This window comes from Ipomoea nil, unplaced genomic scaffold, assembly GCF_001879475.1.
Source record: "Ipomoea nil cultivar Tokyo-kokei standard unplaced genomic scaffold, Asagao_1.1 scaffold1074, whole genome shotgun sequence".
NCBI classification, from domain to species: Eukaryota; Viridiplantae; Streptophyta; class Magnoliopsida; order Solanales; family Convolvulaceae; genus Ipomoea; species Ipomoea nil.
This window is the reverse complement of record NW_017617502.1, coordinates 3,485,731-3,557,032: the sequence shown is the minus strand read 5'-3', so window position 1 is coordinate 3,557,032 and position 71,302 is coordinate 3,485,731. Positions and strand designations below refer to the sequence as shown.

The 71,302-nt window shown below is 37.1% G+C and overlaps 6 protein-coding genes across 12 annotated transcripts in view; 1 reads left to right on the top strand and 5 right to left on the bottom strand.

The window, feature by feature from the left end:
* LOC109182777 overlaps positions 1 to 6,712 on the bottom strand; it is an 8,942-nt gene extending 2,230 nt beyond the window's left edge. The window contains exons 1-5 of the mRNA XM_019332968.1: positions 6,253 to 6,712; positions 5,589 to 5,688; positions 4,187 to 4,252; positions 3,952 to 4,066; positions 3,171 to 3,253 (exon numbers count right to left, since the gene is read on the bottom strand). Of these exons, the coding sequence (XP_019188513.1) occupies positions 3,171 to 3,253; positions 3,952 to 4,066; positions 4,187 to 4,252; positions 5,589 to 5,688; positions 6,253 to 6,467 (579 nt within the window). The 5' untranslated portion in view covers positions 6,468 to 6,712. The remainder of the gene's footprint in view (positions 1 to 3,170; positions 3,254 to 3,951; positions 4,067 to 4,186; positions 4,253 to 5,588; positions 5,689 to 6,252) is intronic.
* A 12,243-nt stretch (positions 6,713 to 18,955) lies between these two features.
* LOC109182540 (peroxisomal membrane protein 13-like) lies at positions 18,956 to 22,579 on the top strand. Of its 2 annotated transcripts, none has more exons than XM_019332681.1 (5): positions 18,956 to 19,130; positions 19,794 to 20,030; positions 21,028 to 21,317; positions 21,697 to 21,789; positions 21,941 to 22,579. In XM_019332681.1, exons 1-5 carry the CDS (start codon positions 19,106 to 19,108, stop codon positions 22,154 to 22,156), a joined length of 861 nt encoding a protein of 286 aa, XP_019188226.1. In that variant the 5' UTR covers positions 18,956 to 19,105; the 3' UTR covers positions 22,157 to 22,579. The 2 variants fall into 2 exon arrangements, with proteins under 2 accessions (XP_019188226.1, XP_019188227.1); XM_019332682.1 differs by having other exon boundaries at positions 18,984 to 19,130; positions 21,070 to 21,317.
* A 672-nt stretch (positions 22,580 to 23,251) lies between these two features.
* On the bottom strand, positions 23,252 to 29,475 carry LOC109182903 (ion channel CASTOR-like). 2 transcript variants are annotated; one of them, XM_019333151.1, is made up of 3 exons: positions 29,402 to 29,475; positions 28,998 to 29,096; positions 23,252 to 23,579 (listed from the first exon to the last, which is right to left on the bottom strand). In XM_019333151.1, the coding sequence occupies exons 2-3, from the start codon at positions 29,013 to 29,015 to the stop codon at positions 23,331 to 23,333; spliced, it is 267 nt and encodes an 88-aa protein (XP_019188696.1). In that variant the 5' UTR covers positions 29,016 to 29,096; positions 29,402 to 29,475; the 3' UTR covers positions 23,252 to 23,330. The 2 variants fall into 2 exon arrangements, with proteins under 2 accessions (XP_019188696.1, XP_019188697.1); XM_019333152.1 differs by lacking the exon at positions 29,402 to 29,475 and having other exon boundaries at positions 28,998 to 29,255.
* A 1,150-nt stretch (positions 29,476 to 30,625) lies between these two features.
* LOC109182902 (GPN-loop GTPase 3-like) lies at positions 30,626 to 34,298 on the bottom strand. 2 transcript variants are annotated; one of them, XR_002054463.1, is made up of 11 exons: positions 34,146 to 34,298; positions 33,741 to 33,807; positions 33,483 to 33,591; positions 33,119 to 33,200; positions 32,756 to 32,841; positions 32,414 to 32,517; positions 32,073 to 32,203; positions 31,883 to 31,976; positions 31,278 to 31,333; positions 30,897 to 31,110; positions 30,626 to 30,660 (listed from the first exon to the last, which is right to left on the bottom strand). XR_002054463.1 is itself a non-coding variant. In XM_019333150.1 (10 exons), the coding sequence occupies exons 2-10, from the start codon at positions 33,783 to 33,785 to the stop codon at positions 31,014 to 31,016; spliced, it is 804 nt and encodes a 267-aa protein (XP_019188695.1). In that variant the 5' UTR covers positions 33,786 to 33,807; positions 34,146 to 34,298; the 3' UTR covers positions 30,753 to 31,013. The 2 variants fall into 2 exon arrangements, 1 of the variants encoding a protein (XP_019188695.1); XM_019333150.1 differs by lacking the exon at positions 30,626 to 30,660 and having other exon boundaries at positions 30,753 to 31,110.
* A 5,889-nt stretch (positions 34,299 to 40,187) lies between these two features.
* Positions 40,188 to 48,952, bottom strand: LOC109182901 (protein AATF-like). Of its 4 annotated transcripts, none has more exons than XM_019333148.1 (14): positions 48,668 to 48,950; positions 47,788 to 47,928; positions 47,434 to 47,699; positions 46,671 to 46,743; positions 46,143 to 46,217; positions 45,957 to 46,061; positions 45,731 to 45,773; positions 44,399 to 44,480; positions 43,794 to 43,896; positions 43,615 to 43,710; positions 43,230 to 43,256; positions 42,968 to 43,070; positions 42,677 to 42,761; positions 40,188 to 40,427 (listed from the first exon to the last, which is right to left on the bottom strand). In XM_019333148.1, the coding sequence occupies exons 2-14, from the start codon at positions 47,896 to 47,898 to the stop codon at positions 40,304 to 40,306; spliced, it is 1,293 nt and encodes a 430-aa protein (XP_019188693.1). In that variant the 5' UTR covers positions 47,899 to 47,928; positions 48,668 to 48,950; the 3' UTR covers positions 40,188 to 40,303. The 4 variants fall into 4 exon arrangements, with proteins under 4 accessions (XP_019188693.1, XP_019188691.1, XP_019188692.1 ...); XM_019333146.1 differs by having other exon boundaries at positions 47,434 to 47,702; positions 48,668 to 48,949; XM_019333147.1 differs by having other exon boundaries at positions 47,434 to 47,702; positions 48,716 to 48,949.
* A 16,266-nt stretch (positions 48,953 to 65,218) lies between these two features.
* On the bottom strand, positions 65,219 to 68,369 carry LOC109182519 (ribonuclease 2-like). Its single transcript, XM_019332651.1, has 9 exons — positions 68,115 to 68,369; positions 67,982 to 68,010; positions 67,253 to 67,326; positions 66,632 to 66,733; positions 66,451 to 66,454; positions 66,231 to 66,322; positions 65,752 to 65,916; positions 65,577 to 65,652; positions 65,219 to 65,459 (listed from the first exon to the last, which is right to left on the bottom strand). Exons 1-9 carry the CDS (start codon positions 68,309 to 68,311, stop codon positions 65,410 to 65,412), a joined length of 789 nt encoding a protein of 262 aa, XP_019188196.1. The 5' UTR covers positions 68,312 to 68,369; the 3' UTR covers positions 65,219 to 65,409.
* Positions 68,370 to 71,302: the final 2,933 nt, after the last annotated feature.

Here is a 71,302-nt window from a genome sequence, read left to right as displayed (position 1 = left end):
AAATTGCTGTCTAACAAAAATTAGGAATGACAATACTACCCGCACCCAATGTGTTCCCCGCATCCCCGCCCCAATGGGTATTAAACTACCCGCACAGATTTGGGTAATGAGTGCGGGGATGGGGAAAATTTTTTTTACCTGTGTGGGTATGGGGGTGGGTGCGGGGGAGGTATCCCGCCCTGCACCTGCACCTGCACCCGCACTTATATATATAGAGGCTAAGGATCTTGTGAAAACAATACCATACGAGAGAAATAAGAATCAATCTCAACCTTACATCTGTAAAAATTTGACGGATCTAATCAGATTTTTTTAAAAAAAAAATGCGGTGGCATTTTCATAATTATCTTCAACTTTACTATGCAAATTTGAACACTTAAATATGCAATCTTTAACAACTAAATATGCAAACCTGGTAAATTTTATAAAATCAACGAAAAAGCTAAATTTAAATCTAAACCGTAAATGCTAGACCTTAAATAGTAAAAAGTGAACCGTTAAACCAAATAAAACCAAAAACTCATTCATAAACTCTAAAATCAAAACCCTAATTGCAATGCACTTTCGCATTTTTGTAAGTGCAATCTTTTAATACCAAATATGCAAAATGTTAATACTAAATGTGTAAGCCTGAAAAAAGTCTGAGAATTGCAGATTTTAGTGTTCAATTTTGCATAGTAAAGTTGGTGATAATTATAAAAATGAAACCACGTTTTTTTTTATTTTTAAATTTGATCTGATCCGTCCAATTTTCCAGATTTAAGGCTGAAATTGGTTCTTATTTTTCCTAAAAACTTGTTCTCATTTGATCCAATACCTATATATAATAATAATAATAATAATAATAATAATAATAATAATAATAATAATAATAATAATAATTAATAATACACGTATTATTAGTATTCACTTATTATATAAGTTTATATATCTTGTATAATTAAAAATGCATAATGAATTGAATTTCTTTATGGGCTAGTGCCTCGGAGATTCAAATGCATTAACATCTCATTGCCTTAGTTTTTCTTAATGGATTTTTATTGTGTATGCTTGTGTATGGTAACATGATGGACTATAATATGTAATCATGTGTTTGGTCCTATTGATTATTCTGGAAACAAAAAACATAGGGAGAATAATTTTGAGAACAATTAGTTCTTGTCATTGTGGTTCTTTAATCTGATTATTGTTCTAATTACAATACTTACTAACACAAACGGATTGTGCATACGTACTATAGTAATCATTGCATGCCAGGTTAATTTGGAACTAAATTTGATTAATCCATCAATATTAAAACAACCCGAATTTTTTTTAATAGTCATTTACATTGTTATTCAACAACTATCTATGTGATCATTTTTTGTTATTGATCTTTTTTAAGTGAAAAAAGTGTCAAATGGGCCACTGAACTTTTACACATTGTGCAATTGAACCATCGAACAAAAAAAGTGTGCAATTAGACCATTAAAAACTCAAAAAGTGCAAAGAACTTTTTTTACTGGTTACTTCGAAGTTTCCCTTAAATATGATGTCATAATGTCAAATTATATATAAAAAATTATTTTAATTATTATTTTTAAAAATTAAAAGAAAAAAAAAAACAAATTTTTTTTCCTTCAATTAAATTTGGTAACAAAGGAAAAACCAACATATTTTTTCCCGACTGTACCATTCTCCCAAACAATAAATTTCTGCTTAGACGTCTACTCTTCAACGTAAGACTTGGTGGCCTAAAACCAAGTGGCTTGTGGTCTACTGGTATTCGGTTGCTCTTTTATGTGGGAGGTTTAAGGTTCGAGCTTTGGTGTAGGCATAGGTTGTATATGTGGGTATCCCTTTCCTTTGTAATAAAAAAGATATGGTGGCCTAAGTGCGTAGGAACATGGTTTTGTTGTTTTTGCTTATTTGCTTAAAATAATAATTAAAATAAATATATATATATATATATATATATATATATATATATATATATATATATATATATATATATATATATAAATTGACATTATGACATCATATTTAAGGGAAACTTGGAAGTAACCTGTAAAAAAAGCTATTTGCACAACTTTTGAGTTTTTAATAATCCAATTGCACACTTTTTTTGTTTGATGGTTCAATTTCACAATGTGTAAAAGTGCAGGGGCCTATTTGACACTTTTTCCTTTTTAAGTTGACTAAATTTAATTCAACATATTTAAAATGCCCTTAATTTTTTTTTTAAATGTAAAATTTTGGTGAGAGTGAAGTAATTTTTAATTGAATTTAGTCAATTTGAATAAACTGAAAGACCAAAAGTGATCAAATTAATAATTGATAATAAGAGAATATAATATTATTATAATCAAGGGATTACAAATTGAAATCTTTTTTTAAAAAGTTATTGCATGAAATAAAGTTTTATGTCTGAAGTACATTGATATGTATATGTATAATATGTTCAAACTTAAAAAAATGTGATAATTAAATTGTAGTTATAAAATTTTTATTAAATTTAAGCGTGATATTAATGACAAGAGTTGCGGGTTGGGTATTACCCGCACTCGCAAAATTCCCGTGAGGGTGGGGATGGGGTAGAAATTTCATAACCCGCATGGGTGCAGGTGTGGGTGTGGGGATTGGGGTGAGAATGCGAGTGCGAGGGCAAGGGATATATCCCCCGCCCCTGCCCTGCCCCATTGCCATTCCTAACAAAAATCATGGATCATGGATTTTCTTCTTGAAAAATAACCTTATTACATCCATGAAGGTGACTGATAACTAAAGTGACCTGAACTTGTATTCATATAAAGCATTAGTGGTTGAATTTTTGTCATTATGAAATCATTGCACAAAGTTGACTAAAACCCTGCCAAATCCTTATATTAGTAGTCTTGACATTGCTCTGGGAAAAAAATAGAAAAGATTAATTTCCTTCAATATGTGACCCACATTAAGCAGTGAACACTTGAGAACTGTCTAAAAAACAATGGCTGATGCACTGAACCTATGGAAGAAAGAATTGCTGTTTTTTTTTTTGGGGGGGGAATAATTGCTGTTTTCTGTTACCCAATGTAAAAGTCCAATCGCCAAGCAGTCATGTATGGTTTCCAAGACTTATTGTTAACACAATTAGCTATTAGAAATCCTCGAGAAAAACATGGGTGTGGGGGAGAGATTTTCAAACTAACCTTGAAGGAAGCAGCATTTGCAGAAATTTGATCCAAGGACTGGGCATTTTGCTCAAGAAGTTGCCCAGTGGTACCACCAATATCTGCAAATGCCAAAGATTGTTGAGTGAAAGCATGAAATTCCAAAATAAATAAGCTTGAGCATTAGAATATTATGTTTTGACCTTAATTCTGCAAAATAATAATGCAAGTACATTAAATTTTTTACTTCTCCTATCATTTTCCATATAGATTGGAGTTGTTAGGAGAAAGCAATGATTTGTTATCTACCAAAATTCAGAAAACAAAAGAAAAGCGTACAGTTTTTACCAAAGGAACTACAGTTTTAAGGATATATATATATAAATTTAGATTAGTGTACCATTTGGATCCAGAAAATGTACATAAAGGAAACATCGCAAAGAACTTAAAAACATTATGATATGCAGGTTCAATTGAAATCTCAAAATGCTTAATAACTATGCAAACTTTAAATAAAATTCTAAAGGGTAGAGAAGTAATCAGCAAGAAAGAAAGGGTTGCCAATTACATTTTGACATGCAAAATTGCAACAAATAACTATGATATAATAACCATATAACACATAAACCTAACCCATTTAACATGCACAATTGCAACCCAATCCTCGTATATAGTTGCCAATTACATTTTGACAGAAGGGAGAGTGGTTGGGGATAGGAGAAGAAAGGGTTTGGAGAGACAATCATGCATATCATTTTTAACACAACTTCTGCACATTCGTAACCTATTGGAAGAGTAGAAGAAGCAAATACAAACATGCCTTTGTAAGAGATGCCATCATCATTGTCCATGGACATGACAGATTGACCATAAGGATGGCCATTAGTACGATTTGAAACATGTGTAGACTTTGGCATAGAGTCGGTAACTTTTTCCTGACAAGTCAAAATAATAAAAGCAGTGTTAGTTTTCACCACTTTTACGTAGTCACTGAACATGTACAGACTCACAATAAGTAGCCAAAACAAGAGTCGAATGTGCAAATAAGGAATTACCTTTTTGTCTTTACTTTTCTTTGATGAATTTTGATCTTCTTTTCTCCGCTTGCCATTTTCCTTTTTCTGCAACAAGAAAACTTTTAGATCGGACAGTATTATTAGATAAGTAGCAGGCCTTTGCTCCACAAAAGACAGCTGTATCATCATTATGTTGAGTAATTGCCTGTTAAACAAAGAATTCCCACATCCACTATGTTCAAGATTGGTGCCACCAACTATTGGAAGGAATGGGAAAATATACACTTTAAAGTGGAAGACAGCGCAGCTTTCAGCAGTTAGAAACCATTGAGAATGAAAGGAAATTGCTGTCACGGAGATGAAGATGTGTATGGGTATAGTGTGTGAATGACCATAGAGTGCACTGATTTACTAACTTTCAAGAGTCAAATAGGCCCTCAAGCTATTTTGCAAAGCAATAATTAAGCTATCAAACAATAAAAAGATCCAATTGAATACCCAAATCTTAAAAATGGTGCGATTGGCATTTTTAAAGTAATATGTCAAAATTTGCTTATGTGGCAATTATGATTGTTAGGATTGACGTGGCTTCTTTAGCCAAAAAATTTAAAAATAAACCAAAATAAAAAATAAAAAAATCTAGCAATCCTTCATCTAAAGAAAAAAATTTTGAAAAAGTTATGGCAATGGTGTCTCCTTTGACCATGGCTCATTGCTGCCATAGCTGATAGCTGATCTCCACCATTTCTAGATCTCAAAGAGACAACAACACAACACTCAACACCTTCTTCCAGATCATCTCTTCCCGATCTGGAAGAAGGCAGTAGCAGACTGGCAGTTGTGTTATCAAATTTGCAATCTAGTTTTTATTTAAATGAATAATGTTATAATCTAAGATTGTGCCAAGGTCACTCAACTAGGCTATAATGCACATGGGCCAAACCACACTAAAAGATTGAATCCAATCAATTAGCTAGTCTAACTCATGGACTTATAAAGCCATATATTCTCTCTTATTTTTTCAATGTGAGACTCTTAACAAAAAAATAAGAAAGAGGATGAAATTTTTTTAAAAAATCTTATTAATAATTATAATGTCAAATAACCAATATTCAACTGCAGGCAAAAAAGGTAAAAAGGAGTTAATTGCATGATTTTACTAAGTTTGACTATGTAATTCGAGCTTTTCATAGTTTGATGGTTTAATTGTGGTTTTCCGAATAATTCAAGAGCCTATTTGACCCTTATACCAAAAATATATATGTAGTAATGTCAAGAACTAGGGAAATTGCAAAGTAGAATATATTCCAAATTTCTACTCGCTTGAGGAGCATAGGGAACATGTTGAGAGAGAGCAGCTGTTAATCATCATGCAAAGATTGAATTCCAAATATCTTGATAGCGGATAAGAAAGAAATAAAACCAGGAAATAAAAACTTACTGTCATCCATCTACATCTTAGGGCAACATCCCGAACAGTTTTGTCATTCAACTGCATAGCTATTTTTGCATACCGAACTAAATTACTTTCAGAAGCATATCTGCGAAAAGTGCATTGCTGTATTAGAGTAGTGTACAGTACAAATGCAGTGTGGATTGAAAGGGCATTTGTGACTTTTCCAATTTTGTGATTTCTTGTCTTGCCATTAATTTAGCATTTCCTCATTAGCAGCAGAAGTAGAATAAAAAAATTAATATGCCTATATTCTTGGAAAGTTGGAACACAACACTTCATCAATGTGCTTCTTAAGGGCATAGAACTGACAGTAGCATACTTCATCAATTTTTTATTTCTCAGATTTACAAAAGCTAAGGTATCAACTAAAATGAACAAATTAAATTTTCTGCATAATTGAGAAATCTTAAAAGCAAACATTTCCCTAGTACTTTTTTTATCCAAATTAGAACAAACACGGATATTCAAACTCTTAAAGAACAAATCTTTCGCATCCTATTAATAAATCAAAGGAATTCCGCACTCATAGATCAAGAGCTGAAAACACTCCAAAGATATCAGGAATTACGCAAGCTCATAACTTCAGAATCACAGAATAAACTTAATATATAGGGGAAGGAAAAAAAAAAAAAACTAAGAAGGGACTAACTTTGCGAGCAATTCCTCCAAGAGAGACTGCTCTTCGGAGGCCCATTCGACGGAGAGGCCGGGGTTGTGGCGAAGCGCCGCGTTGGTGGGTCCAACCACCGAGTTATCCGAGACAGAGAGGCCGTTGGCGGTGGAGCCATTCGCAGTATTCGCCGCTTCCTGGCCATTACTGCCATTATTACCATTTCCGGCCGCCGTGTTCGCACTCGCAGCCATCCAGAACGGACAAGGAAAAAAAAAAAAAACCAAAAATTCAGCTTCCTCTATAACCAACAGAGATATAAAAATAGCGTTGGGAGAAAACGGTGGATGAAAATCGTATATTCAGTATAAATTTTCAAGGGTTTTGGATAGAGTTAACGCTAAGCTTTAGCTGAGGAGAGCGGAAATTTGTCTGATATCGCAGTTGAAAAAATCAGGAAATAAGGAAGCTGGGCAGGGAAGAGCGAAAGAAGAAGAAGAGAAAATCCGTACGGAACTCTTATTACGGGAGCCAGGCGCTCGTTTTTTAAATTGTGTAAGAGTTGGTCCTAGTTTGCAATTTTTTAGGGATTAACATGCAAATATGGTTTGGTTTTTTGTGGGAGTGTAGGACGAGGGTCATTGGCAGGAAATAAGGACGGGATATTTGTCCATTTTGAATTACTACATTTTTCAAAAAATGCTTTTAGATTAGCTTTTTATTAAATATATATTGATTGATATAATGTATTGCTATTCATTTATTTGTCAATTTAAAGTAAAAGTAAATTATTTCTTAAATATGTTGGTAAAAATGTGCTACATTTTTAGTAAAAATTTTATGTACTTAACAAAGTCCATATTTTAAAATATCGATGCATAATGAAAATAAATGTTTTATCTTAAAATAATTATTTTATTTTTTATCAGAAAAAATGGAAAAGCCAAAGTTCTCAAAAAGTCAAAATCATCTTAACACTAAAATTTTTATCAATTAAGAAACGTTCAGACCTTCATGGAGTATTTGGTTAGATGGAAAATTTAAAAAAAAAAAAAAAAAATTCCTTACATTTGAGGAAAATGAGATTTTTTGAGGAAAGATTTTCCTTAGTTATGAGAAAAAAAAAAAAAAATTCAAATGGTAAAAGTGGTATTTTATTTTCCATCGAACTTGTAACTTGGAACAAAAAGTGAGCTGACATGACTATTTTACCTTTGTGATTCATTCTTACTTTTATTATCGTTATTATTGTGTAGAGGCATATATGTCTTTATACGCATTATTTCTTACAATTTCAAATTCAACCAAATAATGGAATCAATATTCACAATAATTTATTTTCCACCACTAAACAATAGAATCAATCCCTTAAAAAAAAATTTAAAAAAAATAGAATCAATCTTCCCGGTAACTGTTTTTCCATAGAATTTTAGTTCTATTATCTCTCAAATATTTTCTACGAACCAAACAGACCTCATATTGTCTTTTGTTAACATTTATCAAAAAAAAAAAAAATAGTTAAACACATGCGTCCCAGTGAATCAATATTCTCACAAGCAAGCATGCACCTCTATTTTGCTTTGTAAATACATACATCACATTGATTTTCCATAACCTTCATATCTTCATCTTACACACCATAATTAGGTTTTGTAGTTGACTTGTTGATTCATCGCAGCACCAATATTGTGCATGTGTGACACCAACCATGTACCCCTATGGTTCCTCACTGATCCACCACACTCTCATTCGCCTTCCACCTTGAACCATCAAAGTTTAAGTGCATTTAGTTTCTGAAAAAATGAAAAATAGAAAATGCATGAGTTTTTGAACACTATTTTTCAATTTGCCATCCGAATTTTTTTTTTTTCATTTTTTCAATCTAACAAAAGATTTGAACTTTTTTTTTTCTTTTTCAAATACAAAAACACATGTAACTTAATTTAGGCTGAGATGTCAAATAGCCCCTACTATTCGCAAGTGTTTAATTAACCCCTTGTTCTAAAATAAGATCTAATTGACCACACTTACTTTTAAAATTATGTTCGCTTAGCATTTTCTCCAGGTTTTCATCAGGTAACCCTTCCAATAATGCTGATATGGAATTTAACTAAAAATAATTTGATGACTTGTTTCATTGTTGACTCATTCAAAACCAGAGAAAACCGCTACTCTCTCCCTCCTCATCGGCTCATCCTCACCACCATCATCATGACTGCCAATCTGAAAACTGAAAATTGTTTGTTGTCTCCCACTTGTTACTTGTGCGCCCAAGTAATCCCACAATATCTTTAGTATGAGGTTGCTGAAACTTTCTATGGTTGTATGATATTTATATGCTTATTACATTGCCCTTTCATGCTTTGTTGTAGAGTTCACTGGCATCCCTCTTGAAACTCTTCGCCACCTAATTCCTGAACATGCTTAGAGGCAGAACTTATTCATGGCCTTGCGCTCCTAGTCACAATTTGGAATTTCATTTCTCCTGTTTGCTTCAGCTGCCTCGGTTCGCCATACCCCAACCGTAAAATGTCTTATACTCTACGAGGTGTTTGAAACCAAATTTGCCATGAAACTTTGAACTCGACAGCCAATGAGCGAATCTCTTTGGTTCATTTTGGATGTGCAGAGTGTCGATAGTGCTATCACTCACCAACCGTTCACGAGCACACAAGAGAGAGCCTAAATGGTAATTCAAAGCCAAGAGAAGCTGTTGATTTTGTTTTCAGATCGGCAGTCACGATGATGATGGTGAGGATGAGGAGGGAGAGAGTAATAGTTTTCTTTAGGTTTGAGTGAGTCAACAATGAAACAAGCCATCAAATTATTTTTATTTAAATTTCATGTCATCATAATGGAAGTGTTACCTTATGGAAACTTGGAGAAAATGCTAAGCAAACACAATTTTGGAAGTAAATGTGACTAATTAAATCTTATGTTGGTCCTAAATAAGGTGATGAAAAGTCTAGGGGGGGGGGGGTGTGAATAGACTTTTCAACCGATTTTGCCGATAACAATTTTAGCTAAGGCAATTATGACATGTTTGGTTCATGGAATAGGTCAGGAATGGAATGACATTCCTTGGAATAGACATATTCCATTGTTTGGTTCATCACTTTGTCATGGGAATACTATTCCTAGGAATGACCTATTCCCTTTACAAGGGGAATATCCATTCCTAGGGGGGCCTTGGTATTAGCTATTCTCATGCTTATGGAAATAGCTTTTATATTACAAACTAGTATTTCATATGCGCGATGCGCAAAAATATATGCCCAATATTAATATTTAATATTAAAATCTTATATATATATATATATATATATATATATATATATTGTACAATTCATATTAATATTAATGAAGTAAGAATTTTACTAAATATAATGGTAACATTTAATTAAATTTAAATAAAATCAAACTTACCAATTGAAGAATGTAAGAAAAAGATATTGTGTATGCATGTGCATGGTAATAATAATGTGAAAGATAACAGAAGTTATAACGGCAGGGATATTTTTGTCCAAATAATTATGTAGTACAACAATTATAGCATAAGGTACAAAAAAAAAAGATAACAGAAAAAACGGACATAAAACCAGGGACATAACCTGGATTGAAGCTTATTATGTTTTTAGATACCAAAATTAACCTTACACACATGGTTACACACACACACACACACACACACACACACACACACACACACACACACACACATACACACACACACACATTTATATATTTCTTATTTTACCCCTAATTAAATTTATTTCCTATTTCACTATCACCGCCACTGCCATCGCCGCCGCCGCCACCACCGGCACATATTTTTATAAGGGTATTTATGTCTTTTAAAACATATTTTATTTCTATTCCTTAAACCAACCAAACACTGCAATATAATTCCTAAAGTCTATTTCTTCCACAAACCAAACAATAGAATACAATTCCTATTCTATTCATTGCCTATTCTATTCCTTATGGAATGCATTCCTATTACCCCAAAATTCATTCCGTGAACCAAACGTGCTGTTAGAGAAACAAAACTCTGAGCCGATTGGTAGAGTCTTGTGCACAGCGGAAACTTAAATTGAATGTTGTGATTGTGTCAAGTATATCCACGTGAGAAGCAAGCAAGCAAGAGTAAATAAATAAAGCAGTAAATGACACAAGAATATAATATAGTGGTTCGGAGGTGATGTAATCCTCCTACTCCACTTGCTCTTATCATCCAAGAGCAATTCACTATATCCACCACTTCTTGGTTCCAAGATACAATGAATTCCGTGATCTAGTGCTTTGATCACCAAGCCCACACTAATCACGCCCTTTCCAGTGCCTACAAGTCTACAACACTGTTACAGGATTTTACAACTTCGCGCTACTTTCCTCCCCTTTCTACGCTCCGGTAGAACTACAATCAGGATTTCACAACTCTGTGCTACTTTCCCAGGATTTCACAACTCCGTGCTACTTTCTATTCTCCAAGACTTCACAACTCTGTGTGACAATCTCCTCCCTACACTACCGTAGGGATATCACTTGTTTGTAAAACAAGTTTTCTCTTGCTTCCAACTTTGAAACTTCTTGATGGATTCTTCAATAAACAGCAAGTCTCTCTTTGATGAAGATTTTAGCACTCTTGGATATTTTTTTTTAAGCTCTGAGCACTTGTGTATTTTTCTCACTTGAATATTTCTTTGCAGTTCGTATGATTGGATTCGTAAGATTTTCACCCCTTTTGCCTATGTGCTCAACCGTGTCTTCAATCTTCAAATCTTCATCCTTATATAGCCATTTTGAGAATTTGTCCGTTAGAAAAATACAATCTCAAATTTGAATTCTTGTCAGCAGATCTGTAGCCTTTTTAAAAAATCTTATCTTTAACGTGTCTAACATTAAAGATATTTGGCCGTTGCTTTCAGCTGCAAGTTCACGCAAATAGGCCCCTCAAATAATTCTGATGTAGATCAAGCTTTCTAGGTTCTTTATCGCATAACTTGAGTTCAGACTTCTTCTCAATCGGCTACTGACTTGAGACTTTATCTCATATTTAATTCTTTCGGCCAATTGGACTTCTTGATTTAATTTGAACTTCATCTCCAATTAAATCCCATGAATTGATTCTCAAACTGGATCTCATACTGGTGGTGAAATCTCAGCTCTTGATGCTAGAGATCTCATCTCATTGAAACTTCTGCTCATTCCATTTTTAGTCTTTGAAACTTCAGCCCATACTATTTTTGGAAACTGAAATCTCTTCTCTTTTTGCAACTTCAGCTCATACTATAATTAGCTTTCAAACTTCTGCTCATTGCAAACTTCATCTCATGAATTAATTCCTTCGAATTAATTTGCTTCTTCATATTTCATCTCATGGCAAACTTCACCTCATTTGACTTTAACTTGTGAACTTCATCTCATAGAGAACTTCACCTCATAGTAAACTCCACCATGAGCAAACTTCATCTCATGAATTAATTCCTTTGAATTAATTTGCTTCTTCAGATTTCACCTCATGGCAAACTTCACCTCATTTGACTTTGACTTGAAACTTCACATCATGGCAAACTTCACCTCATAGCAAACTTCACCTCATTTGACTTTGACTTGTGAACTTCATCTCATAGAGAACTTCACCTCATTTGATTGACTTGTGAACTTATCTCATAGAGAACTTCATCTCCTCATTTGACTTTGACTTGTGAACTTCATCTCATGCCAAACTTCACCTCATTTGACTTTGACTTACAAACTTCATCTGAATTCACCTTCACTTTATAGATTCTCGGCCAACTTGGTTCATCTCATGCCAAACTTCACCTCATTTGACTTTGACTTGCAAACTTCATCTCACCAACCTCATCTCATAGCACTTATCAGGCCTCCTCATCTCCTTAAAGTTTAGACACCAAACATCTAACCATCTCATCTAACCACAAAGGAATTTCAACCTACCTACTGAGTGACCAAATTGAGAGGCATGTGGTCACTACAGCTTCCCCCAATTGACCAAGCTCTAGTTGATGGAAACAAGTCACGCCATGAACCCGACGCCAATACTCTGTCCAATTTCTCACGAACCCAATTTACAGTATCTCTCCCCCTTTCCCATGTGAATTGACAGCCATGAAACTCAAAATCACTCAAGACCACTATTTCTAACCACATCGCAAAACCCCTTTCTCAACCACTTAGGGTGAGGTACCCTCCCTATCTTCCCCCCTCCCCCAAAATATCGTTAAAATCCCCCATCAATAGCCAAGGTAGATTATTTAAGGTAGATAAATACCTCAAAAGGTTCCAGGTAGATAAATACCTCAAAAGGTCTCAGGATTGCCGGTGGCGAGAGCGCTCTGGGTGACCATAATAGCCAGTGAATCTCCACTTAGAAGCAGACCCATTTGGCGAGACCAAGGTATCAATGTAGTGGTTAGAGTACCCAACCACCTCCACGTCTACGCCCCCATCCCAAAGAAGATCTAGACCACCGCTACGACCGACAGCTTCCACGGTAAAACAGTTGTCATATTTTAAACGAACACGGACATTCTCCATTCTAGCAGCATTACAAAGAGTTTCGAATAAAAATAAAACGTCAGGTTTCTTTTGAAGGACAAAACCCAACAAAACTTGAATTGTCAATGGGTTTCCAAGCCCACGACAGTTCCAACTAAACCAACTCATTGAGCACCAGTGGGCCTGGGATCCAGAGCCCACCTCCTCAGAAAAATTTGGGTTAATTTGCTCAACCACCATTGGGTTTTGCCATTCACCCGACCCAACTTCCTCATCACCCATTCTCCTTCTCTTATGGTTCACATAAATGACCCCTTCATTATCATTTATAGCACTTAACTCCCCTGCCTTTACTCCATCGCTCACTACCTTTTCTATCCTCTCAAATTCCGCCTGTAACGGTTAACCCATCAGACCCCCATGCATTAACTCCCCATCATTGACATCCGTTACAACTGTAGAGCCACTCACTGCCGGCGAGCCATGTAACAACCCAAAATTTCATTCTATAAATCCGGTATTAAGAAATCCCAAAATAGCTTCTTCTTTTTTTTTTTTCACTCCATTAAAATTTTTTGCGATCAATCGGTGTTCGAATAAAATAATTTCGTCGCTCTTTAAAATTAATTCGACACCGAAGAAATAAATTCTATTCGAAAATCCTTAAGTTTTTGGGTACTTCGCGTACCAAGATTTAATCGAGAAGTTTATCTGAGTGAGACCGGGAGAATTCAAAAAGGATTTTTGAACAAGTGTTCATCCATATAGCTTTTGGGAAAACTCACTTTCAACCCCAAAGTAATAAAAGATAACATTTCTAGCCTATGGTTCATGTTACATGGTGGACCACAAGACATCCAAATTCCCTTATTGATTCATCTTTTAGCTTGGGAAATTACCCCTTTGTCCTCAACCAATCATTGTGAATCATCTTAGGGTTTTGAACCCTATATAAACCACCTTATTTCATCTCATTTTCCTGATCTCATTCTTTGCCTCTTCCTCACAATTTTATCTGCCAACAACAAAAAGAGAGACAAAAACCTAGTAAGCTTATTCATCCTTCATTCTAGTCTCTTTTCTCTTCTAGTTTCCTTTAGTCTTTGAGGTTCTAGGCTAAGGATAGAAGGTGTGTTTGGGAAGTGTAGGTGGTGAAGGAGGCTCAAACTAGGTCAAGAGGAAGAAGAGATCCAAGCAAGAAGATTAGACTACAAGAGGTATAACCCCATGGATTCCTCTTTAAATTTGGCTATGTGAAACCTAGTTTTGAGTAGAAATGAGTAGAAGCTATGGGTTTTTGATGTGTTTATGCTTAGAAGTGTTTTAACATGTGTTTGTGAGTTGTTGAGATTGTTTTGGACTTGTTTGGATGAGATTTTGTAGGAGAAATGTCATCTAGTGCACAACACAGTGTGCACCAGATCAAAGTGGCGGCCCTAGCCACGGTCCATCAGAAGAGCCGCCGGCTAGAGCCGTGGTGGCAGGGGACTAAGGCACGGCCCTAGAGGAGGGCATTTGCCTAGTCCCGGCGCTTCAACGGGGCTCCAGGGGCGGACCATGAAGAGTCCCGCCCTAGGTCCCTGAGTATTGTCTGTGAAGGATTTTTGTGCAGTGGTCGGGCCCTTGTGGCTCAGCTACGTGTCGTTTTGGACCGAGTGTTATGGGCCCTTGTGGCTCGTCTCTTCAGGATCGTCTCGATGCATGTTTTGGCTTTGATTTCGTTGAAATTGGATTAAAAACAAGAATGTTATGAAGGATTTTGTGAAGAATTGCAACACAGTGAATAATTTGCTAATTTATTGTGTATGAAGAATTATTTGATTATTGTGATCTGATGATATTTTATTGAGTAAAGAAGCATGATCCTTTGAGAATATGATTTATTATGAAAGTATGACTAAATTGTATTATTTGATCAATGAGAATATAAGCATATTTGTTGAGTGAAATGTATAGAAATTGCTATGTTGCAAACCGAGCATTATGATAAATTCATGAATACTTCATGTTAGTTTATACATGATTTAGAAGCATGTTATAGAGCATTTTGACATTTCACATGAGTCATATTTCAAAAATGCATAAGGGGCCAACGTGAGTCCAAGAATACTTTCAAAAATCATAAGCATGTGGTATATCATTCTTTGATGTATTGAGAAGTAATAAAATTGTTGCATGCATGAGATTGATGCATGAGAGGTATATTTATGTATTATCTATATCGGTGAGGTTTTGGAGGATACCGTTTGGACTATGTTCCTCTCGGGAGATTATTATGGACATTGCGGTCTGATGGACAATTTTTATATAATATATGTCCTCGCAAGTGCACGAATCAGTTGTAGTGATAGTGTGCAATAGCAAGGGTCGAACCCACAGGAAATTGATACAAATACAATTTAATTACTTAAAATTGATTAACTTGATAATTGAAAATACTAGAATAGAATGTCAAAGATAATGATCAATTTAAATGTAAAATACTTGAATCAAACATAGGAAGGTAAACAAATGTATTACTAAGAACTAGAATCTAAACTTTCAAGCAAAGTGGAAAGAACTAGGAAGCAATTTAAAATCAATAATTAAAATCAGGCTAAGTACTTGAAAATTGAAATATTAAAGCAGTGATTGTACGAATTGAAGAGAAGGAAAAACCAGGACAACAAGAATATTAAAGCTTGCTGCTGCTAAATATTAGCTAAACCTAATTGAAATTCTAAATGGAGTACAAATGGCAATTTGATCATGCTTATAAATGACAAATTGATTTAACATAAACACATAAACTAAATGCCAAAATTGATTAAACTAAGAAAAGAAAATAAGTGTTTAATAAGAAGTCCAAAAAAATTTACTACTGCATTCAAAAATTAGAAGTCAAAGTTCACGAACCGACACTAATACAATTCAGACATTTAGGAAGAGCCACTGAAAATTTAACAATATTAAAGAATAGGGAAAAGAACCAGAATGCTGCCAACGGAGAAGTCGTTCATCAGAAATTAGAAGGGAATTATGGTCTGATTTGCGCTGCGCTGCCCAGGTCTGCCGAACACCAGAATCAGCCGCCGATCAGAAGCCTCCGGAATTGGTCCGGAGCTAAATTGATGATCTTCAATGATGAATCGTGGCTTCCTTTTATATTGTTCCCGCCAAGTTAAGCCACTTCTCCGCTAAGTTCTACGGAGCCATGGAGAATTCTTCTCCTAGTTAATTGGATCGTAGCTATGACCGAGAAGAAGTCTGATTCCTTCATTATTGATATAATAATAATAATAATAATAATAATAATAATAATAATAATAATAATAATAATAATAAACTTATCTACACTTATAACTAATCTACTCTTATTAAACTCCTACTGATTATGTACTACTAAAACTAATTAATATTATTATTATTATTATTAAATTAGGATCAATGAATTATTAGATTGACAAAATTCAAATAATAAAATAAATTTAATAATTAAAACAAGTTAAAATTAAATAATATTACTAAAAACTAATTATAGGATAAATAAATAAAAATCGATATAAATTAATCAATTATTGCAAATTAACTATAAAAATATCATTAAAAATAACACTAAAAATAATGTTTATCACGGTCCCAGTATATGTAACGCGGCGTATTCCCACGTTACGAGGTTGGAAACTTCCCGTCGGGCTTGGAATCCTGGTTAGGGGGTGTGCACACTAATAGTTCGATACCTGATTCCATAGAGTTTGAACCACGAGATTGGTTCCGTAGACGGTAGGAGATATTGGGTCGGAATTATGCCGTTCCCGATGGGGTGAGTCACACTTCTGTGAAACCCTAAGCCGTCTACGAGTATAAGAGAAAGAAAGAGAGTCAACAGAGACTCAAGAAAGAGAGTCAACAAAGACTCAAGTATGAGAGTCAATAGAGACTCGAGATAAAGAAAGAGAGTCAAGAGAGACTCGAGAAAGTAACAAAGAGACTTCCACAGAAAGTACTCTATTTTATAAAAGAGTGTATGAGCATTTATATATGATATTATTGCACTAGATTGCATAAGAGTATGATTATAATGTTGCACAAGATTGCATATGAGTATGAGTATATTATTGCACTAGATTGCATAAGAGCATGATTATAATGTTGCACAAGATTGCATATGAGTATGAGTATATTATTGCACTAGATTGCATAAGAGTATGATTATAATGTTGCACAAGATTGCATATGAGTATGAGTATATTATTGCACTAGATTGCATAAGAGCATGATTATAATGTTGCACAAGATTGCATATGAGTATGAGTATATTATCGCACTAGATTGCATATTAGTATGTTTATATTATTGCACGAGATTGCATAAAAAGTGATCTATCGCATTACACGAGATTGTATGTGAGTAGAGTATCGTATGAGATTTCATAATGAGAAGTTTGACTTAAGATTTTCCATTGAGCACGTTTATCTTGTTGTACTAGAAGCTCTACTTATCAAGTTATGTGAGGAGAATGTGAAAGCATGAGAACACCTGTTATATGGTCTATTAGCATGAACTTATCTGTAAGCATGAATCGCTTGTTAAGTTATTTGAGAAGCTTACATGTTAATGAATCCACATGATCAGTCTTATACATTTATAAGCATGCCAGCTGATATTATAGGGTGCAAGCATCTAGAAAGAAGGTGATAAATCTAAAGATGATCTGAGATTAGCTTATTGCTATAAAGATATCAATTGTTTTCAAAGTATTTGCTAGAATGTTTTACAGGGTTGAGTGTGGTTATACTTAGCTTCGTGCTAACGGGTGTTTTTTTTTTCTATTTGTCTATGTGTTGCTTGCAAAACCCCTTTTAGGTGGGCCCAGCAGTGAGAAGAGATCGAGTTAGATTAGTCTCTTAGTTTGAGATGTCTAAACTCTAGTTTTAATTATGATCATGTTATGGATTTAGACTTATGACTTTATGTTTGAGGATTGATGTAGACTATATTGGGGTGACGTTTTTCCCCCTTACATTTCCAGTATTTATTTTTAGTTCCCAGACTTAATCTTATTTGTAGCTTTACCCCTTTTAGCATGTGCAATCACCAAAGAGTGGTGGTTGTGGCGGTGACACTCCCACTGCTTATCTTATAGTTTTCCGATGCTTAGTTTATGTTAATGACTGTTTAGAGATGTAATTAAGGATTAGAAAAGTGGGGTGTTACAAGCCAGTCTCCTCCGGAGAGTCCAACACAAGCCATTTGTTCACCGGCGGTGCCACGCCCTTTCTTCATCCAGCTCGCATCCACGACCACGGCTTGTCACCTCCATGCAAAGCCTTATCACTAGCTGTCGGGCAAAACTTATTAGCGTGACCAATGATGTCACACTCAAAGAAAAACGAAGGGAGGCGCTCATATTGAAGATCAAGCCAAAACCACTCTCCTCCGGGTTTCTTCATCTTCATTCGAGCCTTCAGTGGGTTCGTAACATTTATCTTTGTCCTCACACGCATAAAAGTACGCTCCCCGGCTTTAAAATTCCGCTTATCCGCTTGTTCAAACTCCCTCACATGATTCCCTACAACCTGAGCCACCTTTTCAGACATGAAACCAGATGGGAGATTGTGAACCTCTAACCAAAAAGAAGCTGTGTCTAATGATACCTTCGCTGGATCCTCTCCATTCACTACCCGCCGAAGCAGCACCAGATTTTGATCGAAGGTCCATGGACCATCGTTCAACACACGAGATACATCTCTCTCACAATAAAAGATGAATAAAAACCTGTTGTTTCCCAACTCGCGAACCATAACTCCCTTCATTGGCCGCCATGCTGTAGCCATGACGTCACAGAATATCACGAGCTTCATCGGCCGATCAGTTAGGACTCAACCAACAATCGCAAACCGAAGATCGAAACTAGGTTTCGAAACTTCGTCGACCTCAACGATCACTCCTTCGTCGTCATCAACGATCGTCAAAGCTTCACAGGTTTCAGATAGTGCACTCGTGCACCTTTCTCCATCGCAAAACAAAGGAAGCAAGAAAAACCAAACACACTTACAAGGAGAGAGGAAAAAGACTCTTTATCGGAAAGAGAGAAATTTCCAAAATTTTTTTTAAAAAAGGAAAGATACTATACGCGTAACGTCGTGACCTGCAAGCCAAGGATAGTTACCCACTTTCCTAAACATGCACGTGTGATTTCCTATTACCTAATAAAAGCAAACCTATTACTCTTTTGATTGGATTTGCTCCATAATACAATTTTTTTTGAAAGAGCTCCATAATACAATTAGTTATAGGTTTCTCTCTCTCTCTCTCTCTCTCTCTCGTCTCTCTTCCTTGCGGTTGTCGTCCGGCCGCGGATCCTTGCGTCGTTTCTTCATGATATGATATGGAGACCAATTCGCGGCAACCAGGTCAGTTATATTTCGATTCCGATTCTGATTTCTTTGGCTTCAAACATAACTTGATTCACGATTTGTTCATTACTATATTAACATATAATTCTTTTTGTTGTTCCGTTTTTGCTTGGAAATTGCCCTATGCTTCATTGTAATTTACTAATTGAGGAAGCTTGAGTATTTTCGTCGCTGTGAAAGATCATGTGATCATTTATCATGTGATCATTTTTAGTGAATAGTTGTTGCCAATTCTTCTATCTGTTGTTTTTTTGCACGAGTTAATCGATTAAATCTTTAATTTGTCTAAAAAATGTTACTGTGGAGGTTGCTAAGAACATTGGAGTCATAAGGACTTGGTTATTTATTTGAGGATAGATAGAGGAAATAAATGGCGCCATCTTTTGTCAATCAATGCTGGTTTTACCTTTCTTGAGAAGTGTTAGCTAATCAGTTGAAGGTCATTTTTCTTTATGTACAATGTGTAATTTCTTGATATCTGTCACAATCGGGCGATTGCCCTGTCACCCATTGTTTAATGTCATTTTCCTAGTTTTCTTCTGTGTTGCTTTGTAGTGTTAAGTTAATTTGCTATAATGCCTTTGCACGCTGCACTGTCTCTCCACTCAATTGGGGTTACTTGAAACTCGTTACTTTTTTTTTAATTTTTTTTTATTGCAGGTAGTAGTCCTCCACCAAAGCCTTGGGAACGAGTTGGTTCCTCATCTGGTCCTACGCCCTTTAAGCCACCCTCTGTAGGCAAAACAAGTGATGTTGTAGAGGCATCTGGAACATCAAAACCTGGTGAACTTGTACCGGCAGCTAACAGGAATACAGCTACTAATATAAACACAGTTGCAAGACCTGTGCCTACTCGGCCTTGGGAGCAGCGGCAGACATATGGTAACACTTTTGGAGGTATCAGCTTGTTCTATTTTCCCCTTCTCTTCTTCTGTATTTTTCCTGTGATGGGGAAACTTCTATCTGGAAAATGCTATTGTTTACAAGGCCTGTATCCATTGAATACATTGTTTAAATGCTACTCATTAAGTACTTAGTATTTGCAAAGATAAATTGAAATCTTATAATTTGGTTGTCTGGCTATTTGAACCTTTGTTCTTTTTCACCTCAATGATCTAGTGAAAATGTACTCTTTTTTTTGTTTTTTGTTTTTTTTTTGTTTTTTTGTTTTTAAATCATTTACTGTTTTAGGACCCACCTATAAATAAAACAGACTCCATTTAGTTTATCAGTCTGTTGCTTCTTAAAAATATAAAATCTGCTATTTTTATGAAAATGCAAGTTATTAAATAGGGAGTGGAGAGTATTTTTTATGTGTTTATTGCCCATATCCAGTCTTATACTTCTGCACATGATATTGGTCAACCCCATTGGAGGGTTTTTGGCTCAGTTTTTTAGATTGCTAATCTTAGGTGGAGAGAGGGAAGGATAGAGAAAATTCAGGATTGACCGCTAATGTGGGCTTTTAAACAGTTTTTGAGGAAGAAAAAAAAAACAGTTCTGCATGGATACAACTTGTTAGTGACCATCCTAGTTTTTGTTTTTTATTTTTCACTCTCTTTTTTTTTTACCCCTTCTTCTACTTGGCAATAACCCCCCACCCCAAAGAGAAATCACTATTGTTGCTCTTATTATCCAACTTTTCTGTTAAGAAATTGTGAAATCTCGTGTTGAATATAGTGTGGAAGAGTGGAAATGCTAATTAATTTTATGAAAAACTTGTTCCTTAACTTCCAATCTCTATAGATTATGAATTTGCTTATTCTTTCCTTATTGGCTTTGTGTTATGCACAAGTACTTTTTGTATTATTGAGTATCAACTTGGAAAAGATGTTAGATCAACCTTAGCGATATGCAGAATAGATTGTTAATCGCCTTAGTGTTTCCAATGCAGGTTATGGTTCTGGTTTAAACTATAATTCTGGTTATGGAACAGGAATAAATGGTTCATATGGAATGGGAATGTATAATGGTGGATTGTATGGGAACAATATGTATAGAGGAGGTTATGGTGGGCATTATGGAGGTGGGATGTATGGTGGTGGAATGTACAACAGTGGCATCGGAGGCCCAATGGGTGGTTATGGAATGGGCATGGGGGCCCCATATGGAGAACAAGATCCAAACAATCCATTTGGTGCTCCTTCATCTCCACCCGGCTTCTGGATTTCCTTGATTAGAGTGGTATGCCCTAATGCCCCTTCATCTCCATTAGTTTTCTTTCTGTTTTGGATTTGTTATTAAATTGAATATATGGGATTGCTGTTACCTTGTTAGGTTGGAATTAACTTCACCAATACTGCATATGTTAATAGTAATCTTATTTTGTGGGAAAGGATCGTCTGTAAGTTTTGTTAAAGCCACTAGTATTCCTTTTCGTAATGCTGTTCACTCTGATGTGGATGATCATTAAAAGGTGCTCGTGATATTTTCTAGAGTTTCCACCACTCTCTTACCTACCCTCCGATAAAAGAATAGACTGCCAAATTACTGTGACGCTCTTACCCACTGTATTTAACCCTTATGTATTAATCTAATATCATTTTCTTGGTAACAATTGCAGATGCAAGGTGTTGTAAATTTCTTTAGCCGAATTGCAATGTTGACAGACCAGAGTGTCCAGGCATTCCACGTGGGTGTAACCGCACTTCTTCAGGTACCTTTTTGCAGATTAACCTTGTTCAATTCTTTCATCCTTGTGGGGTTTTGTATTCTAAATTTCTACTCGTTCTGCTAGCATTTATTTCACATTGTTGTAAGAAATAGCTGCTATATACCGCACTCTCAAATATGTTGGTTCCTTGCAGCTGTTTGATCGTTCAGGATTATTGTACGGAGAATTTGGAGAGCTAGCTAGATTTGTGCTGAGAATATTAGGAATCAAAACAAAGCCCAAGAAAGTTCACCCCCCTAGTGCTGAAGGGCTCCCTGGCCCTCAGAGTCTTCAAGGGAATCAACACTACATTGAGGGACCTAAGGCTGCTCCTAGTGGTGCCTGGGACAGTGTATGGGGTGATAAGTGATAATACAAGTAGTTAATGGGCGCCAATCACTCCCATTTTGCTATGCTCCTATCCTCCTATATAAGTGATTGCGGGTAGAGGTCTCTATGACAACAAAGAGTGCAGGTAAAATGATGCTGCAATACCCTGTATAGAGTGCGTAATTTCCCCGGATAAGGATAATAAGAGGGCGTTTACTAACATGAAATTTTCAAGAAAATTTTTGAAGTTGTTGATACAACTCTGGGTTGGTTATAGGACTCAAATGTCATAGATTCATGCTTCAGAAACCTTTCTAGACTAGTATAGGATGAGTTTTTTATTTATTTATTTTTTTTTTTGACTTTATGCTTTGGCATGAAGAATTTAGTGCCAATGAGGCAACACAGCCGTTAATCCAGAAATTCATTCACACAGCAATAGTGGTTCATATTTTGATTATTCTATGTTGGACCAAAGGAAAAAGAAAACAAAAACATCTTTTCACTCTAAAAAGAAAAATACATCTGAAACTGTTTTTAGCCTTCTGCCGTCAAATTGAACATAATCATTATGTATAACTGAAGAGAATATGCTAAAAATAATTAAATTATTTTTTTTTAAAAAAATCTGAAGAGAAATGTCTTTACCAACTCAGTTGTGATTTGGTAATGAATAAAAACGAATGAACATAATGTAACATGCAACTAATGTTCCAAATAGCAAATAGATAAAGGGGTGTTTGGCAACTCGTTTTTTTTTTTTTTTTTTTTTTTTTTTTTTTTAAATCTTAGTTGGTCTTAGTTTATCCAACAAGGTAGATGGAAGAAAGTGCCAAGAGCGTATCCCAATTCCAGCCATTCTAGTAGTTCCACCACTCTACCACCCTTGCATCACTCGTCAGTGTACTGCTTTAGCCATACCTTAACTCTTAAACTACTCAAGGACAGCAACAAGAGAGATACAAATATTAGGGATGATAAGGGTGAAATACTCATTTCATAATTAAGTCAATCAACTAAGTGAAAAACACTACTATACTTGTTAATTGAGTTAATTCCAATAATGGTTCTCCGATTATTGCGATTTTTCAAAATTGGTCATTGACTTTTAATTTGGACAAAAAAGACACTTGACTTTCAAATTTGTTCCAGTAGTAGTCCTTCCGTGAATTTGCTGTTAGTTTGACGTTAAAAGCAGGGGTAAAAGTGTCCATTCATATGATGGATGTCTTCTTCCCATTTGTTCCAATGGCATAAACGGCGTTCAAAGCAAGATTCCCTTCACGGGGAAGGCTTTCTAGATGGCGTCTTATTACAGCATTCCCTTCACGGTTTACAAGTGCAATATTCTCCAACCTAGTGACATCAAGACCACCATCAGTAAGCTTCATGTCTCTCTCCTTTTCTGAGACTTCATTGAACATCCACAACTCTGAACCAGGAGCTAAGAAGGCTTCTAACACCTAAAATGCATATAACTGGAAAAAATGAGTAGGAAATCTTATATTTTATTCTTATTTACATTCCTAGTTGAGCCAAAAAGCAATAAAATGTGAAGGGATTCATAGCGGGTGATGGATATATTGGACCCGGATCGAACCGACTCGGAGAGACGGACCCGAGAAGCCCCTCGACCCAGTCAATTGGGCCGTGGTCGAGTCGGCCTTGGGCCGAGTCGGCCACGGATGGGCTCGGTACACCCGAGCCCATCACCATGGACTCGCCCACTACCGAGCCGGTCCATGGTGGACTCGGCTAGGCCGAGCTCGGCACGTGCCCAGCTCGGCCATGTCGAGTCGGCCCGCCTTGGACCCGGTCCCGGAGGGGACGCGGACAAAGCGGGCCGATCCAACTAACCCCGATCCTAGGGGTGCGGTTGGGGGGTTTGAGCTGATATAAAAAGCCTCCCTCTTGTCCTAAACAAGGACACGACACACAACATAACAGATTCCTGAATTGCTATCTTCTAGCCTTATTGTCTTAATCAAGCCTTGTAATAGCTTATTAGCGATAATTAATACAATATACGGTCCCTGCGACCTACGGTCCCCGCGACCTTATTATATCTCTGCGTCCTATTATTTATTTCGTACATATACTTATCCGGGTTTAATAATTCGGGCTACCCCCGGGGAATTAAATCCATCATTGGTGCTCTTGTTGAGAGCTGCTGTACCAGCTCAAGCGTATTCTATATTTAGTGGTCTACCACGACCTGCTACCATGACGAGATCGAGATCCAACTCTCGCCACACCAACGGTTCCCGCGGCACCCAGCTCGTCGCAAACGGGAACGGCCCCAACGGGGCCCCCAGCCTCCAACCGGCCGCCTCCACCAGGTCGGGGACTTGAGAGATCACCTCACCAACCATCGCAGCGGTGGGGTTCCAGCCCCCATCGCCCCTCCTCCAAATCTCGCTCCGCTACAGGAGGGGGCGGTTACCCTTTGTCAAATCCTCCACGACTTTGGTTCACCTCACAGAGGGTCCCCGAGGAGGTGCGCACGACGGTCTGGGGCCACATGAAGGAAGCCGACCCCGCCTCCACCTCCCTCAAGGGGGCACACCGGTCCAAGCACCCGGCTACCCCGGGCACTCAACACCCAAATCGAAGAGGATGTCAACTCACCCCGACCATCGGACACGCGGGGAGGGGGTGACATCCGCCAAGATCACCATCGAGAGGGTGATAGAGGGAGGTCGACCCATGTTAGGCCCGCCTTTAAGAGGCTGGGCATGCGCGTGTCGGCCCGAGATAGGTTGGGCCCAAGGCCAACCCCTAATGCACTACAAGCGGGGGAGTCATGTCCCCGAAGGTCGCCAAGCCGCGGGCCCCGAGCTCCGCCGCGACGCGAGTAGGCCTCCCGAGATGAGAGGTCGGGAAACAAATGGTCGAGCTCCAAGCACCAATCGTGACGAGGTCAAGCAGCTCCTTAAGTGAATGAACGAGCTCCCAGAGGGGATGGTCGCTCCCCAACAAGCTACCACCTTGTCGACCCACCCCGTTGAGGGGCTCCAAAGAGGTGTCCGAGACCTCTTGCCTGGCCCCGACGTCTCTCGAGGGGTGCCTACTTTTACCCCGCCCCTCCCAAGGGGGCGTGATAGGTCGAGCACCCGGCTCCCCCGAACCCCAGGAGCTCAAATACTGACATATGTTGTTGGGGTCGTGCGTGCCGCTCCCGACCTCGTCATTTACCTAACGGTAGTACATGGGGGACGCCCCACTCACTACCTAACGAAAGAACATGTTATGGGTTGCTTGCCCCTTGACAAGGTCGAAGCCAAGCCGGTGGGGAGAACCTACACAGTCCCCCGTGATATACACTACAAGAAGTCCTCCAATGACACCTTGCTACATTAGGTGTCAGTCATAGAGGAGGTCCACCGGGGGGTCCGTCCCCTCCAATGATGTTTTAAGAGGTGGAGCATTCCCTCCAAAGATGTTGCAAGAGGTGATCCGTCATCTCCAATGATGTTTCAAGAGGTCATCCATCCTCTCTGATGATGTTTCAAGAGGTCGTCCGTCCTCCCCAATGATGTTTCAAGAGGGGGAACGTCTCCTCCAACGATGTTTTAAGAGGTGGAGCATTCCCTCCAAAGATGTTGCAAGAGGTGATCCGTCATCTCCAATGATGTTTCAAGAGGTCATCTATCCTCTCCGATGATGTTTCAAGAGGTCGTCCGTCCTCTCCAATGATGTTTCAAGAGGGGGAACGTCTCCTCCAACGATGTTTTAAGAGGTGGAGCATCAGATGTGGCAAGAGGTGATCCATCCTCTCCAATGATCTTCCAAGAGGTGGGACGTCTCATCCTACAACGTTTTAAGAGGTGGAGCGTCCCCTCCAACGACGTTTCAAGTCCCTCCAACGATGTTGTAAGGATCGAGTACTCACCCGACCTCCCCAAGCGTACCCTAAGGGGGCACGAGGTCCGTGCCAGGCTCGGCCATGCCAAGTCCACCATGGACTGGCACGGCTCGGCAGTAGCCGGGTCCATGGTGACGAGCTCGGGTGTACCGAGCTCGGCCCATGGCTGAGTTGCTTTGGGTCGACCCCTCCAAAGATGTGGCAAGAGGTGATCCATCCTCTCCAATGATCTTCCAAGAGGTGGGACGTTTCATCCTACAACGTTTTAAGAGGTGGAGCGTCCCCTCCCACGACGTTTCAAGTCCCTCCAACGATGTTGTAAGAATCGAGTACTCACCCGACCTCCCCAAGCGTACCCTAAGGGGGCACGAGGTCCGACCTCGCGTACCCACCCCGACGGGAGAGCCCGGTGGCTTAGTCTGATAGAACTAGGCTCAAGCGGCTAACGTACCCTAAGGGGGCACGAGGTCCGACCTCGCGTACCAACCCCGACGAAAGAGCTCGGTGGCTTAGTCCGGCAGGACTCGACCCAAGCGGCTTGCGCACCCTAAGGGGGCACGAGGTCCGACCTCGCGTACCAACCCCGACGGGAGAGTCCGATGACTTAGTCCGGCAAGACTTAGCTCATGCGGGTAGCGCACCCTAAGGGGGCACGAGGTCTGACCTCGCGTACCAACCCCGACGGAAGAGCCCGGTGGCTTAGTCTGATAGAACTAGGCTCAAGCGGCTAACGTACCCTAAGGGGGCACGAGGTCCGACCTCGCGTACCAACCCCGACGGAAGAGCCCGATGGCTTAGTCCGATAGGACTAGGCTCAAGCGGCTAGCGTACCCTAAGGGGCACGGGGTCCGACCTCGCGTACCAACCCCAGCAGAAGAGCCCGGTGGCTTAGTCCGGTAGGACTAGGCTCAAGCGGCTAACGTACCCTAAGGGGGCACGAGGTCCGACCTCGCGTACCAACCCCGACGGAGGTGCCCGGCGGCTTAGCCCAAGGGGACTAGGCTCAAACGGTTAACATAAGGCATTGTGCTAAAAAAAATGAATCAATAAGGGAGAACTGATTGTCCATTCAAAACGCCAAGTCAATAGAATGTGCCCACCTCCCAGAGGGGAAACATAAAATGTGCCCACCTCTGGAAAGGGAAGCATGTTTAACGAAGCAAAGACAAAAGGAAGTATCTCCCGGAGGGGAGACATAAAAGGTGCCCACCTCCGAGAGGGGGAACATGTTTAACAAAGCAAAGACAAAAGGAAGTATTTCCCGGATGGGAGACATAAAATGTGCCCACCTCCGGGAGGGGAAGCATGCTTATCGAAGCAAGGTACAAAAGGACACACCTCCCGGAGGGGGCCATAAGATATGCCCACCTCTCGGAGGGGAGCCATAAAATGTGCCCACCTCCCGGAAGAGAGACACAAATGTGCCTACCTCCGGGGGGAGAGGCATGTTAGGAAAAGTACAAAGTGGTGGAGCGGAAGACGGAACCCATATGATAAAGAAAGGATGACGCTAATCAAGCCGCTATCAAGTCTAATCCTTGAGGTTGGGGTCGGCCACGTGGGGGTCGGTCACGTTGGGGTCGGCCACGTTGGGGTCGGCCACGTTGGGGTCGGTCACATTGGGGTCGGCCACATTGGGGTCGGCCACGTTGGGGTCGGCCACGTTGGGGTCGGCCACGTTGAGGTCGGTCACGTTGGGGTTGGCACGTTGGGATCGGCCACGTTGTGGTTGGCCACGTTGGGGTCGGCCACGTTGTGGTCGACCGTGTGGGGCTCGGATCCATGGAGTGCGACTCGTGTTTACTCTCCTTCATTAACGAACCTCGGCCCAAGACGCCTCGACACAAGGCACCTCGGCCCAAGAGGGGCTACCTCATGAGCTCACCCAAGAAGAGGACGACTACCTCATGAGCTCGCCCAAAAGTGAACTCAGAAATCAAAGTCTCATACACGATGCCAGGGAGTCCAAGACTTGTTAGTGTTCTTGCGGAAGAGAAGAAGTCCCGATGGCGATGAAATCACACCGAAGTCGGACAAAGAGGAATGCAGAAGAGAAGAAGTCTCGCTCATGATGGATATATTACGATTGGAGCAAACCGACCCGGGAAAGCGGAACAAGGAAGTATGGAATAGACCCGGGGCATAGCGGTGGGGCCCCGTGCTCGGCCCAAGGTGCCTCGGTCATGGTGAGCTCGGTCACAGGAGGTTGACTAATTATCAACTCGGGGCAATCGCGCAGGAGTCGGCTCGCAAGGTATCTACTCTCTATCGTTGTCGACTTATCACAACGAAGAGAGTGGGGGACTCGTGATGGATATATTGGACTCGGATCGAACCGACCCGGAGAGACGGACCCGAGAAGCCCCTCGGCCCAGTCAATTGGGCCGTGGCCGAGTCGGCCCAAGGCATCTCGACCTTGGGCCGAGTCGGCCACGGATGGGCTCGGTACACCCGAGCCCATCACCATGGACTCGCCCACTACCGAGCCGGTCCATGGTGGACTCGGCTAGGCCGAGCTCGGCACGTGCCCAGCTCGGCCATGTCGAGTCGGCCCGCCTTGGACCCGGTCTCGGAGAGGACGCGGTCAAAGCGGGCCGATCCAACTAACCCCGATCCTAGGGGTGTAGTTGGGGGGTTTGAGCTGATATAAAAAGCCTCCCTCTTGTCCTAAACAAGGACACGACACACAACACAACAGATTCCTGAATTGCTATCTTCTAACCTTATTGTCCTAATCAAGCCTTGTAATAGCTTATTAGCGATAATTAATACAATATACGGTCCCTGCGACCTACGGTCCCCGCGACCTTATTATATCTCTGCGTCCTATTATTTATTTCGTACATATACTTATCCGGGTTTAATAATTCGGGCTACCCCGGGGAATTAAATACATCAGCGGAAAAATTAGAATGTGAATTAGGTATAGGAGAATGGCAGTCATGTCTACCAGAGTCTATGCACATAGCCATGCCGGCCATGTTCTGGGAAATCTGTTGACTCAATGCAAGATTACCATTATCATATCTTCCATATCTCGCCGCCAACCACAAAAGAGAATCCTCTCTGGATACCTTTGGATGATTAAATTCTTCGGCAAATTTCACCTCTGAACCTGCAGCATTCATGTGAAACAAAAAAGGAATTAAGAGCTTTGATTGATTTAACTTACCACAATCATATCATCAATGTCCCGTCTCCATTCACAAAGTAGAATCTTCTGTGGCTTTTTTGTTGACCGAGCAATGTGTATGGTTACCTATTGTCATCACCTACTTAGTTATCAAGATTTCATACATTTCTGTGGGTTGACTAACAAGCTAGGCTGAATCCTGAAAATAGTGCATTCTCTCAATTCAAAACACATCCACAGTAAACCTAACTTATGAATCATAATTATTTAAAAGAATAAGAAAGCACCATACGCAGCGGCCCTGGAGCATATGAGTCATCATCTTCCGCAATAACAAGAACTTCATCTCCTTCTTTCAGAATGATTTTTCCGGAATGTGTCGCCAACATCTCCCAAACATAAGCTCATATAAACCTAGCAAATGAATGGACACTTTTACCCTTGCTTTTAAGGACAAACTAACTGCAAATTCACGGAAGGATTACTATTGGACCAAATTTAAAAGTCAACTAGTTAAGTGTCTTTTTCGTCCAAATTATAAATCGAGGACCAGTGCAATAAATCATTTTACCAAACACTTAATAGTTTATTGACCAATTAAACCAGTCAAACATAATCAAATCATTCAAATTTTTGTTAATTATCAGCTATTTACCAAATACTACCAAAGAATTAAAGATGAGATAAACTTTAAAGGTCAAACTAGACATTTCTTGAACTCTGAAACTATAGGTTAAGCTCAAACCTTCTAATATGTATAATAAATTTCAGGAAAGTGTTAAATAGACCATCGAACTTGTATAGTTTGTGTAATTTGAACAAAAAAAGTGTACAATTAAAACACTAAACATACAAAAAATGTGCAATTATCATTTTTTACCTATCGTTTCAGATTACCAAATTTAAAATATTTTTTTAAACATTTTATTCTAATAAATTTAAATAAAATAATTAATTAAAAAGAAAAAAAACCGGGTCCATGCCTTCTCCGGTGAGAAGGCAACCCAGGTCACCTTCTCCGGTGAGGGAGAAGGTGACCCAATTGCCTTCTTCGGTGAGAAGGCAACCTCGCCTTCTCACTGGAGAAGGCAACTGGGTCACCTTCTCCCTCAACGGTGAAGGCGACCGGGATCGCCTTCTCGAGGATAAATTTTTTTTGTTTGTTTGTTTTATAATAATTATTCTAATTAAATTTATTAAAATAAGTTTTTAAATTTAATCCTTATTTCAAAATTAGTTTAAATTTATTTAAATAAAAATTAATATTATATTATATATATTTGTTAAATGATTAAAGAAAAAATTCAATTTATTTTTCAAGTGACATACTAAATCAAAAGTTACCTGCAACTTATTACTTACCTATTAATACTGCCAATTACACATATTTTTAATGTTAAATGGTTTAATTGCACACTTTTTTTGTTCAATGGTCTACTTGCACAAGCCATACAAGTTCGATAGTCTATTTGACACTTTCCTAAATTTCAACCTTTTGGAACCAATGATAAATAGGCTCCACAAATTAGTAGTAAATTTTACAAATGTTAAAAAATAAAGAGTTAGATTTATCTATAGGTTATATATGTTTATGAATGTGTCAGTTATGAATAGTTACTTACAGTTACGTGTTTGATGTTTTTTTGTTAGAAACACAGATAGATAATACATTATCTATACATTTCCCATTCCTTGATTCTTCATTATTGCTTCCGCCTAACTGGCGGATGGTTTTATTCTCCACCCGCCAGGCCATTCCATCTTCCAAATTCAACAACAAATAACAACACTTGGATACAAAGTTGCAAAACCGGTAGTTCATCTTTCACTAGGGTTGCCACCCAATGGCTTCAAAAAGCGTTTTTAGCTTCTCCGAAACCGCCAAAAACTTGGAAGGTTTTAATCATCCTCCTCAGCAGCGAAATCTTTGACCTTCACATCTGCATCCTCACCATACTGAATGCAGTTGTCAATCTGTGCCAGGATGTATTGTATACTGCAGAAAGGGCATAATCTGTGAGTTTTGTGACAAAGCTTTCGGCAGTCGTATGAAGCATGGTAAACAGATCTAAGGAAATTATTAAAACATAATAGTTCAACTTCTTTGAATGCCCAAGGAAACAAGCCATCAAAAGACTACATAAACAAGTAGGAATACATCACCTGCTCTCTTTCCTCAAATCAAGCGGCATAAAGCTGACCATACTATACTGATCCACCTGATGCAACAAAGAATTATTACGTAATGAGAAACCCTAGTGAAAACCCATTTTTTGTTTTGAATCGAGAGAAACCCGCAGTCACTACCCGAGGGTGTGCCCATAACCGGCAGCCAGCCACCTTGTGACCCTAGCCGACAAAGAACCACAAAGAGGTAAACCAGCCTAGATTGCCCATAGTTAACCCACTCAAACCAAAAGGCCTAGGATTCAAACTCGTGACCTTGTGGTTACAAGTTTGTATCCTTAACCAACTTGGTTAGGGTTACCCCCAATGCAAACCCATTTTTATCCTTAACCAACTTGGTTGGGGTTGCCCCCAATGCAAACCCATTTGATTACACCAGACATGGATAGAGATGCATTTGCAAATTGGTTAGCATTGATATTATCGCAACACAAAAAATACAAAGAAAAAACAGATTTTGTAAAATGGCTAGTCACTTGGTAATTGGTATATATCTTAATTACACAAGTGTGCATGGGTATGCTAAGGATTATATGAAAAGCGGGAAAATTAATACTAGTCAGAATCCACTTCATTCTTACCAATTCAATTAAAGATTTGTTAAGCTTTTGAAACTGTGGAGCCATGCGTTGATTCAGATCCGCCAATAGCAACTGAGCCTCTGGATTCAAGTAACTACAGGTAGAAAACAAGTTAAAGAACACTTTAAGTTTGTGATATGAGCAGTAATGATTACAGAAATAAGCAACATCTGGATGCAAAAGGACTAACTTGTCAATATCCTTTTTATTTGTCACAAGGTCCATTTTTGAGAGAATGTTGACATGTGGCAATTCAAGTTGAACCATTGCAGAGAGGGAAGCCATACAACCACTGATGAATTTGGTCACATCCGTGATAAACTGAAACATTACAACGGGATGCTTAATAATATAATGCACACAATGTTGAAAATATCGCTAGGCGCCTGGGGACCGCCTGGCGGGCGCCTAGAGCGCCTAGCCGGGTGCCTAGGAGGCCGACCGCCTGGCGCCTAGGCGCGATTTTTGCAACACTGAATGCACATGAGCTACCTAAGGGCATCAATGGTATGTATGAGGAGAGGTGTATACCTGAGAATCAAGTAAGTAAACTACACAGACATTGAAATTCTTTCGCTTTAAATGTTCCACAAAATTCTTTAGCACAGGAACATGTGAGAAGAGTTCAATTTGACCTGTAAAACAGTTGCAATATTTGTAAACACAGAAATGATTGACCCCAAACAATAAAATGGCAGTGTAGCCAGGAAACACATTAGAGGCAAAAAGATCTATTTCAAAAATGTCGCTCCCAATTGGGTTTTCTGAAGAAAAAGGAAATTGCTTGATTTGCTTCTTATCTACCCAGTAGCTACATGTAAGAATTTTCAGTTTTACATGATGTATATAAACACATAGATACATATTAAGTACCTGGACAGTCAAAAACTATGTAGTCATCATCCATATAATTATCCAATTCCTCTGTTAGCCAGTCATCCAAATTTTCTTCAAGGTGTCTGACATTCATGATTAAGGGTATGCATATTTTTAAGGAACTATGATTAAGAAACTCTAGTGAAACCAATGTTGAAAAAATCGCTGACCGCCTAGGGCGCCTAGAGTGCCTAGAACACCTAGGCGGGCGCCTGGAGCGCCTAGGAGGCAGACCGCGTAGCGCGATTTTTGCAAACTCAAGAATAATGAACTTTTTAAAAGACTGGATCTTAATTGCTCTAATGCAAACTCAAGAACCATAAAATCATGCTCTTATAATAGGAAAGGCTTAGAGGATACTCCATGCAATAAATGAGGCCACCATTAGGGCCTAGATGTAGTTCCTCCATAACATCATCCAGTGAAATCAGTTCCCTGATGTCTGCACCAAATAGAACCCCAGTTTAAAATTTGTGTGTATTGCACTTCTAAATTAATTAGAATTAAAGCATAAGCTGATAGTTGGATTGCACATTAATGGTTATCTGTTCAACACGCCCCCTCACGTAGCGGAGATTCAAACCACCCATGACCTTTGGTCTGGCTCTAATACCAAATTAAAGCATGTGCTCCACCTCAACTAAAAGCCCTAACCTGATAGTTGGATTGCACATTAATGGTTATATGCTCAACAATTAGAAATCATACACTCCTACATACTCACCCATAGCCACTGGATAGTCAAAATTCTCTGCTGCAGGATCTAAGTTCACTATATGGATTGTTCGTCGTGTGGCTTCACAATGTCGATGCAAATTTGAGCAGTAAGTTGACTGCCACAAAGCAAATGATTTCTACCATCAGTCCTTGATGCAACATGCTAACAAGTGGAAATTGTAAAGAGACATGAAATCAAATATATCTGTGTTGCATACTAAACACATGTCCAAATAAGAAGCAACAAGGTTCATTAATCAATCACCTTTCCACTGCCTGCAGGGCCAATAACCAGCTGTGCGTAGCCCATTCTCCTTAATCTTATGTCTTTGCTGAAGTTTTAAGATCAAGCAGAAATATAGTATCAGAATGATACCGAGCCCAGAAGCAAAATTGCAAAATTCATATTATTACTTAATACAATAATTAAAATTATTAGGCAGTAACAGTAGTGTAGTAGGCAAATTAGCAAATATGAGTAGTAGGCAAATATTATAAGGTTATTGGCTATGGAAAATTCAGTACGCACTACGCAGCGTCTCAGCCGCCACAGCCGCAGCGCTCCGCCGCAACTATAGCAGTAGGCTGCAGCCACAGCCATCTATCGCATCCCTAACCTAACAATACTATAATAGGATAGTTGGATTATACAATAAAGAAGAAGACTCACCATGCGGCGTTGGGCGTCCAACTTTTTTCCGGAATTCCGGCGAACCTGCGAAGAGGACGGCTACGACTCTGCGAGAATTTCGGCAAGGCTGCGTATTGCGTAGGGGTTGAGCACTTGAGCCGGTAGGGAGTACTGGAGTAGGGACGTGGGGTTTAGCCGTTTTGGAATTTAGGAAATTGAATTATTAAAAGAGTTAATTATGGTCTGATTTTTCAAAATAAATCATTGATTATCAGATTTGTTTTACTACTAGTATTTCACTCGTGCGATGCACGAACATAAAATTCTAAATATTGAATTTATGTTAAGAAATTGATAGTAATTATTTTTGTTATTATAGTTGCATCATTACACAATTTTTTGAAATTGGAAGCGTTTCTAAATTTAAAAAAACTGTTACATATATGCATCATTCATTCTGGATTTTGTGTTATTCATTCACTGTGGATATATAGTTATGAATTTGTGGATATATAATTCAAATTATGCACAAAAAAATGCTATTGTCGGGAATCAAACCTATTTTTTTTTAAAGTGGAACACGCATTTTTAGTCAAAACGACGTCATTTTTGCAATCGTGTGCACCTTATATGGTGCACACGGTTGCACAACATAATTTGTGTAATACATGGTACATACCATTTTTAATTAAGTAGTTAATACATGGCTCATTTTAGATTTGTTCTGAGACCCAAATATCATTTGATTTTTTTCTTTTTTTGAGGATAAATACCATAAGAATAATAATTATAGAATTATATTAAAAATAGGATATGACATTGAAAATTCAAAAGTATTACAAATTATTAAAAATTTATTTATAAACAACATTTTGTGTAGTGTTCAAATAAACAGTAGAGTCCCCACATGTTAAAAATTTTGAGACCATTTGGAAACTCACTGCTTGTCGGAGTGTTAAATTGTACACCTTGAATTGAAATGTCATCATTTTGAGAGTTGATGCGATTACCGATATCCATATGCTCATACGAATAAATTTACTGTCCTTAGATATTTTCATTTTCTGAGCCTAAAAATGCATAATGTGTAAAAAGTAAAATATTGGTACCAATTCTAAAATCATTCATAATTATAAATATAGAGTTCAAATCAAATAATGCAGTTAAATAATTTTATAATGCAGTTAAATATTTTTAATATAATATATTCAACAGATTAAACTTTAAATATAACATATTTTGTATCAAAATCTATTTTTTAAATAAGTAATATCAATATATTATCAATATTTTGTGCGTGTATATATATAATCCAAATTAAATACATTATCCATTACATCATACTGTCTGCCAAATTGTAGTATATATGAAACCAAATTCAAACCCTAAAAATATTCTATTTTCATGTATTTATAATGATTTCAGTCTGTATATATTTAATTCAAATCCTATTTGAAGAGAATACATAATTGTTTGTTATTGGAGACTGAACAGTCAGGTAATCACGGCTATTAACATACATGCATTGGTAATACAAATATTTAATCACCAAAATGTATTTAAGAATAAGAAGGAAAAAGTTATCGAATTCCAATACACATTGAATAATGAGGAGTTTCAAAAATTAATTAATACAAATTGTATTAGGTCCATAATATTAAACTAATATAATATAAATCTAATTATAGAAAGACAACTGAAAATATTCAAAATTAAAATAAATTGGCTAGATTAATAATATTATCATAATGATAAAGAAATTGCAAATTATTGTTTAAAAAAATACAAATTATTGAAATTTTTTTTATATACAACATTTTTAAAAATAATTACATATCAAGACTTTTAACTCATTAGCTGGTTAACCCTTGAAACAATAACATACATTTGAAAATGTACTTTTTCAACATCTTAAATTACATACCTAAGAAACGACTACGGAAAGACCCTACAAATTTTAAGCATGTGAAAAATTGAATTTAATTTATTATTGCAAACATTTCACTTTGAATCAAAATAAAATACAAAGAATATATAAATTCACAGATTTTTATTTTAAATGCTAATGACTGTATTAGAATGCAGTATCCTAAAACAGTAGTGAGGTTCGAATTCACATATTTGTTTTTATATGTTAATAAATAAAATTTAATAAACTCACATAATTTATTGAATTAATTAACTCATAAATTAAATAGTATATAGTACATTTTAGCCTCTACTTCATGTATTGAATTATATCGGATAATAAACAATATATAAAATATATAATAAATGTAATAATTACTGGCAAAAATTAAAATAAATAAAAAAATATACATATAACATACATACTTTAACATTAGTTAATCTTTTTTGTAGGTCCAAATCTAAACTACCAGCACAATATTGCTTTAACAGAGTAAACTTTACAAAGTTTAATGCAAATCCTTTTAAACTAAGCATACTACCATGCATTGTGTAATTAATCCTGGAAGGTTCTACATTGATAATGTATGACTGTAGAAAATTGAAAAACATATTTACACCATCGATGAATTACTCATCCACAAATTTCCACAAATTCCCACCAATAACACTACTATTTTGCCGTCACCCCCCTGAAAACACATTCTAGCCTCCTTCGAAGGCTGAGTTGATGAAAATTCATTAGGAAGAGACCTTTTAATTTTTTTTTGCTCTCATCCCCACTCAAAAAATTGCTTCCAGCAACTTATTATGGAAAAACACACAGGAATTAATCACCAAAATGCATAATGAAAAAATAAAGTATGCCATACAGGAACTGCTTATCAAAAAAATTCGACCAATAACATTACTCTTATTCTCACTCTCAAGCTTGAAAACACATTCTTGCCTTTCTTTGAACGGATGAAAATTAATAAAAAGAGACCTTTTTATAGATGTAGTAACATTCCCACTCACAAAATTGCTTCCAGAGTTCCAGGAAACTATTACGCAAAAACATTAAAATTATAAAGAAAACACAGTATTTTATATCAGTTTTAACAAAAACACAAGATATATTAAAACACAACAAAAACACAGTGTGTATATATATATATATATATATATATATATATATATATAAAGAAAAAGGAATATGAAGGAGTGAAATTAAAAGAACTTGATTAGACTGAATTTGATGATAGGACAATACAAAGGACCCTCTTCTGCTTCAATTTCCGGATTATGGACATCATCCTCTGCAATGTCCAAATCCTCTTCTGCTTTGCACTAACTTCCTCTGCAACTTCAGGATTATGTACCCTTTGTTACTTCCTTAACCTCCTCTAAAGTCTTCTCCATGCATGTTGCTGGCTCTGGAACCTCTGCTGCCATTGGTGTAGCTACATCTGTCTGTCTTTGATAATAACTGAAAGAACATAAATCAAGGTAAAGAGACAGAGTGTTTCTCCATCAGATGGGTAATAAGACATCTCCGTTTACGTGAACGGTATGTGCAGCCCATATGCATTTCATACATACATACCTCAATCACAAAACAACACTATTTACACTTGATTGTTTGTATTCAACGGCGGACACAAACGCCACCCATGAAAGGAGGACGTGGTACAATGAGATTTTTACCCTCATTTATAATATGGCTAGCGACAAGAATTTATAGGCGAGTAGAAGTTTATACCTCTTTGATCACTACAATGGAGTGTATATATAGGATTCTAGAGACACCTGCATATCAATAACTCTGCATTATTACCTTTTGACGTTATGATTCTCACTGTGCGCATATTTAATCTGTTTTGGTATTGCAAATGATAAAATCTCTTTCCTCGGTAATAGATCTGTATAAACTACCATAATTAAAGATTAAAATATAAGAAATCGTTTAAACTTCCAAAGATAAAGATAAGTGATGCGTGGAACTTAATTTTTCTCCAGCCAATAATGTTAAAAAGGGCACCGTTTTTTATGGGCGGGAAAATACTCAATTTGATTGGCCATGACTATATGGCTTTAATATATAGAAGGATTGGTCTTTTTTTAAAGATCAATTTGTTAGGCGTTAGTGTAAGGGTTAAAATGGTCTTTTCATTACTTTCTTCTTCCTCCTTGTCCAACTAGCAATGGCTGAGCGGTGGCAAAGGTGGCCTCTCTTCCGACGAGCTAGCTGGGCAATAGCAGCGGTGACGGCGACTTTCGACCCCGGTGATGAGCAAAGCGGTCCTCCCTCTTCCGTCTCCCTCTCTCCTTCGCCCGATCTTACACCCTCGTGGTCAAAGATGTTTCCAGTCACACTGCATGTGATGGCTGAATAAGCTCAATTATGTCCATAGCTTCCTTCTATCTTCATTCATTCCCTGATTATTGTAGGGATTGGAAGGTCACGGTAGATGATTGGGTCCAAGCTATAGCAACCATTACAGGTAGTTATTAGGAAGAGTTAATGTCACATGAAGTCCTCCGAGTATAGTGATCTTGTCACGTTTAGTCTTAAACTTTTAAATAATCATTTGACTTTCAAATTTGACTATTCGTGGTCCAAATTAACCACCCATGGTCTTTCAACTTTCGAAATTTAACCAGCGGCGGTCCTCTTGAAAGGTCCATGGTTGGTTAAAATTTAATAGTTGAAGGACCATGGATGGTTAACTTGGATCACAAATGGTTAAATTTGAGAGTCGAAGGACGTGACAAAATCATTATACTCATAGGACCTCGGATGGTATTAAGTATTAACTCTTATTAGGAACCTTTGTTGGGGTATAAACGCGCTCAAGATAAGGTTAAAAATGATTTATTGACTATTCATTTCCGCGCTTCTCTGTTGCTCAAATTGGGTATGGTGCCTTAATTATACGGAGAAGATTAAGATGTTCATATGGTAGATCACTAAAAATGGCTTGCTCATCAATTCCGAACGTAAATAAATATGAGTTAATACTCAATTTAATCCTTGATTATAGTAATATTTTTCGATTTAGTCCTATGTGACTTTTTGTATTTATAATTAGATCTTCGATTTTGATGACTTTACTCAATTGAGTCTTTGATTATTAGAATCAAGAATTAAATCGAGAAAAATCATTATACTCCTCAATTGGGTAAAACCACTATAGTCGAAGACTAATTTGGATAAAACTACTATAATCGACGACTAAATTGAAAATTAATAGAAGTAAAATTACCAAGTTATCTTAAGAGATGACTCATTTGAGTAAAATCATCAAAGTCAAAGACCTTAATTAAGCAAAAAAAGTCATTTAGAACTAAATCAAGAAAAATCACTATAGTCGATAACTAAATTGGGTAATAACTCTTAAAATTATAGTTATATTGAAATATATTTTAGAAAAATGACACTCCGTAGCATATAATTTTTTTGAATGTCATAAAATTCATAGTTAAAACAAGTTATATCATATTAAAAAGTATAGTTGATAATTTGGGTTATAATTATGCTATGATTAATAATTGTTAAAGTAAGAATTTTAGATATGGTAAATGATTACATATTGTCAAACGAACTTAGAGTGTAATTAAAACAATACATTAATATTACTATAACTAAACTAATGTGTGTGGAAATTTAAATTACAAAATAAAGTTCATGCCATGAAACTGTAGTAGAATTAAAATGATACTTTGATATTGCAATAATAAAACTAGTGTGTATGAAAAATAAAACTAAAAAACAGATGAAACTAGTGTGTATGAAAAATAAATACCCTCTCGCTAAGTGTTTGCCTCCTTATATTAATTTAGTGTTCACTAAGCAATTTGCAACAAACAGTCTATTTCCATGCAATTTGCGACAAACAATCTATTTCTATATCTGATTGCTCGTAGTAGTTCAACAGCCCTTACCCATCAAAAACAAAAATAGACCATTAGAAAGTTGTTGTATTATTCCTAGACACATCACGTGCTAGTCTTAATGGACCTTTATGCTCGATCCTGAGGAACCCTGCCTCCTTCAATTGAATTTTTGGCAGGTTTATTTAACGAGGTCGAGCCTTTATTGGTAAAATTTTGTGAGGTGGAGAGTGCTCCATACTCGTTCAATAAACCTTCTCTGAATCATTCCTAGCTTTTACTAATTTTTAGACTCAAACATTTTAGCTCAACATAATGACTATATTCATCTAATTTTTCACGAAATCCATCCAACCAAAACTGAATTTAATGAATACAAAATTTCTGATTGTCTTAACGACAGGCTTCACTATACTTCAACCAGCAGCTTGTATCTGGGTTCTAAACCCAAACAAATTCTCAAATAACTTGGGGGCCATGGGAGGCAGTTCCATGGGCTGAGCAGCCATGAAATTCACAATCTTTTCATGTACATTATATCTGCATAATACCCAAAATTGTGTTAGATTTGCACACTAATTACCACAGTTGCATAGGCGCTAGTCGGGCAATAGAGGACAACTAGTCGGGCAATAGAGGGGCACCTAGCGCCTAGACCACCTAGGCGGCGCCTACAGTGCACGTGTGGTAAATAACTATAACAATATACAACTATATATATATATATATATATATATATATATATATATATATATATATATATATATATATATATAGAATTAAGTTTCAGTGCGGGTGAGTTTCCCGTGCGGTTGTGCGGGTGATTAAGGTGCGTGAGTCTTGTGCTTAAGGTGCGTGAGTATGCACTTAATGAGAGTTGTTGAAACTTAAGGTGCATTAGTTTTGTGTTAAATGTGCGTGAGTTTTGTACTTAAGGTGCGTGAGCCTTGTGCTTACAGTGCGTGAGTTTTGTGCTTTAAGGTGCGTGAGTGTATACATAATGTGAGTTGTTGTTGAAACTTAAGGTGCATGAGTTTTGTGCTTAAGGTGCGCGAGTTTTGTGCTTAATTGTGAGTTATTGAAACTTAAGGAGCATGAGTTTTGTGCTTAAGGTGCACGAGTTTTGTACTTAAGGTGAGTGGTTGTTGAAACTTAAGGTGCGTGAGTTTTGGGCATAAGGTGCGTGAGTTTTGGGCTTAAGGTGCGTGAGGTTTGTGCTTAAGGTGTATGATTTTAGTGCTTAAGGTGCGTGGATTTGTGTTCTTAAGGTGTTTTATTTGTGTGCTTAATGTACGTGTATTGTGTACTTAAAGTGTGTCAATTTAATGCTTAATGTGCGTCCACCCGCATGACCGCACGAGAAGCCCTCCTGCACCTGATCCCTTCCCTATGTTGAAAACTAAAGAGTTAGGTTTATCTATAGGGTTGTGTCTGTTTATGAATAGGTGTCAGTTACGAGTAGTTATTTACAATTATGTATTTGTGTATATATATGTACTGTGTTTCTGTATTAGAAACAGAGAGAATATACCAATATAATTTCAATTTTATATTCATTTCCTAGTCTTGATTCTTTATATTGCTTCCGCCTAACTGGCGGGTGGTATTATTCTCCACCCGCCAGACCATTCCATCTTCCAAATTCAACATGGTATCAGAGCCTACTTTCCTAGGGTATTTCAAACATCAAAATTGTATTTTTCCTTGTGATGTATTCTCCGGTGAAAATTCCAGATTGTTGTTTTGCCCTTGGACCTTTTGGTGAAGTTTGAAGGCTTTTTGGGTTGGTTGCCAAACCTCTTTCCGGGGTGTTTTTGGTATAACCGTATTTGTTTCTTTATATTCGGTATACCACACTTAGTCCCTAGGTTTTCATGTTTGGCACCTTGTTTATTTCCAGAAGCTTCTTTTGTTATTCACTTATCCTATAAGAGGTATAAACAACAATCATGTGGTTTTCTCGGTATTCATACAACAATCTATGGGCTCTACTACATCCCCTTTGCTGCTCATGATTTGGTTGCTCTGCCGTTCTTTATGGAGATTGTTGATTGGCAAATCCTAGAATGCTTATGTTGCTGTGAGGGTGTTCGTGTTAATCTTCGCCCTTGGTGACTTCATTCCCAAGGTTGTTTGTGACAAGCTTCGCCCTGGTGCCTTCATTCCCAAGGGTTGTTTATAGCATTGTTCCTCCGAAGCCATCCAACATTGTTATTCTCTAGCTGCTTTTAATCTTCATTTGTAATGTAGAGTGTATGTTTTAATCCAAGCTTGGAACTTCTAGATTGAAAACTAAAGAGTTAGGTTTATCTATAGGGTTGTGTCTGTTTATGAATAGGTGTCAGTTATGGGTAGTTACGGGTAGTTACTTACAGTTATGTATTTGTGTATATATATGTACTGTGTTTCTGTATTAGAAACAGAGAGAATATACCAATATAATTTCAGTGTTATATTCATTTCCTAGTCTTGATTCTTTATATTGCTTCCGCCTAACTGGCGGGTGGTATTATTCCATCTTCCAAATTCAACACCCTATATATATATATACACATACACACACACACACAAAATTAAAAAAATTAACCCGGCCGAGTTCGCAACTGAGTCGGCCAAGTTGAGCGCCTAGGCGACCGACTGCCTAAATGGCACTTAGGGAATAAATCTCCTCGGCCTAGGGACGCCTAGTGCCTAGGCTGTAGCCTAAGCCAATTTTTACAGCACTACTAATTACTAAATCATGATTGTGTTAGGGAAGGTGTAAAAGAATAATCAGTCCGGCAGCTGACCTGATTTTTCGACTCTTTGAGGCTCGCCGGTCAACAATTTTTCTTTTCTTTGTTTGTAGTCTTTTCAGGGTATAAAATGCCTTATCTGTAAATGATAGAGCATTGAAACATTCCAACTTTTTGAGTAAATATTATAAACAATCAACAACCTTATTAGTCTTGACACTTCATTAACAATACTCTCAATTTCTTGCATTGCTTTCATCTTATATAAGAGCATACACGTACTACATGCCTATATGACAAATTGAAAAAGGAGTGATGAGATAAAAGATTGTTGAAGAATCTTACCGGATGAAGTTGGATCAATTGTCTCAAAAAATTCCTTGAGCAATTGCTGATAGAAATCGGAATCATCCAGAAGTTCTGGGTTGCCGTCAGCATTTATGCCCTCCTGATCAAGTTATACAAAATTCAGCATCTTCAATATTCTCTTACCGATCAGAGAAAAAGAATTGAGTAGAGTTGTTGCAGAAAAACAATCTTGAGCGGAAGTTACTGCTAGTACTGCATAATCAAATAGTAAAACAAACGAATGAATATACATACATACCTCTTGTGTGGTTGTAAGATCTGGAACCTGGCCAAGAGAAAGGGTATAATAAAATCAGTATTTCCTATTGCCATGTAATCAAATTGAAGTACAAAAAGGCAAGATGTTGAGCATATATATAATATATAAACATAAATGTGCAATAGGCTTTTAGTTAAGATGAAACACATGCTTCAATTTGGATTCAAAGCCAACCCCATGCCAAGGGTCATGGTTTTGAATCTTCTGGTCACCCGATAAAAAGAGACTATGGTCCACGTGTTGCTTGGAGCCCATCAAAAGTAACCGGCTCGTACACGAGGGGCGTGTTGAGCATATAATATATACACATAAATGTGGGCTTTTAGTTGAGAAGAACACATGTTTCAAGTGAAGACAGACTTACAGTTCCAAATAGAGCAACTGCAGATCTGCTAAGCTGCATACCCTTTATCATTTTACTTGGATCTCTCATGTAATTACCCACTTGTTGACTAATACTCTGCAATTAAAATATAAGATAAGAAATGCGAAAAGCTTGTTCATTTTTCCACATACACATCATCCAAAATCCTGCAACCAAACCTGATTAAACGCATGCAATTTGCCTTTAACTGCAGCAGCACCACTTGTTACTTGGGTCCTCCTCTGCCATTTGTCTACTGACTTGTCTCTAAACGAAGACATCCTTTCCATGAAGAACAAAAGGCATCATGAGTATTAACTTATGCAAAATAATAATCTATAAATAAACGAAAAAAATAAAATAAAATAAATACTACAGAACTAACATCATGAGTACACCATTAGGAATGTAAAATGAAATGAACGGCTGCAGTTTCTTATTTTCTTTTTGTTTTAAATAAGAACAAAGAATTGCTCCGTATAGATCATAAAGGGCAAAATTGCATCACAAAATTAATAAATTAATCATATATTGTTTATACTATACTGCTAAATACAGTTGATCCACAGCAGTTTTGCATGTATACCGTCACCCCATTTCTTTCAAGAAGAACAAATTAGAAGTAACATACATGATTTAGTAATGTTCCATGGAAAGCAAGATGACTTGTTTTGTTCTATGAACATTCCATTGATATAAGACATGTAGTGACCAAGATCATGCTTAAACAGACTAAAAATATATTGATATGGTATAGAGCAGGCAGAAGCAGCATGAAAGATACCTTGAATGCATTTGGGTAATTTGCAACCATTCTTCATCACTTTTGCCAATGGACTGATGAGAAGCTTCCGAAACTTCAAAACCTATTGCATAATTAACATTCAAGACAAATATTTAGGAAACCAAGCATTGAATCAGAAAACCACAACCAGACCATACCAACTCCAAAAGTATAATCATAGGAAAGTGAAGTCTTGAGCCTAACCATAGATCAATTCAATAACTGTAGAGAATATCAGGGAAAAGCATAGGAAAACAGCCAATGTAGAGATGCCAAAAGATGTAATAAATTTCCAATGCTGGGGCAGCAAATGGAATATGTGGTTTAGAATTAATACTAGCTGGGGTACTCCGAAGACTGCCACATTTAGTCCTAAACTTTCAATTTAACCACTCGTGGTCCTTTAACTTTCAAATTTAACCAGCTGTGGTCCTTCCGTTAGTTTAAGTAAGGGCAAAGTTAAGACCATGGCTAGTTAAAAATTTAAAAGTTGAAGGACCACAGGTGGTTAACTTGAAACTTGAAGGACCATGGATGGTGTAACTTGAGTTGAAGGACCACATGTGGTTAAATTGAAAGTTTAGGACTAAACGTGGCGGTGCCACTATACTCGGAGGATCCCAACTAGTATTAACTCTTATGGTTTATTTCAATTAAAGTTTTAGGTGGTCCTTCCATTGCATTTTAGGTGAGTCTCAGGCTCTCATAGCATGAAAATTTTCTCATGACGGTACTTCCCTCTCAAATGCCCAAAATACTCTAATGGAAATTTGATTTCTCATGTTCTTGATTCAGGTGATCAAAGCTCGTCTGAAATGTAGTTGGAGGGGCTAATTAGAACTGTATGTGAAACATTGGTGATTGATTTCAACCGAAACACACTACAAAGTGTATCACAACTAATACAGTAATACATCGAAGATTAAAGAAAAATTTATATAATTAAAATTGATCATTAACTACTAATACAGTAATACATCGAAGATTGAAGAAAAAATTATATAATTAAAATTGTTCATTAACTGGCTCCAATAAACCCACGTTTGGCCAAATGAAGTTAGATCAAAGATGCACAACATAAAAGTAATATCAACCCTGTAGCCTAACTTCAGCATAAAGCAATACACGCTTTTTTTTTCTAAAAAATTAAAAAAATAAATAAATAAAATAAATAAATAAAAAAGTTGTTTCTGCGAGAGAGAAACCAAATAAAGAATTCATTTTGAAATAGGATGGCGATACAGATAAAGTCAGAACTTCTACTTGTCAAGATAGAATATAGGAAGACCAGTTACTCAAATAGAATGTTTAATATGTAAGAACATGTCATACCATCTGTGGATTGAGTAATTGATGGATTCTTCTCAAGAAGTGCCTGCAAAATTTATTTTTGAATTTTAGGTGAATATGTTTAACACTGTATCCAACTCTTCAACACTATATAAAACATAAAATATTAAAAATAAAAATAAAACAATATGCACCATACTATTAAAACCTTATTCATAATTCAGCTACACTAATAAGCTGATTTGGTATTATCAATTGATCATCGTACCTCCTGTAATTCCAATATAGAATCCAAAGTCTTCTTTGAAGAACCAATTAGATCTGAATATGCCTCACTAACTTCATCCCCATAGAATGAAGACTTAATTGGCTCCTGAAGAAAATGAACTTGAAATCAACCATACTGTAAAGCGCAACCGAATGTACACATCAAATAATTCAAGAGAATATGGACCTGAGGAAGTCTATTGGAGTTTGAAAATGCTTTCTGCAGCAAGAATCTTAACTCAAGAGTCTTGTCCCAAAGAACCTTTGCGAAGGAATAAAAATGCAGATTAGAGAAAGGATTTTGAAAATCATGCTAGACACATGATTGAAAAGCCATAATACTGAAAGATAGACATGGATAGATGCAGAGCAATACTGGGAGCAATGATGCATTAATACAAATTACCATATAATTCAAACTGACTGCCCAAAAGGGAAATATTTTTACTGAACCTTAAACCACAGATGTAACTTGTTCTAAAACATATATTACAGAAATTTGACTAAAACACAATAACACATACAGTAGAACACTTTATGATGACTAGAAGTCCATAGAATTAAAGCTTGTCTTTGGGGACTTTATATCCTAATTTCTTCAACGTTACCAAATTTTTATTCCATAGAAAGATTTTGGAGATGCTCAAATGAAGATCACATAGAAAAACACAATTGCATGTAAAACGACAAACTAAAGCATCAAGTGATATCATACCTTCTGATTTTTCACAGCTTCACCTTTTAAAATATCTTCATCCTTATGGCTTGTTAGATTACTTAGTAGATCTCTGAAGAAAAAAATGGCAGAATCAAGTTACAAAGTACATGACCATTTGCAATTTAGAAACTCAAATATATCCTTTGAAATAAGCTTTCCCAGGTTAGCAATTTGGTATTTACCAAAAATGATAGGGAAACACAATATCATGTAGGACCAATCTTAGAAGGAGGGAGGAAGAAGGAGAGAGGGAGGGGACAAAGGTAAAGAAAAAACCGTTGTTTGACATTTTTTGGGTAAATGTTCATGAAGGAATATCCATGTCCTGAACTAGACAGCATCTTAAGAGAAGATTGCAGTAGATTTGATATAATTCTTCTACAAACTGGAAATTTATGGCAATGTGAAATTGAGTCAATTAAAATATTCTTTCTTGTTTGATTATCAAGGTCCTTAATAATTTCATCAAAGTCCTTAATAACTTCAGCGTATGCACTTCCATTAAATATGCACTTCCATTAAATATAGAGTTATATTAAAAAGCGCACACACATGAGCAACCATGCAAAAATGACTACAGGCCTAATACCAACAAGGCAATTACCCTTGTTCCTCGTCTTTTACTTCAATTATTGAAGTTCAATATTTGATTGAATTAACTTTTCACCTTCCCTTTCAACTTCAAATGCCAAAAGAATCATCAAGATTATATGAGTGCAATTTAAATGCAAAATGGGCACAATCAAAGAGAAAACATTACTTCTCCTTGTGCTGAAGCTTCCTATATTCATTCTCAAGCACCTCCATTTCTGCATTCTTTTGCTCCTCATTCTGTTTCCATCCTTCTCTTTCATCATCCCCTTCCTCATCCTCATCATCATCATCATCATCATCTTCTTCACCAGTGTCATGACTTCCATAGTTGCTCTCTTCCTCCTCACCACCATCATCACTTACACTATTTCCCTCTTCCTCTTTGTCCTCATCACCATGGCTGTAATCACCGATGTCACCATTGCTATCACCCCCCTAAATAAGTGATAGTGAACACCAGCAACTCAAAATAATTATTATAGTAAAAAAAAAAAAAATAGAGATAGTGAAGAAGGCTAACATTAGGCAGCATATCATCTAGCATTTCATCACTGTCAAATTCAGAACCACTTTCACTCTCCTCCCTATTGATTTGTTGAGACCGCTTTCGAGACTTCCCCATCTCTTTCATCCCCAAAGCTCAAAGGACAGTGTATAGTGCCTGCCAAATTAGGAGGTCAATGGAGAATTTGAAGACATGGACAAATACCAGATTCAATATATTTTGTCTCTTTATATCTGTTAATCTACATTTGGGAGAAAATTATGCTAGAAGTTCCAAACAAGAGAGAAAGAGAGAGGTATACTAACACCCACCTGGAGAAAGGGCATGTCATAAATATGAATATATAATCTAAATATAATATGCTCTGAGCAGAGAGATAGTGATAGTCTATGTTTGTGACATTTAATGGCCTGTTTGGTACAATGTAGTTTGGTTGTAAAAGAATTGAAATTCAATGAAAGTTGAAATTACATTGTTTGGTTGGAGGGAATTGCAATTCCACGGAATTGCAATTCCCTCCTTTTACTGAATTACAATTCATGCCTCCACCCTAAGAATTGCAATTCCATGCTTTGCGGAATTGCAATCTTATTATAAATTACCAATTTACCCTCATTAACATTATTATATTAATATTATATAAGGGCATTTTAGTGTTTATTCACTTTTTCCCTCTCAATTTCCTATAACCCTATTCCTTCCTACCAAACAATGTAATTTAAATTCTACTTTATTTTTTTCCCACCGAATTACAATTCATTTCCCCCTAATTCCTTCCTTCCAACCAAAGTGGTGGTGGTGGTAGTGGAAGAAAAGCAAAGGGAACTAAGCAAAAAGAAGACACTACATGTGACTCATTACAAGTCATAACTCACATATCAACAATAAAGCATACATGTTACTCTCTATGTCTCTGTTAGTCAGATAGGTCTACCGTCATTACCGAAGGCTAGGGGAGGCACAGAGTGACGGAGAGTCAGTGACTACTGCCTACTATAGTACTAGGGTGAGAAGCAGAGGCACCGATCAGCATAGAGGCGGTCGCCAGTCAGCAGAGACGGAGAAGACTCAGGGCTCTGGTCTGGGTGTCTTACGTCTGGCCGAGAGACAGAGAGGTGACTGGAGAGCGTTTGAGGAGAGGGAAAGGTGAGCGACTTCGCAAATGCTGAATTGAGGGTTGAGGGCTGAAACCCTAAACTAAAAGCTTTTATATACTAATGTAATTCGAGTTTCGGGTCGGATTTGTAATTTATTTCCTGAACCCGGAACCCGAATCGAAATTACACACATTTGCTTTACTTTTTCGGAGTTAACCCCCGTTAACGGTCGAATTTGACCCGAATCGGGTTGTTCGATCGGGTTCGTGAGAATTTCGGGTCCGGCCCCTTTTTACCCCACCCCTAGTAGCTATTATTATAATTTGAAAGCAACAATTGCTTCAGGCTTAAAGAACCCTTAGTCCCATCACTCTTTTGACCTCATCTAAAGTTAGCTCATGAGTTTTCACCCCAGAAATTCATAATTACTGAGACATTCTTTAAATTCAATATAATCGCCATCTGGGTAAGTTGAGCGAGAATTTGTCCCTAACAGTCCCCTGGGTCATGCCAGAGTAATGACTGGCCAGTGCCCGAACATCTCTGTCAAGTTGCAGGCCTCCAAGTTGACTGAATCTCTTTTGCAACATTATCACTTCCAGCCTTCCAACATTATATATAGGGTGAGGTTCAAGTGAGGCTAGGGTATTATGTGAGGACTGTGGACAAATTGCATCCATTAGATCAGGCCATCTAACGGCGCCGATTGTACAAGGAGAGAATTGAAACGTGCAGGAAATCGGGTAAATAAGTATAGTAGTAATTAATATAAGAGGTAAAATGGTAAAATGATAATTGATTGTGCAATAAAAGAAAGGAAAGAGCGAAACGTTCGGGTATGTACGCGTAGGGTTAAAACGACGGAAGTGAAGGGAAGCTGTTGGAATTGCACATTCACCAGAGACGAAACCGAGAGCTCAAGCGACGACTAGTTGAAGCGGTGGGGGAGACTACACAACCGGGAGCTATGGCGGAGGGAACCCCAAGAAGAAGTCAACGACGTGCATCTCTTGAGGCAACGAGCAGACTCCGTAAGCGAAACCTTGTATATTTTTTTGATTTTTTTTTTTATTTCGATCACTTGCATGCAAAATTGGAAAGATTGTTTGTGAAATTGCATGTTCGAATGGTTTGCTTCTGTGCAAATTTTGATTTTCTTTTGGATAATAAAAATTAACTGATGGTGGGTGTCGATTAGGGCGATTGGCTTCGACTCCGTTAGAGTGTCGCCGATGGGTGAGGGCAGCAAATACAGTGTGGGAACAATGGGGTTCGTAGTCAATGGTTTTGTGCGATTTATATTTTTTTTTTGGATAATATAATATCGATGATGGGTGTTGAGTACCCCGACTGGATTGGACTACGTTGGAGTGTCGCTGGTGGGTGAGGACGAAAAATAGAGTGAGGGAACAGGGGGGGGGGGGGGGGGGAATTCGAAGGAAAAAAATGGGAGTTTGCTGTCAAGAAGTTTTTACCCGTTTTTTTATAAGCTTTTTATTAGGGAGGTTTAAGGTTATTCAAGAACAACCACCGTACTAGGTGTAGAAGTACTGGAGTGTATGGGATGAAGTGTGAGTCTGCACAAATAGGTAGAGGAGCAGACAAAATGTTGACGTTAAAAGACAAAGAAGACAAAATGGACGAGTGCACAAACTGGGAAAAAGTATAATGGAGACATAAAGTAGAGTTTTTGTTTTTAACCAATATTCCAAAAAAGTGTGGTTAATACTGAATTTGTTACCATATAAATGGATTGAAAACCATAAAAACAACAAGTAGGGACCACTAACAGTAAAACTGAATTTAATAATGACATACAAAGTGTTAGATAGAAATAAGTGTGGGTGGAAAAGTTAGTTGAGCCATAGGAAACTGTGGATTGGTACTATTCGTGAGTGGTACGAATATAAAAGTTGTTTATACTTTAAATGATTGCATTGTATAAACTAGTAACTTACCTGTGCGATGCACGGTCATTAAATATGGCCTATTAGTAATTCAAGATTATCGTCGTATAATAGTAATAAAAAAAATGAAAGCAAATTATAAATTATAAATTATTCAATAACAAATAGATAAATACATTACAAATTGTTAAAGATTTCTTTACATTACAAATAGATAACTCTTCATTCTCCCGATTTACTTATTTTTTTAATTGTTTTTAATTTCATTAAACATTAGTCTTGATTATTGAGATATAAAAATTAAAAAGCTTGCGTGAGTTCCCACTTTCCCAGTTCCCATGTCCCATCACCATAAACTTTTGCTATTCCCAAAAAGTCTTAAAATACTAAAAATTAAAAAGCCTTCCCCACCATCACATCTTGAAGTCTGATCTCTCTCAACCTCACCGTCTCTCTAATTCTCTCAACCTCACCGTCTCTCTAATTTTCTCAACCACGCATCATATCACTAATTCTCTCAACCTCAGATCTGTTACCATCTCTCTCAACCTCACATATGTTCCCATCATCTCTCAATCTTGAATATTGCCGGTAGCGGAGGCGGAGGTGGAGGTGGAGGGAGGCGACAGGCGTGAAGACACTTCGGCTGACTGCAGATTGGCGTGGGGGGAGTCCCTCGGCACCTAGCCAGAAGCCTAGAATCTGAACCACGATTCTTCACAAAAACAGAAAAAAAAAAGTTTGAGACAGTTCGGCCGGCTAGGCGGTCTAGGCGCCGCTAGCCGACCGCTTAGCCGCTCGGACGCGGAGGAGGCCGATTCCGGCCTTCCTCGCGGCGGTCGGGCGGCGCCTAGCGCCTAGGCGCCGATTAATTGGCGCCTTGGCGCGATTTTTGCAACATTGCACACATCTACAATTCCTAAAGTGTATGTATCTGCAAGTTAGAGGACATGCATGTCATATCTAAGTACAGATCTGGGTGTTTGGAGTGATATGTTCTCCTTAGAACGCATACGGAGTGAAGTGTGGAAGATCTACAAAAAGGTAAGTGTTGTTTTAGGTTTTTTTTTTTTATTTGGTTTTTATAAGTTATCTGCAAGTTAAGTGTTGGTCTTGGTCTTGAAAGTTAATCGTTCTGTTGTTGATGAAATAATTTCTTAATCCTTTTACACGTATTAACCGTTATGATTTTCCAGGAAATAGAGAGAAGTGATGAAGGTTAAGGTCATTTAGCACGGTGGTCAAAAAAGCAGGTATTGTTGAATAAAAACTCTAACAAATAATGTGTTAATACTGTTGGAAACCGTTGGTAGAAAAAAAAAAACAAATAATAATCAAAAATTAAGATTATTATTTTCTGAAAAAATAAGGAAGGAAAGATGGAGATATTTGGCTCGTGTTTGGTGTTGGGTTTTTGCAAGAGTCAAGCGATCACTCTTTCCTTAAAATCTTATTTGTCACCTCCCAAAGATGCTAGGAGCGTTGTGGCCTAGGCTTCCCATGATAAAACTTGGGAGTGATAAAGCCAGCAGGCCACTACCTGGGAATTGAATTTAGAATTGGAGAATTGAATTTAGAATTGGAGTTAATAGGGGATATTAATTCCGTACCTCTCGTGCTCTCCGTTTCGGCCGAACCAAGTGACTATACCGGCACGCAGGTGCCGGCGCACACGAGCTCGGGCTTGAATCAAGCCTTTTTCAATCTCGTCTAGTTGGAAATTGATTTGCACCCCCCCCCCCCCCCTCCCGCGAGAGAGAGCTTCTATGCTATACAATTCTACAAGCTTCAAAAGAGCTCTTGTATATAAGGAGGGAAAATCCTCATTCCAAACCAATGTGGGACAAAGCTCACTTTTCCCTTCCATTTTCCAACTCAAATGGGTCTACTTTGAGAATCAATATCTCATTCACCCATTATCCGTTTTGAGCGTACAATATATCAATCTCTTCGTCTCACTACGAAGAACCCGAATCCACTTTGACCCGACCCAAATCGAAAGTGGACCCCACTGATAATTGTACCACAAAATAGCCACTTAACAGGCCATTTTATGCCATTTTAAGCTATTTTTCCAACAAATACCTAGTAATGGTCTGGTTTGTTTACGTTTACCCCCGATAATTGTTGATGCCAAAATTTTCCTCATTTTGCTGTTAGGATAGTTGTAGATCCATATATCTGTTCTAGATGGTGATTAGTTTTTAATAGTCCCTGTTGTATATATAACCTTGATTATAGCATTAATTACTTAGATATGCACTGTCTTTTCAGTTTCATACACGTGAACTCTCTGTTCAACTTATTTTAGGGTAAACAAAATTTGTCCCTGAGTTTAATTTCTCGTATCTATATATTTTCACTGCAGTTTTTTCATAGATTTTGACTAAAAACCATTTTAAAGGTTCATGCAGATGATGATAGTTGAATTCTGATGCGCTTTGATTTTTAAATAGTGAGTAAGACATGTTGTAATTGTGTATTAAATGCATTTACAATACAGATTCCTCGAAAAGAGTACCTAGGCAAATTTAAAACCAACAAAACACGTCCATTATTTTAATACCAAACCAAAATGAATAAAAGTACCAAGTGCATGGAGAAATAAAGCGTAAACAAAATGTGCCAAAACAAAGAAAAAAATATAAAAACTATGGAGGCAATATGATTATATTTTTTCCTTTCGCATTGGGCAGGTACGACTATTATGCCCATACTCATCGCAAGTGTGACATTGACGTTGAGGACCATACACCTGCACTCTACAACAGTATTAGCAAAGTCATAAATCACCATGAAGACCAACTCAATAGCTTCTTCAACATCAAAATGAGTTACCATCCCAACGACGTTTGAATTCAATATACGACACAAAAAAGATCTTGCAACAATCTCGGCTTGAACATCTTAAAAACATTTATAGTATAAACTCCACCCGCATGCTTCTCAATCAGCAATGGTGTATTGCACAAAGGTAAATGAGCCTCACAATCCACATTTAGTTTGGCATACGACTGACGTTGGGCATCAATAGCTCCTTCAAAATTGTTGAACAACTCGGTCAGACTAGCATGTTGGTTTGTGCAACTACCAAACACACTATTTGCAGCTTCCGACCTAGATGTCGTACGAAGCAAACCGCCCATGAAAACATCTTAAAAGAATGTGGGGATCCAAAACGATCTCAAATCATACATAAGCCGAAACCAACGATGCTCAACGAGGCTATACTTTTCCATTACTTCGTGTCATCCTCGTTCAAACTCTTCCACAGACAAAGTCTCATTCCAAACAACGTCATTCAAAGCATGGCGAAACTCCTTATCTTTAGATAAAACATTACCAACCTTCTCACCAACCTTCGACATTATATGCCACATACAAAACCTATGGCGAGTAGTATCAAACACTCCTGGAACTGCAATCTGCATCGATGGATCTTGATCAGTGATAGTGCAACTAGGCACACGACCCATTGCACTCTTAAACTGTTCTAAAAGCCAAACATAAGAGTCCACATCCTCGCGAGAAATCAAGCCAACTGCAAATGTCACATTTCTTTTGTGATTATCAACACCAGTAAAGGGAACAAAAATCATACCATAACTGCAAAACATGTAACGTTTTCCCTTAATATTATTATTATTATTATTATTATTAAGATTATTATAACAATAATAATATTGAATAAGTGGTGCAAATCAATAGGCTGACTAAGTATTAGAACTTAGTCAGCATTAGGTAATTAGTTACCTACATTGATGGGATGTAGGTTATTTAGACTCCCAAGTCCTCTCACTGCTCGGTTGACGTATCATACACCTATCTAGAGTCACTGAGAGAAGTGAGAGAAACACAAATAAAACCTACGGAGATTTTACAGCAGCCCGAGGAACTTCTGTTCATCAGACCACGAGTCCCTGGTAATCAAGACCTAAAGCTATGGCTGGAGGTTGGTGATCTAAACTCTGTTTTAATAGCCACGTATTTATTAATTATCACGTGGATTATGTGCTTACATTTGGTATCAAAGCCAATTTATCTCTGCCTAGCCTTTGATTCAATTGCATAATACAGTCATTCAGAATACATATGCTATACTTTCTTTGTATAATTTAGAATACATATGTAATGTGCAATTATGTTGGGCTGCTGGAAATTTTGTGTAATTTTTTTTTCCGCATTTAGAATTCCAATTTTTGTTTTTTGCAATTGTTTTTCCGGACTGCTACTGCGCACTATTCATTCGCCGGATTTGGTTCGCCGGTGATGAACGGTGTACTGGTGGCGTCGGCTGACTGTCCGTAGAGGATGGCGGTGGTGGCGGAACTGGGTTGTTTCCGGTGGTGACGCCATGGCTGTCTTCTTCTTCAACGGATCGATGGTGGCCGACAGCGGAGACAGGGGCACGGCGTGGCGGCGGTCGTGAGCGGTCCGGCGGTGGTGGTGGAGTCGGGTCCTCCCGGCTTCTCCGCTACTGCTTCTCCGTTTCCGCATTCGGCTTCTTCGCTTCTCCGCTTCTGTTCTCTGTTTTGTGTAAAGCAGTAGCAGATGAAGAAGATGATGGTTTAAGTGGTTTAATGGGCCGGGTCTGGCCCAATTCGGCCAGACCTATGCTCCATTATTAAAAAAAAAAAAAAAATTCTCTGGGCCTGTACTTATTTGGGCTTCCTGAAATTTTTTTATTATTCATCATATTTGGCTTCTTCTTATGGGTTTTATCCAATTGATTTTTTTTCCTAAAATTGATATTAAATTATAATTCCTTTGAACAAATTATTATGTCTCAATTTGTTTGAATTTTAATTTAATATTGAATTTCAATTTAAATTGTATTCAGTATTACAATTTAATTGTAGAGCATGAGTTATAATGTGCATAATCTGAGCATGTATTACTGTTTATTGCATTAATTATTTGATTGTTATAATTATGCATATGTTAGAAAAGCATGTTCTTTAAGTATGAATCTAGTGCCTTTAGGTCTGAATTATATGCCTATTACGCATGTTATAGTGCCTTTTAGGTGAATTTAGTGCCTTTTAAGGATAGATTAAGCATGTTAGTTTACTCATTCGGTTATTGCTCCGCTCGTGTCTTTCTAAAGCTATAAAGCACATAAAGTAAATCAAAGTTCTAGTTTACCCAAATTTAAAGCCTTATCCATAGGTGTATAACCATCTTATAGATCTTTCAAACAATTTTACTTCAAATATGAGAATACATGACTTAGGGAAGTTTCTTGGGGAGGTATACTAGTTCTATGGCCCTGGCTTAAAAGCCTTGTTGCTACTAGTCCCCTTGCAACGCTACTCTGTCTAAGGAGTTGGTATTTAACCGAGCTTCGTCTCGACCAACTTTCCTGGGAATATACCTAAAGATTGTCTATCATGTTTTGGTTTAATTTGTTTGCTAGGCTTTAAATTACCCTTTGCCAAGTGATTACAATTTTGTAATTAAAGAGTAGCCACAACATCTTTAATTGCTTAAATTGTATTTAGATTAACTCACATAAAGAGTTGGCAATATCCTTGTAATTAATTATATATGATATGGCAAAATTTAGCCCACAGGCAATTTTGTTGTATTTGTAGGATTGATTAGGACGAAATGCCAGACTATGATCATAATTTGCCCACAGGGATTATGTATCGGCATATAGTTTTGGTAGTTTTGTCATCAAGGGTGGAAACACCCAAACCGTACCCTCTGGTTTTCACCATTCAGTTTGGTAAATTCATTATGCGTAAAAATTCAGCCCACAAGCAATTTTTATGGCATTTGAATTTATCTTTTGCATAAGTTTGCATTGGCAAAATATGCACTTCAGTTCTTTTGTGCCTCAAAAAAAAAAATCAAAACTAACAAACTCATAATTTCCTTTCAGAAACTATCCCAATTATCTCACACGTTCAAGTTCCAATGCTTACTCCTAATAATTATAGAGAGTGGAACGATGCGCTCCTGATCTACTTTGGCATGAATGAGATGGACTATGCTATTAACCATCCCGCGCCCCCGGCTATAACCGCAACGAGCATTCAAGAAGCCAAAGACCTTTGGGCTAAGTGGGAACGGTCCAATCGCCTGTGCATGTTGTTCATTAAGTCTCGGGTTCCGAGTGATATACGCCGCACGGTTGGTAAGCTTAAAACAGCTCAAGAGTGTATTGAGGCCATTGAAAAGAAGTTTGAAACTTCTGACAAATCCCTAGCAAGCACCTTAATAATGCAGTTCACCTCTCTTCGTTATTTTCCTGTCGATGGTGTGCGCAGTCACATTATGCAACTTAGTGATATTGCAGCTCAACTTGACAAGTTGGAGATCAAGCTGCCAGACTCATTTGTGGTGCATTTTGCACTAAACACCCTCCCTCCTGAGTATAGCACCTTCAAAATTGCTTATAACACACATGACAAGAAATGGACTATTAATGATCTAATTAATAAGTGTGTGCAAGAAGAAGGGAGACCACGTCAGGAATTAAAGGGGGAGAGTGCCATGCTTGCAATAGCAAAACATAAAGGGAGATCTGGCAAGCGCCACACTGCAGCTAAAGGGAAGGTAAAATTATCACCTCAGACTGACATTAAGAAAGCGCAGAAATGCTTATTCTGTAAGAAAAAAGGGCATATGAAGAAGGACTGTGCAAAGTTTAAAAAGTGGATGTCTGAAAAAGGTATGATCTCTTCCTTTGTCTGTTTTGAATCCAATATGTCAGACGTTAATGCTAACACTTGGTGGATTGATTCTGGTTCAACAATCCACATTGCAAATTCTTTACAGGATATGCAAAATCTGAGACAACCGATGTCAAATGAGCGAAACATCTTCTCCGGAAATAAGATGGGCTCGCCGGTTGAAGCTGTAGGGACTTGCAGGCTGATTTTAGACAGTGGTTTCGTTTTGAATTTAGAGAGGACATTTTACGTACCAACTTTTTCACGAAATTTGGTTTCCATTTCAAGACTTGTACCGTTTGGATTCAGTTTTAATTTTTCAGACAAGTATTTTAAATTATTTGATAATTCTACTTGTATTGGAAATGGTACACTGTCTGATGGTCTTTATCGTCTTCACTTACAAAACGATGCAAGTTATGATTCCTTACATGTTCAAACTGGCACCAAACGGTGTAGTGTTAACGATAAATCTTCAATGTTGTGGCACCGGAGATTGGGACACATCTCCCTTGATCGCATTAAAAGGTTGGTAAAGGATGGAGTACTTTCTACTCTAGACTATACTGACTTTGAGACTTGTATAGACTGCATTAAAGGCAAGCAGACTAACAAGTCGAAGAAAGGTGCCAATAGAAGTTCAACATTATTAGAGATAATTCATACTGACATATGCTGTCCAGATATGGATATGCAGGGTCAGAAATATTTCATTACCTTTATAGATGACTTCTCTAGATTTACCTATGTGTATTTACTTCATCATAAGTATGAAGCATTGGATGCCTTTAAAACCTTTAAGGCTGAAGTTGAAAACCAATGCAAGAAGAAAATACAAATAGTTAGGTCAGACAGAGGTGGTGAATATTATGGTAGATACACAGAAAATGGACAAGCTTTGGGTCCGTTTGCTAAATTCCTTCAAGAGCATGGGATTGTTGCCCAATACACCATGACGGGTTCCCCGGATCAAAATGGTGTTGCTGAAAGAAGGAATTGGACTCTTTTGGACATGGTGCGGAGTATGCTAAGCAACTCCACACTTCCAAAATCATTGTGGACCGACGCTCTCAAGACGGTGACGTATATATTAAACCAGGTTCCGACCAAGGCTATCCCCAAGACGCCTTTTGAGCTTTTCAAAGGTTGGAAACCGAGTTTGTTTCATATGCGTGTTTGGGGTTGTCCGTCTGAGGTGAGGATTTATAACCCACATGAAAAGAAACTTGACCCGAGGACGATAAGTGCTTTTTTTATTGGGTATGCACAGTCTTCTAAGGGTTATAGGTTTTATTGTCCAAAACATACGACTAGGATAGTGGAATCAAGAAATGCTAAGTTTCTTGAAGACGACTTGATCAGTGGGAGAGATCGATTTAAGGACTTAGTTCCTTTATTTGATCATGTTGATTCTTGCCCTTCAATATCATCTAACGGAGTTGTACTTATACGCAATGCGCCTTCAGTCCCGCCTGCGATTGTGCAATCCATTGTTGAGATTCCACAAGCTGTTGAAACTCAACCATTGGAAGAACAAGTTCAGGACTTACCGCAACCTCCTAAGCTAGACTTTGAGCCAATGGTTGAACCAATTCAGGATTTCCAGCAAGATCCTGAACCCGCACAGACCGAAATTGAACCAATTCAAGAACCACATTCAGTTCCTGAAGAGGTAGTTGCGCCACAACCTTCACAAGGTTCTGGTGTTCCAACATTAAGACGGTCTACACGGGTGAGGCGTTCAGCAGTTCCTAGCTATTATGTATCGTATCTACAAGAATATGACATTGGAGCTGAAAATGATCCCATAACGTTTTCACAAGCTATGAATTGTGCACAGTCTGATTTGTGGTTAGAAGCCATGAAAGATGAAATGAATTCCATGAAGAGTAACGGAGTTTGGAACCTTGTTGAGTTACCTAATGGGGCCAAGCCGATTGGCTGTAAATGGGTATTTAAAACCAAAAGAGACTCATTAGGTAACATTGAGAGGTACAAGGCCAGACTCATTGCTAAGGGATTTACACAAAAAGAAGGAATTGATTACAAGGAGACCTTTTCTCCTGTATCAAAGAAAGATTCCCTTCGAATCATTCTGGCTTTAGTTGCACACTTTAATCTTGAGTTGCAACAAATGGATGTGAAAACCGCGTTTCTAAATGGTGATCTAGAAGAAGAAGTTTATATGAAACAACCTGAACGTTTCTCTTCTAGAGGTGGTGAGGATTTGGTGTGTAGGCTTAGGAAGTCCATATACGGTTTAAAACAAGCCTCCCGTCAGTGGTATATTAAGTTTGACGGGGTCATTTCATCATTTGGTTTTGTTGAAAGTCCCTTAGATCCTTGTATATACCAGAAAGTTAGTGGGAGTAAAATCTGTTACCTTGTTTTATATGTGGATGATATCCTACTTGCCACTAATGAGGTGGGGATGCTTCGTGATGTGAAACAGTTCCTTTCCAAAAATTTTGATATGAAAGATATGGGTGAAGCATCTTATGTCATTGGCATAAAGATTCATAGGGATAGGTCCCGGGGCATACTGGGTCTATCGCAGGAAACCTATATTAACAAAGTTTTGGAAAGATTTCGGATGAAAAACTGTTCACCGAATGTTGCCCCCATTGCAAAAGGGGATAAGTTTAGTTTGGACCAATGTCCTAAGAACGACTTGGAAAATGAGCGTATGAATGATGTTCCTTATGCTGAAGCGGTTGGATGTCTTGGCTATATTCAAGTTTGTACAAGGCCCGACATTGCCTTTGCCGTTGGTATGTTAGGGCGGTACTTGCATAATCCAGGCTTGGATCACTGGGGAGCTGTGAAGAGAGTTCTGAGGTATCTAAAAGGTACTAAAGACTTCAAGTTGGGTTTTAGGCAGACGGACATCCTGGATGTTGTTGGTTATTCTGATGCGGACTTCGCTGGCTGTGTTGATTCTCGAAGATCAACTTCCGGGTACGTCTTCATATTGGCTGGTGGGGCAATTTCATGGAGAAGTGTTAAACAATCCTTAATAACTACTTCTACCATGGAAGCCGAATTCGTGTCATGTTTTGAGGCTACTTCGCAAGGTGTGTGGCTCAAGAATTTTATCTCCGGGCTTAGAATTATGGATTCTATATCTAAGCCATTGAAAGTTTACTGTGACAACTTAGCTGTAGTCTTCCTAACTAAGAACGAAAAATGTGGGAGTCGAAGTAAACACATCGACATCAAGTTCTTAGCCATTAGGGAGCGTGTCAAGAATAAAGTTGTATTCATTGAACACATTAATACTGAGTTGATGCTAGCAGATCCCTTGACTAAAGGCATACCTCCGTCTAAGTTCAAGGATCTGATTCAGAAAATGGGACTTTCGTCAACTTTGTAATTTTGTATATACATTCAGTTTAATAATGAAATTCTTTTGCACTTAAGTTTTTCTTCAGCTACTTTAGATATTTTCTTTGAGTGTGTACACAATTCAGTTTATCTCAATAAGAAAATATACTTCAGTGGACTTGAAATGAACATATGGTTTGTTTCATTAAGTTTGATTACTTAAAGGACTCAGGGATAGTTTGCATTTGATCATAATGGATATTACTTGCGCTAAGGAGGACATGTCATTATGGTTGGTGTAAATCTTGTTCTTGGGTTCCGTATTTGCACCAAGTAGGAGAATGTAACGTTTTCCCTTAATATTATTATTATTATTATTATTATTATTATTATTATTATTATTAAGATTATTATAACAATAATAATATTGAATAAGTGGTGCAAATCAATAGGCTGACTAAGTATTAGAACTTAGCCAGCATTAGGTAATTAGTTACCTACATTGATGGGATGTAGGTTATTTAGACTCCCAAGTCCTCTCACTGCTCGGTTGACGTATCATACACCTATCTAGAGTCACTGAGAGAAGTGAGAGAAACACAACTAAAACCTACGGAGATTTTACAGCAGTCCGAGGAACTTCTGTTCATCAGACCACGAGTCCCTGGAAATCAAGACCTAAAGCTATGGCTGGAGGTTGGTGATCTAAACTCTGTTTTAATAGCCACGTATTTATTAATTATCACGTGGATTATGTGCTTACAAAACACACCAAAAACACCTAAAATGCTTAAAACCATCAACAAAAAAACACTGCATGCACAAAGATAAAAAACAAAAATGCACAGCGTACAAAAATTTGAAAATTCAAAGAAACACGCAAAAACGTTTTCCAAAAAACATGCGTGACTTACCTATTGGTCCCATATGTAGCATCAAACGACACTACATCACCAAAAGCCGCAAAATTTTACTTCGCAACAGGATCAACCCAAAACAACCCACATAACTTATCCTCAGCATCCAAATCATAGGCAAAGAAATAGTCTGGGCAACCATCAACCTTAGTAACATATTTCTTCACAACAATATTAGCATCAGAAGTACCAATATATGCCATCAAATCACGCTTCAAATTTTTAAAATCAACACATGTCGCACCAATATTAGAATACGACCCAGCAAACTCCCTAGCCAACCGAAATGACCTTTTAGGCCCAACGTTAGCCCTGGAACATTTAATAAGCAAATCTTGGAGCTGAAAATCCATCTTACGGTTAACCCGCAAGAAAGGCTTAGCCACATCAGAGCACAAACAATAATTATGGCGGTGCTCAACGTAACGAACAACAAAAACTCATCATCAACCATCTTCAGTACAACCTCGCTTTGCAACCAACCCTATTAGAAACACCTCGACGCTTCTTAGCCAAAGGCGCTTCATCCAACATATCATTCCCAACACCTGATACATTGCCAGACTGCTTGAACCCCTCACGAGAACAAACCAACAAGTCCTTAAACACAACGCCCTCTCTATTCCTACGCACCGTACTACAACGTACGTAAAAAACCAACAACAGATGCATAATGTCGATAAAAAGCAATACCATGATCAAGAGAAGGAAAAAGCTGACCCTCAAAAGGCTTGACAGCCTCATCACACGAAAGATTCCAGTACTTAGTCCCACTTGGAGACACGTCCATAACGCAAGCCTGTAGAGATCCTGACCGAAATGCACACGCAAATACAAAAAATAAATAGGTCAAAACAAAAAAAAAAAAATCCAAAACACTGGATTTAAAAAAAAAAAAAACTCATGCACAAGTAATAACGAAATTGAATCACAATACGTACCAAAGACCTCCCACCACAAATAACTAATAGATAAAAAACGACAAAAAAACAAGTAAAAAAAAAAGGAGACGCCAAGACACATGATGTTAAAAAATAAAACACAAATACCAAACCACAGCATACAAATGTTAACAACGAAAAAAAAAACAAAAGAATTAGATTAACAAAGAAAATTAAACAATGCAATAACCTACAAATATGTATTGCACAATACAAAAAATGAGGATATCAAACGAAAATAGAAAACGATAGCCCGACCAACGGCATAAAAATTTTAAACCAAAAATTAGCACCCACAGTTAAGCTATATTATAAAAACTTCTAACATAAAAAAAAAACATTAGCCATTACAATAACTAGATATGCGTGCACAAAGAATAAACAAATGCATGCACAATTCGTAACAAAGACCACCAACCACAAGTAACAAAAAAAAAAAAAAATAGAAACCAAGAAAAACAACACACAAGACGCCACAAATCAGGATGATAAAAAATAAAAAAGAAATACCAAATCACAACATACATATTTAAAAAAATGAAAAAAGGGGAAATAAAAAAAAGTAAAGAAATTGAATAATGCAACAACCAAGTAATATATATTGCACAATACAAAAAAAAAAATGAGAATATCAAACGAAAATTAAGAAAAAAAAAACCTGCACCACACCAAGACAAATTTTAAACCAATAATTAACACCCACAGTTAAACTATATCCTACAGACTTCTATTAACAAAAAAAAAGCATTAATCATTACAATAAATAAATAACTAAATAATAAACATCGCCGGTAGATAATCAAAAAAGTAACGTCAACATCGTAATAATTGAAAACCCCAAAAACCCATTGCATCCACCACAGCAAAACACATATATTAAACACAGAAATACATTACTATGCACAAAAACAAAACATACTGACGCACAGAAATTATAAAATGAACACAAACAAAAAAAAAAAAAAAAAAAAAAAAAACCTGGAGAACTCATAATCCCAAGCGCAAGTATAAAGAAACCACGAAAAATGAAGAAGCATAAAGGAACAAAAAAGACACAACACTATAAAGGAACAAGAAAAAAAAAAGGAACGGGAAATCAGAATGTGAATCTGCACTATCCATAATTACTATATTTAAGAGAGATAAAAACATGCCCATGATCGAAAAAAATAAACAAATAAAAGGAAAAAAAAAACAAAGACAAAAAAGCCCCCACAGTAAAATGGTGGAAATAAGGGAAAAAATATTCCCAAAAATAAAGAAAAAACAATAGCGATCAAACTAAAATCTAAGGTCAATAACCGTCCATAATCCTCATGTAGAGACGAGGAAGCGGCAAGGAACTCCGGCGGACATGCATTGGTGCCATCTACGAAGCCGAACTGATTTTGGCATCGCAAGAATGGGACTAGGTGCGCCCTCCAGAACAGATAGTTTTGCGTCGTCAGCTTAATGGACACATAGTGATGTGCCTGTTGGAGCATATTAGAAGACCGGGTGTCGGAGTGAGGTACAACGGCGGTGGAAGAGTCGGTCGGTGTATTCTCGGCAGTGGGTGGGACGAGGAGATCAGTTTGAGTCGTCATAGAATCGTATTTAGGCTGATACCAAATGAGGAAATAAGTTTTTGGAATTGATATATTCTGAATAGATTTACACAGAATTTATACTAAGCTATAATATATATATATATATATATATATATATATATATATATATATATATATATATATATATATAGAGGGGCGCACTTTCATGCGAATGGCCGCCCAGGAGAGAATTGAGAACTATCCAGCGCGCGCCACGTGTCCTTTTAGTGAATGTAAATGTGTTATATGTGCATGTAGTTGATGCAACTTTACAAGTAAAAAGTACAGGTAAAATCACTTACAAGTGCACCTACTTTCACCTACAAGTGCACCTACTTTCACCTACAAGTGCATGTAATTTTGCCTTATTAACATTAATTGATCTGAGTTCGTTCTGTTTGGCATCGCTTTTGTTCTTGTGAAGGAGTTCAGCGAGTAGTTAGTACCTGTGAAAATCACCCGCAAACATTCATGCACCTAGGTACACCTATTTATAACTATAAGTGGACCTAGTTATAACGTTAGGTGCACTTAGATCTGGACACATAGACGCGCGCTGGATGGTTCTCAGTTCTCTCCTGGGCGAGCAATTCACACCTGAACGCGACCATATTTCCATATTGTAAATACATAAAGTAAACGAGATTGGGCATGCTCAAAATAGTTTCTTCCCCTTTCAACAATTATGGGGATTAAGGTTATTTCTTCACCTCTTCACACCAACATCTTATCCTCTACTAGATAGGTTGATGGTTATAGACTTATAGGTGGAAATATTTTGATTTCTGGTATTAGGGTGATGGTGGCGGCGGCTCCTACATTTGTTAACAGGATGGTTCTTGGTTCTTTGTAGTTAATTAGTTTGTGTATGCCGACTTAGTTGATCACATTATTACGTATTGGGGTGAAAAAAATGGAGTAAATAATGAGAATACATATAATATTTTTCTATTTAATTGTCGCTGATTGAAACTAAAAGATAATTTGTCGAATCTAAATGATCGTAATATTAGCTGACTGAACCCTTGACCATATTTATTGTTAGTACAACATTCATTACAAGAGTTTGCTTACAACATCCCGATAAGTTTTAAATAAATTTTGATCATATAGCAACTCATAGCATTATTGCGATACACCATCTTGAGAGAGCAAATCAAGGGACAGTCTGCATTTGGCGATCTACCAATTGAGCGAACCGCGGAATGAAAGGTAGTTCGTTGTTTCCGGCACTGAAACCCCCGCACAAAAAAAAAAAAAAAAAAAAAAAAAAAGAAGTTTAAATTAACTCATCAATTTCAAGAAATTTTATGTATAACTAATTTAAAGTATACATGAAGAAAACTTACCCTGTGTTACATTCTTTATTGGTAATTTAACACGTGAAGGGCATTTTGATGGTGCATAGGTTGGGCATTCTTCAATCTGTGAGAAGATTAAGTATATGAGATTAGATGAGAGATTCCATTTTAACATATATAAATCAATTTCATGATGATGAGGTTCCAGGTGGTTCCAATTAACCTGGAGCGTCTTGTCGAAACATATCTGAATTTCTCTGATAGGACTATGGCCATTGCATTTCACAATTGGGGTTACCCCAAGAGCATTTTTAATGGCTGAAGTGATGTCTTTCAATGGATATTTAACGGTGTTCGAAGGTACATATCCAGCCTTCAACAGAATCTCCTGCATTATTGTATTTTATTACATAATAGTAATAGTAATGATTAATCAATAAAGAGTACATGGTCAGATCTGTGCCATTGAATGCTTGAGATCAATGACTTAGATTTTGTCAACTGTTGTGCAAGTGAAGTGAAGTACACAGTTGCACAGTTACCGTGCACGATTGCACAGTTGACTAAATTTAAACCATTGATCTCAAGTATTCAATAGTCCAAATCTGTCTACACGAACACTGGCCTCTCTCTCTCTCTCTATATATATATATATATATATATATATATATATATATATATATATATATATAATTAACTTATAGTAATATTGTATTTGAAGTAGAGCATTAGAGCCGTCGAGAAGTATTCATATTGATTGGAAAGTACCGGAGAAGCACATTTTCCATGTGTGTCTGTTAAATTCAAATGGTAATTATTATTCATATGATATGATATTCTCTACTAACTTAAATTACCTTAGCTAGCTTAGCTTCTCATTAAAGATATAAAGTAAAAGTATTGAGAAATTAAAGTTATTTACCCCACTGAACAATTGTTCAAAAATTCCATCCAGTAGTCAACCAACCATAAGGCAAATTAAAAGCAAAGAGATTAAGTTAGTTTAATGACATGTAAGTATATAACAAATTAAGCTAATTCAATAATGTTGGAAATGACAAATTAAATTAAAACACTACTAAACCGTATAGTATAGTATGTACCTCAAATGCCAAATCTGATTCGATGAAACGTCCACAAGCAGGGGCGGAAATGCAATCATACGATGGCCAATAGGTGTTCAAGAACCCCGATATAATTGAGATCTACGTCATGGAGATAAAATAATATAATAAAAACACCTAATTTAATTTGGAAAGAACAATAAAAAAAAAAAAAAAAAAAAAAAAAAACTAAGCCCATCCCCAACATTTAATATATATATACCACATTTAATTTTTAATTAATCCGTTCAATTCATTTTATATTACAAGTTAATTTGGATTGGATGGGCTATCTAATTAAATTTTAACCCCAAAGTCCAACTGCAATTGTAGCAATCATTATTGTGTGAACCATGGTCCACACAAGTTGTATGGACCATATTTTGTCTATTGTAAAATAATGTACATTCAGTACAAAAATAATGTATATTCAGTACAAAAATAATGTATATTGTATTCAAGGAATGTACATTATTTTTGTTATGAGTATACATTATATTATATGATGTACATTTAATACAAAAATAATGTACATTTAATATATTAAAAATGTACTTTTTGTTATGATCCACGTAACATTGTTTGGACCATGGTCCACATAATAATTTGCCGGCCACATACCGAGTTTTGGTCATATTTGGGACCATCACAGCAGGAGGGCCAACTCCCATTATTGTAATCTGGCCAGAAACCATCTGCATTTCAATTGAAACAATATAATATTATATAATGAACCTACCTTATATATATATATATATATATATATATATATATATATACACACGGTGGGCGATCACATGAGTACTAGGCTCCATGTGCGAACTGCAGAATCAGGTATTATAGATTGCACGTACAAATGTAAATTCAAGTTAATTAAGAAATTGTCACAGTGTTTTTTTGGAAAATACTTTACAGTATTTATTTTGTGTAAACTATGAGGTGTTCTGAATCTATCTCCATCTGTCTTCTGGTCTAGGACTTTAGGTTCAGCAGACTAATCTCCATTAGTTCCGAGAAGTATGAGAGTTTGTCCAAGAGGCCGGAATTGTCATTCGTGAAAATCGAATCCGGATTATACCACCAATAGTCCCCACGAAAAAGCTCATTTGACAACTTGAACTACCCCTTTGAGTTCTCTACATTATTGTGTTTTAATAGTCGTTCTCGAGGTGCATAATCACATTACAAGTTACACAACCAGATAGTAACAGTTGAACAAGCCAACATTTCAGATTGCACAAGGTAGTACGTAAGTTCTCACGGAAAGAATGATTTTCATTTGATCCTGACTATCTCTTATATATATATATAAAAGCTAGGAATTAATAAGAAGAACACTGTAGGGCTTACTGATTGTGAACCCAGTAGCAACCTCGGAGCTGCAAAAATGGATATAGTTTTTATGAGAAAGCAAGAAATATATGGTAAAAGTAGTATATATTATACATGTAGGGTGTGTGGTAAATAGTAATTAGATAGATACCTGCAACAGGCGTTGGTGGGACAGCAGTCCTTAACGCTGGAACAAGAGGTGCCAGACCAAGAAAGAGCAAGAACGAAGAAATCGAACGGTTTCTGCGGCGTATCTCCGCCGCGGATTAGGTTAGCGTTGCAAGTGCCGAATAGGAGTAAGAGAGGGAGGATGATGAGTCGGGCGGGGAGAGAAGCCATGGCAAACATAAAAGCTTTTGAAGATTGAAATGCTTGTATATGTTGATGCTGCAATTCGAGATGGGAAAGCTGATATTTATAGTGATTACTGAAGAGTAGTCAAGAGAAGATGTCTGTTTGGTAAATGACGGTTAGTTGATAATTAGAGTGTATAACTATATGATAACATTAACTTTTATAAAAAAGTTTTGGTAAATTAACTGTTAGCTAATAGTCGTTTGGTATAATTTCTTTTCTAAAAAAACTAATTGAAAAAATTGCTTGGAATAATTTTTTGAATTGCAAAAAGCTAATTAACTAACCTACTGAAACACAAAAAACCAATAACATCTCCACTAAGGCTCAAACTCATAATCTTCTAAATGACAGTCCAACCCGAGTACCATTAGACCACATAGTCCGTCCTGATAAACATTTATATTGATATTTTAACTAAATCAAACAATTAATAGTGGTCAAATCAGCCAAAATTAATTTTTTTTCGGAAAATACTTGGTGTACTCCCATTTTAAATTCCCAACTTGTACTCCCTCTCACATGCTCTTGATGTAGACATTTTTTTGTGGACCCACATGATAAAAATAACCAATCCTGATTTGCCACCTTAGGGAGTAGAAATGAGGGAGTAGAATTTTGGGAGTCTATGTAATAGAACCCATTTTTTTTCCAAAGAGTAAATACCTAAAATGGTCCCTTGACTATAGCTAAATTCACAAATTGGTCATCGACTTTCAATTTCAACCAATTAAGTCCTTAACTTTGCAATTTTGACACGATTTGGTCCTCCATCTATTTGACCATTTGTTGACCGTGATCGACGATCTCCAGAAGAACCTTCAGCCCTCGTCGGAGCACGTGGAGGCCTCCAGGATGACGTTGCACCGGTTCGAAAACACGTCGTCTTCTTCGCTCTGGTACGAACTCAGCTACGTTGAATCCAAAGGGAGGATGAAGAAAGGCGACCGGATTTGGTAGATTGCTTTCGGAAGTGGATTCAAATGTAACAGTGCGGTTTTGAAATGCAACCGGAACCTTAAAAACCCGACGATGAACCATGAAATTACATATATATCCTCAAAAATCACAGTCAACAAACGGTCAAATAGACAGATGACCAAATTGTGTTAAAATTACAAAGTTAAGGACTTAATTGGTTGAAATTGAAAGTCGAGGACCAATTTGTAAATTTAGCTATAGTCGAGGGACCATTTTAGGTATTTACTCTTTTCGCCCTATTTCTTAGTTCTTACTACCTCTACTTTTAACAGCAATAAAAAAAATGATAAATGTACTGTAAAATTGTTGTTCTTTTTTTTTTTTTTTTTAATCAATCAAAATCTGCCACAATAATAACTCCTATTTCATCATGATATTATAGTACTACTCTAGTTGAAGGCTTTGCAAATGGTGGGACAAGCAAGACAATCATACTCAGTACTGTACAGTTATTATTATTATTTTTTAAATAGTACAGTATAGTTATTATAACCTACTAAATATTTTAAAATTTAATTTGTACATATTTTGATATTAATAACTCAGTATACATTTTTTAAAAGCATTTCAAGACTACTTTTATATGATTGGGTAAAATTAATTCACTTTTATATATATATATATATATATATATATATATATATATATATATATATATATATATATAAGAGGGGAGAGTTAATGCAGTTAATGCATTTAAGAACAAATTCTCATGTAAAAAGTAATATCGACAAATTTCATCAATCAATTTGGGTGATTCTCATAGGATTCAAAGTCATATATATTAATCATTATACTATTGACCATGCATGCTCTACCTTACAAAGTTACAAAATAGACCATTGATATAATAATGTTTATTATTAGTATATTGAAAAATTACTTTTAGTCTATAAAATATTCATTTTTAGGTATACTACCAAAAAATAAATTTTCATTATACTAAAATGAACATTTAGTATACTAAAAAGTGAGCATTATATTCAATATACTATATCACATAATGCCTAAAACGGTAAGAGCGAGATATAACCCCATACTGTACAATATCCACTCTATAAGAACCATATAGTTGAATTGACAAAAGTTGGAGATCTTCACAATAACATTCCGACTTCATATTTACTACCGTTACACCACAGCTAATATGTGATACGGTCCCAAAAATGATAAAATGATGAATGAGTTTCTCTTAAGATCAATGTCAAAGTTGAATTATCTTGAGAGAGAATTCAAAGTATATCTTGAATCTCAAATTCTTTAGAGAGAATTTCTAATCAAAGTATGTAATCAAATGCTTTTTTTTTTTTTTTTTTTTGGATCCAAAAGAAAGAAAAACCCAACACAATGTAGTATCTATTTCTCAACCAAATGAAGCACAAAGAGCCAATATTGCCTACACTGAAGCTCGAACCTATAACTTCTCATATATAAAAAAAAAAACTTAATTATATTGGTACCATTGGACCACAAGATCATTAGTAAATACTATACTATATAACTATTAAGACTATAATTAAACAAAATTTAAGTTAAAAGTAAACATTAGACACCATATTGTATAAAAACAATAATATTTGTAATAATACACAAATTTTCCCTTTTTGCACTAGATTGAAAGATTCGATTCAACAAAAAATGTTTAATAAAAAAAATAAAAAATACTCCGTACATAAGAAGATAATAATTACAGTCTAAAAAAATATATACTTTTAATCTCTTAATTGTTGGTTATTAGACCATGTAAGACACATTAATCAAATTGGTCTTCCGGTTAACTAAGCTCAGAAATGCTATTTACAGAGACAATCCTAGCAAGTTGATTAGACAATTGACTTGGTAACCATAAAGTTACAATTTCGATTTATAGTGGGAGCTGTCTACTGATTTTCTTGATTTGAAACAGTCAACTATGGACAACCTAAGTTGGTTTATATCCTTGTGGTTTTTTACCGATTAGAATCACAATGTAAACTTCACCTTCTTCTTATTGTAAACTTCACC

Coding starts and splice junctions, on each gene's coding strand:
- LOC109182540 (XM_019332681.1), top strand. CDS start 19,106: ATGGAGACCAATTCGCGGCAACCAG. Junction 19,131..19,793: donor GACCAATTCGCGGCAACCAG/GTCAGTTATATT, acceptor TTTTTATTGCAG/GTAGTAGTCCTCCACCAAAG. Junction 21,790..21,940: donor GTGTAACCGCACTTCTTCAG/GTACCTTTTTGC, acceptor GGTTCCTTGCAG/CTGTTTGATCGTTCAGGATT.
- LOC109182902 (XM_019333150.1), bottom strand. CDS start 33,785: ATGGGCTACGCACAGCTGGTTATTGGCCCTGCAGGCAGTGGAAAG. Junction 32,518..32,755: donor CATAGTTTTTGACTGTCCAG/GTACTTAATATG, acceptor ACTGTTTTACAG/GTCAAATTGAACTCTTCTCA. Junction 31,977..32,072: donor AATAAAAAGGATATTGACAA/GTTAGTCCTTTT, acceptor TTCTACCTGTAG/TTACTTGAATCCAGAGGCTC.
- LOC109182519 (XM_019332651.1), bottom strand. CDS start 68,311: ATGTTTGCCATGGCTTCTCTCCCCGCCCGACTCATCATCCTCCCTCTC. Junction 67,327..67,981: donor TGCTACTGGGTTCACAATCA/GTAAGCCCTACA, acceptor ATTGAAATGCAG/ATGGTTTCTGGCCAGATTAC. Junction 65,460..65,576: donor AATAAAGAATGTAACACAGG/GTAAGTTTTCTT, acceptor CGGGGGTTTCAG/TGCCGGAAACAACGAACTAC.
- LOC109182901 (XM_019333146.1), bottom strand. CDS start 47,898: ATGAAAGAGATGGGGAAGTCTCGAAAGCGGTCTCAACAAATCAATAGG. Junction 44,481..45,730: donor AATTACTCAATCCACAGATG/GTATGACATGTT, acceptor ATTATGCAATAG/GTTTTGAAGTTTCGGAAGCT. Junction 43,711..43,793: donor AATTGCATGCGTTTAATCAG/GTTTGGTTGCAG, acceptor TTTTAATTGCAG/AGTATTAGTCAACAAGTGGG.